The sequence below is a fragment of the Protomyctophum bolini genome (assembly GCF_963924005.1).
Source record: "Protomyctophum bolini genome assembly, chromosome: 18".
In the NCBI taxonomy this organism is placed as follows: domain Eukaryota; kingdom Metazoa; phylum Chordata; class Actinopteri; order Myctophiformes; family Myctophidae; genus Protomyctophum; species Protomyctophum bolini.
Window position 1 is genome coordinate 33,469,276 of NC_137879.1, and position 64,716 is coordinate 33,533,991.

The 64,716-nt window shown below is 41.5% G+C and overlaps 1 protein-coding gene across 3 annotated transcripts; it reads right to left on the minus strand.

Moving 5' to 3' along the window:
- Window positions 1-32,925: 32,925 nt before the first annotated feature.
- LOC308332731 (uncharacterized protein) lies at window positions 32,926-60,526 on the minus strand. Of its 3 annotated transcripts, none has more exons than XM_080788771.1 (9): window positions 60,399-60,526; window positions 58,174-58,252; window positions 57,570-57,691; window positions 56,067-56,293; window positions 55,699-55,951; window positions 52,975-53,157; window positions 46,374-46,554; window positions 45,037-45,218; window positions 32,926-35,289 (listed from the first exon to the last, which is right to left on the minus strand). In XM_080788771.1, the coding sequence occupies exons 1-9, from the start codon at window positions 60,450-60,452 to the stop codon at window positions 33,964-33,966; spliced, it is 2,607 nt and encodes an 868-aa protein (XP_080644897.1). In that variant the 5' UTR covers window positions 60,453-60,526; the 3' UTR covers window positions 32,926-33,963. The 3 variants fall into 3 exon arrangements, with proteins under 3 accessions (XP_080644897.1, XP_080644896.1, XP_080644895.1); XM_080788770.1 differs by having other exon boundaries at window positions 52,975-53,199; XM_080788769.1 differs by having other exon boundaries at window positions 52,975-53,202.
- Window positions 60,527-64,716: the final 4,190 nt, after the last annotated feature.

Consider the following 64,716-nt stretch of genomic DNA (forward strand, 5'->3'; position numbering starts at 1 on the left):
CCTTCCCTGACTCTACTTTGTAGACACACTCTCAGCTCACTCCCCTTTCTGCCAGCGATTTCTCGTTTTTCAATAACTTTTAAGGGGCCAAGCCCGAAGGGCCTATGGTCTGTTTTTTCCCCTTCTCCTTCTCTGGTAGAGGGCTATGCCTGGCAAACGGTGAGGACGCAAAGACCACAACCATTGGCCTTATTGACTCAATTAAAAATGCTAAATTTGAACAGGCATAGCTCATGAACCGTTTGACCGTCAGCGGATCAACTTCTCCTCATACCGAACAACGTTTTTGTGCCGACTTTTGACCTTTGACCTTTAGATTACTCACCATTTTGAATTATATGAAAAACAGTTCAAATCTATCTACTCCCGGAGTCATTGACACAAATTCATGAAAATGTGTACACAAACTTTGAACAACTATCTAATGAAAATGTTTAATAAGGAAGTTTTTATGAAAAGTCACATGTTTATCAACTCGTGCCTCGGTTGGCCAACAGCCGCATGGACTTTGTTTACACATCTGCTGTGCCTTGACTCATGTGGAACATCTGTCACTTAGACCAGTAAGCTCCGCCCTCATATTTTGAGCAGTTTCAAAAACGCTTAAACCTGATTTTCTGCCAGACTTTTTTAACAATTTGCGTGAAACGTTCAGTTCACACGGGTGTGATTTTTCTTATTGCTTGGCCCTGTTTTATCACTGCTTGCAGCTATATTTTTACATTATTTTTTCAGTGGTCTTCCAGATAGAGATACATATAATTTTGGGGGTCCTTTTTGCACGGAACAGTTGGAGAACACTTGTAGAATCGGCCTCAGGTCTTAAAGGTATGGTTGATATTTGTTGGTTAAAACAAAGTTTTTTGTTAAAAGGTTAATATTGTGATAGTAATCATTGCTATAGAGTGTTTGTTCAGTAACAGGGCCTGTAACAGGGCCTGTCTCTCCAGCAGCTCTTTAATAAACAGAAGAGCAAAACCCTGTGAACAAGTGACACTGACATAATAAGAGATATGTCGGTGTTCAGCTCGAATAATGCCTCTCTGATCGAAAGGCTACTATGGGAAATGGATTTATTTAAGCCTTGAGAAAGCACTGAAGCAGTAACCTTGTGCAGAGCAGGTTGTTATTGTTCTTCTTGTTCTTGTGCATAGTAAGGCCTATGCAAACAACACAATGCTGTGGGTGAGTCACAATGTGCAAGCCATGAATAGAGCCCTATAGCTTACACCGATAAAGGGAACAGAGAGTACACGGAGTGCACATGCACTGCAACAAGTGAGAACACATGAACCGTGCCAGGTATGGTGCTGTATATGCCACAAAATGCAACACCCTTTTGCGAAAGACGCGGTGCCACACCAACCATGCTGACAGGACGGGCGCCAGTGTCGTTTTTGGCAGCAAATTTCTATTTTAGTTTTAGTCATAGTCTCTTGAATAGTTAGTTTTAGTCACAGTCACATTATTTAGTCACAATAGTTTTAGTCACATTTTAGTCACCTGGAATGTATTGTCATGCAATTTTTGTCGACTAAATCTACAGGTGATTTAGTCGACTAAAATGCGTTTTGGCGGGCCTTGATGCCATCGTAATGGCCGATTTTATACTTGCTGAAATAGCCGATCTACAAGCTCACAACGTGTCGCAGCGCAACGCGTTGTGAGCTTGTAGATCGGCTATTTTCAGCATGCAAACATGTGTAAAATGACTTATACTGGATCTCTTGTCCACTAGTCCCTTTGTAACATTTTAATCTCGTTTTTATGTCATGACGGAATTTTCGATATATTTAGTCTTAGTTTTAGTCGTCATAGCTTAGTGTTCATTTAGTTTCCATTTAGTTTTCGTCAGTGAAAAAAGGTTGTCGACGAACATTTTTCGTCTTAGTTTTAGTCGACAAAAACAGCACTGACGGGCACCCAAACTAACAGAACAGTGACAAGACGTGGTGTCCATGTATGACCTGGAGACTGAGGTGTAGACTTGCTGTTTATAGGCACTCTCCCAGGTCGTATCCAGCTACAGCCCACAAGAACAGCTTATGAGAGTATAGCTAATATGGCAGGAACCGTCTGAAACCTGAAGAGTGAAACTGAGTGAAAGCCGAGCTAAAGCCGAGCTTGATTTCTACGTGATCAACCAGTCAGCCGTGCCAATCATGGGCAGAGAGGCACGTGAGGAACTGCGGCTTGTGAAAATAATTGATGCACTTGAGAAAGAGACCTCCAACAAATGAGGATCTGAGGAGAACTCCAGAGTGTGTGTGCGTGCGTGCGTGCGTGCGTGCGTGCGTGCGTGCGTGCGTGCGTGCGTGCGTGCGTGCGTGCGTGCGTGTGTGTGTGTGTGTGTGTGTGTGCGTGCGCGTGTGCGTGTGTGTGTGTGTGTGCGCGTGCGTGTGTGCGCGACGTGTGCGCATTTGTTACTAATATATTTTTGTGCATGTCAAATTAATTGTTCTGCTTTCATGAATGAAATAAAAGGGAGCTTTATGCGATGCTCCATCAAGCGTGGATTTCTGGACAGAAAACAGATTGGTTTGACATCAGCATCAGTTTGCCAGTACAGCGTGTAATGCTGTTTAGAGGCTCTGCTAGCACATCCTGTGTTTGCTCAATGCTAGGGCTAAATTAAGTATTATTTTTAGCTGTATGAGATGATTGTGGTTGATTAACGTAATGACTGTTGTTGGAGAAATACAGCACTTAATTCTGCAGTCTCTTGCAGAATTATTTCCCCATGTATTTAAGTTGTATTTCAGCAGTAGGATAATAGTTTATGGTAGTAGCGGCCTTCAGTCTCGAGAGACCATGGCACTTGGATTGGATCAGGTGGTGCTGAGGGAACAGTATACTGTGTGTGTCTGAGCGGCCCAAACACGTGAGTGACAGTCTCTTTGGCAGTGATGGCATTTGAAATGCGCTGCCATCGTCTGCTGACGCCGATTGAGGTGCCTTTCGCCTAGCTCTCCTTTCCGCTGCTGCTTTGTTCAGCTCCGCTTCGCTCTTCTGGATTCCAGTCCACACCTCATGCCTCCAGCAGGCACGATCACTTGCACTATCCTCCCAGTTGTCTACTCCTATGCCCATGGATTTCATGTCACGCTTGCAGACATCTTTGAACCGCAGGTGGGGGCGGCCCACTGGCCTGGTGCCAGGGGCAAGCTGTCCATAGAGCAGGTCCTTGGCAAGGGGCCAGTGAGGCGCTCCAACGTTGAAGCACTGGGCCCTAGTGGTAAGAGGAAGGACTGCAGGCGGACCCGTGGATTCATGACGAGGAAACCCCGTGCAGCTGGGCTTTAACATTGAGCGCTCGGTTGCACCTCCGCATTGGACCACCAAAATGCGGTGGTCCAATGCGGAAGTAGACGTTTTGAGACGGTCCTTCCGGGTGCTTCAAAACGCCACTGAGCAACTTCCACTGACATGAATAGCGGAGGGGGCGGAGCTTCGCGCCAGATCAGTCTTTATACTCTATGGTCCTTGGGGCTCCTCCCGTCTGCTATGCGGCGGACATGATAGTGTCAGCGTTTGGGAGTGCTTGTTCGTTATCACTAAACAGCCCTGCTTACCACCTGTTTTGAATTTGCACATAATGCAGGAGGCAGCAGGAGGCAGCAGGAGGTTGCTTTACTAAAAACGAGTGCTTCCAAACTCCAATACTTGGAGGAATTGCAAGGAATTCGTCTTGACAGGAAGTATAGCACATAACAAGTCTACAGTGGATTTTTATGAAACAAACACTTTGCAAATAGAAAGAGGATAATTCAAGCTTTTTTGCACAGCTGCAATGTTGTGGTGAGTTTGATGTTGTTTAATACAATCAGATAGGACTTTTCTGTTTGGATGAAGGGCTGTCAATGGGAAGTTGCACCCAGTTAGTACCTTGCTATAGCGGGCAAGATGGCCACGGTCTGAAAATCGTCAATTGACTGCAAGCTCACAACCAAAAGAAAGGAAAAAGAAAGGACTAGAGGTGATGGAGCCTATGCTGCGTGGAATAGCCTGCCACTTCATATTAGAGCCTCCCAGTCCATAGAAGATTTTAAATCACTATTGAAGACTTTTTCTTCTCTCTGGCTTTTGAGCATAGCTACATTTGATACACTCAACAATAACATTGATTTCACCTCATTATGTTTCTACTGTGCATTATTTTAACCTCTTTTTCAATCGTTTGCGTGTATCTTGTTGCACATCTTTTTGTGTCATTGTTGTTTCTTCTGCTGTGTTGTAACTATGGTTGGTCTCGGCCATTTAAAATGTGCTCTATAAATGCAATTTGAGTTCTGCAAACTCGCCTCGATCCCTCTTTTGGAACTTTTCATGGTTTTTACTGACATTGTGATACGCGTTGTGATCAGCTTAATGCAGTTCTCAAACGGTTTAATTTCAAGGACTGCCGCTCATAACCCAGTTAGTTACACAGGAGGGATAGGCCCCATGTGCAAAGAGTTTATTAGGCCAAACACCACCATTTGATACTTTTACAATTGTGTACTGTTGTGTGGAGCTCTGGTCCATTTGGAGCCCTGGTTGTCCGTCGAAGTGGCATTGAGAAACAGTGGGGCTATTAGGATGCGGTTTAATTCTGCTTATGCGGCAGATTCAGTCATTGCTTTTCAATGGTTTGTTGCCATTCGCGTATTCTTGAGAGAGAGAGAGAGAGAGAGAGAGAGAAACAACACCACTCCATTTCCATCGGAAAGCATTGGCAGAATTCCGCCGCATATATGGCAGAATTAACGTTCGGTGTGACCGCCCCCTTATAGGCTACATTTCAACCTATACAAAATATATTATATATTATATAATATTATAATATTCTGTCCAAACATTACTATATCTACGCATGTGGCCTCAGCCTCCAGTCACAGTGCTTTAGTCATGGCCAGCTCTATAGTTAAATGTTACTGAGGGGGAACTTCCAACATGGCAAAACCACCAACTCTTAAGTGAATAACATCATTATATAATTTGAGACTTTTGAGGCTGTATATACTTTCTTCACTAGCCACAATGGAAACTGCAGTGCGTCCCTTGTTTATTGCATTCACTGTCTAAACCATTGCATGTACACAATGAGATTTGATTTGTGCCTTCTTAACCAGGGCAAGTGGGCAACGCAGGGACATTGGTAGTAGTATGTAGTAAAATCCTAACTCTGAGGTACAGTTTATAGGCCAGCTGATACCGCCTAAACCTAACCCTAACGTTACAGTAACCTCACAAAGACTATGCCTAAAACCTATGACCTCACGGAATAATAACCTCAAATATGCACGGCCACCTGGGCGAATGCTATGCGAACAAAAGGCTTTCCCATAGTCGGCCTATACTGTATTATTTGATAGACAACAGAAATCGTTTCGCAGAGGTGTCCTTTCAGCAAAGTGCGTTGCCCGAGATTGAATGAATCCCTGCCCCATATGGTCTGGTCTGGAGCAGATGACTCTTGAGAACTCCAAGGCCATCAGTGTGTGACGGCGATGGAATTGTTCTTGAAGGCTCACATTCAGAATATTTGAAAACCTGCCGTTAGTCATGAAAATCTTCTCATGCTTATTTGAAAAGCCTGTCAGAGGCATTACAATGCAGAACATTTTTCATCTTGTCTCTGTCGAGCTCCGGCCCTGTTTAATTTCCGTAATTCAGCATACAAAAGTTTCACAGAAGAGTTGTGAAAATGGCAGATCTACAAGCTCACAACGTGTCGCGATGCAACTCGTGAGCTTGTAGTCTTAGATCAGCAATTTTCGCTGTTTTTTTGGACGTACAGTATTGTACTTGTATGAGGTTTCCACCTGACATCGAGTCAGTGACCATCTGTGTTATACAACAGCAGGACGATCCATATAAACGTAAATGTCTGAGTGTTGAAGTTGCACCAATTTTTTGTCCGGTTGGCCTAACGACGAACTAGCAATCATCCTTCCAGGTATTGGGATGCAGTCTATAAACCAGGGGCTGATGCAACGTGGGTCAAGTTACTCAAGTACAAATCACTAATCAGTAGGCCTGCTGTACAAGTATTTGGGGGGAGAGAGAGAGGGGAGTTGCACCACTCGGTTCACACGGGTGTGATTTTATTGATTATGGACGCACAGTAATACTCAAAGTACTTTAACCTAATGACCTAACAAAACCCAAAGTCAGCCAATTCAATCTCAGTTTGTACATACGTAGTGTGCACTGTGTGTGGCGTGTGCGTCCCTCTGTCCCTGTGTTGGTGAGCATATACCTGCATTGGTAATTCAGAAAACTGCATTAGTGTTGATGAGGAACATGACACATAGAGGACATTGAAGTGACAGGGTCCGGGTGTTTTACAGCCATTTGAATTCAAATTTTGTTTCGTCATTTATATATTTGACAAACAGTTTTCAGAACACCAAAAACCGTATTCTGAATACTGTTTTGTCAAATACGAAATTGGAATTCAAATGGCCGTAAAATACACGGAACCGACAGCTATACCCATTCATACATTACACAAGAGGGAGATATGCCTACCCCCACCACCCACCTTCACGATACCTCCGACTCTAAATCAGAGCATGTGGAGCATCTGTATAGTATACTGTATGATTTGACACTTTTAATAAATGTTTTAGTAGCCTATATGTTTCTCTTTGCCAGTGGGAATAGCTCGCTACATACTGTATACATATACACTCCTCATGTAATATTGAAAATACATTCATTGATTTCATTTATTTCAATGCAATGACAGCATTCTTTTCATCATCTCAGTCTGATGCAGCGGACCCCCAGGCCCAGGGGTCCTTGAGGGAGTTCTAAGGGGTCCCCAGCTATGATACCAAATGGACCCATATAGATCTGTAACTCTGAGAGTGTACAAATGGAAACAAAATGGACCCTAACGGGTACATTCGGTTCCATTTGTACACTCTCAGAGTAAGATTGACATTGATTTTGCAACATAAATTGGGGTCTCAGAGGTAGAATTGCAATTAAACTGGAGGTCCTTGAAATTAAACGGGTTGAGAATCACTGCTAGAGCCGTAAAGATCTTCTCTATACTGTCCCTGGAATATATTTTCAAATGGGGGGGTCCGTGGGCTAATTAAGTGTCAATTTGGGGGTCCTTGACATGAAAAAAAAGTAAGCTTTTCCCAACCTGTATGTACCTCATCATCCTACCCCAGCCGCTGCTCTCGTACTAACTACTTTTGTACTAAATGTACAAAAGTATTGGCACAAAATTGGTTTAAAGTACCAAATTTAAAAGTACTCATTATGCGATAGGCCAGTGGTCCAGGTCTATAGAGCTATATTTTAAAAAACAAATAAATAAATAAATACTTATCCTACTTAGCGCCTATAGCGGGCGCGGCTGAGTTTAAATGGACATGGGTATCAGTCAAAAGGGAGAAACCGAAGAGGAAGGATGGATGGGGAAGGATCAACATATGGAATGTCAGAACAGGTCAGCTCCATAATATGGAGATCTAAGGGTTTGAGGTGAGATGTAGAGTTGCTGGCCAACATTGATGACATCAGGGATCTCCATATATGGACTTAATATTGACGACGTCACGTGATGTCACGAGGCATGACCATATATGGGGCGTGACTGACTGACTGACTGACTGAAGGGAAATGCAAAACTTCATAGATAACTGCAACCTGCGGTCGTAATAATCCTAATCCGCTGTGGCTGTGTGTGTGTATAATCGAGAAAGGAGGGATGGGGGCCGTGGTGGTGGTGGTGGTGGTGCGTTCTGAATACAAACTGTATATACTCAGGGACTGAAGCCAAGCTTCACAGCTGATTCTCAATGTAAAGGAGACCCTCCATCCACTTTGAAGTGCAGCGTTGTGCCGGATCCGAGATCCCTGTTTTAGGAGAGCTTCTCTGTGGGAGGCCTGGGATGCTCCAAAGTGCAGCTCCAGCTTAGCTACTTTCGATTTCAACATGAGCTCTCTCTCTCTCTCTCTCACGGAACAGCAGTGAACTTCCCCCGACTCCTTTGCGATTCCTGCTCCCACTCACTTTGTCTTTATATTTCTAACAGCTTAATAACACCCCCACCATCCGAACATCCGGCAACACTGATCACTTTCACTGCAGTAGTGGGTTTATCTGGCTTATCTTGTGACGGTATATGCTGTGTTGTCAGGTGCTGTATACATGCATATTTATGTTGCACATGCTCGTTATTGGTTTTTGATGTGGGGTTCTATATAGGATCCTCCGTATTCCGTGAGCGGGCTCCATGGGAGTCGCCATGCTAAATTATTGATTGTTAGGAAACAAACTGCATCATTATGGGTCTGTAACTCAGATTACAGTGTACAGTACAGTAATAAGTAAGTGAGGGTTGTAAGTGAGTAAACTTAGTATAAGTCCAAGTAGGTCAGAGAGGCTTATTTTGTATCAGCCGAGAAGAGTGTGTACAGATGGAAACATCAAATGGATGTCCGTGGCTCTGGTCCACAAAATACAATTGTAGTATACAGTACACATACGTATACAGTATGTGTATGTGTGCATTTTAAGTCTTAATTGTCTCTGCACTTGCAGCATGTTTGGTAAGCAATTATTCAAAAGTTAAATCAGAATCAGAATACTGTAATTGCCTGCGATTTTCCATATTCCATCCTCATTGGCTAAGATTGGCTATATATAACGTTTGCAGGATTGCAGGTCCGTTTTGAACAAAATGCATCGAATCATGAACGTATAGCGTGCAATTTATGTGACATTATCCACGCACATTCCTATAGGCTGAGGAATAAATCCCACCCTTTTCACATTGGCCTGTTATATATAGCGCCAGCAGCAGGTGGATTTTTGCACAACACATTTTTGGAACAAAATAATTTGGCGACCCCCCCCCCTACCTGACCTGGTGGAGACCTATATGAGGAGCACTTTTCCATTCCTTTTTCCTTCTTCCTGAGTCATCTACCGCAGTCCCTCCGCAACAAAACGTTTTCGAGGGCACAACACAGCACAGCAGTGAATAATCTTTCTCATGCCCTTTTCTCGCATGCAGTGATGTGGCCTCGGAACGGAGCGCAACGCTCTCCCAAGAGCTATACCTTGTCCATCTGCCGCCCACAGCGGGGTGGTGCAGGAAAGACGGCTCTGTGCTGAGACTGAGCCTGGGGAAAGAAAGCAGCGACATGGAGAAGAACGGCGACATGGGGAGAAGACGACAGGAAGGCAGCGGGTATATAGCTCCCTCACACTGCCTCCCGTGTGTACAGTGGAGGAAGCACACGCCCGCGAGCAAGACCACGACCACACACCACGTAGCCTACTACAGTACACAGCTGAATAATTCATGAATGGCCCCCCCCTAGTTGAAGGAGACAAACAATGCTCTCACAACAAGACTTGAAACTTGCATAACCATAATGTACTTTATGTGCAATCACATCATGAGTTTGCTATGAAACTATGTGCTATATTAATAGCAGCTGCATATTGCCAACTGCTTGGCACCAGTGCTTTGCAGACCCATTATCTAAAGAGCCGTTGGCATTGGCTTTCATCCATGCCGATTCTCTCTCTCTCTCTCTCTCTCTCTCTCTCTCTCTCTCTCTCTTTCTCTATCGCACGCACGCACGCAGAGATGACCCCGGTCGACTAATGGTTCAAAAACTTTATAGAGGCTTTAAAGAGTTGTAATGCTAATAAAGTGGGAATGTGGGATTTTTACTCATTAACTGTTCTCTGCATTTTCAAAGACAGACTAATCCTGGGTTTGAGAATGACAGTTTAATTGCAGTCTTATCTTTAACCGAGAGCTGGGAGCTTTGAGGACGTGCCTAAAAGCATGTCTCTCATATGTCCCTTGTGACTCGTAAAAGAGTTAAAATCGGTCAGGACATGATGTTTTTTTTTTTCAACAAGAGAGGAGACGCACCCTCCCTATACGTGTCGCAGTGTGCGAGAGAGATTGGATAGAGTTGGATACAGTTTGCCTTCAAGTACCTGGGCTCATGGGTCAACTCAACAGAGCAAGATCTAAAAGTGAGGAAGGCACTTGCATGGAGGGCCCTGAATGGCATGGCCAGTGTATGGAACTCCAACCTCCCCCGACAAATCCAACTCTTCATACGCGACGGTATAGAATCTGTTCTCCTATATGGCAGTGCTGGACCCTGAAGCCAACTCTGCAGAATTAAGGCTCTAGAGTCAGTCTAGACTAGAGCCTTCTGCAGAGTTGGCTTCAGGGTTAGAGTCTAGACGGGCGCTACACCAGGATGTTACGTGTAGTGCTCAACATCAGCAAGAGTACACATGTTACCAACGTGAATCTGTATGCTGGAATATTCAGGGTGAGCGAGAAAATAGCAGCCAGGAGAAATAGACTTGTGTAGGACACTGCCAAAGACACCAGGAGCTGCCAGCCAGTAAACTGGTGCTGTGGGAAGTGGGAACCAAGACATGGGCACCAGTCACGAGGACGTCCTATACTAACTTATGTGGATGTACTACAAGAACGACGCAGGAGCGCAAAGCACCAACAAGCTGGCCGGATGTATGGAGAACCGGGATGACTGGAAGCGATGGTGGAAGGCTCGTCTGAGGATGACCTATAAATAGCTTTAGTTTTTCATGATTTTCATTTTTTTTTAAAGTCATCGTCTTAAATCATGAAAAACGACATACTATAGTATGTTGTCGAAAACCATCAAAAACGACATAGGCCTATACTATAGTAAGAAAAAAAAAACGAATGGACATTAAAAGTGAAATAAAATGTGTGATCCAATGCTTAATATACATTTCCATAACTGTCTTGGTTGATGGGAGCTGATTTGGGAATCATGACATTTGCCATTTTATTTCTCCTACAGTATTCACAATCGGATCATTCACACATGCTAAGACAAGTTTGATTGACTGTAACAATGCTGAAACTTCGTGCAGCAGTAGGCTGTGATAATAAAAGATCTGTCGGAGGAGAAGCAAATCATGCCTACTTAGGAGATCATTAGGATTTAGAGGTGTTGTTGCTTGTTGTTCTCACCAGAGAACAATTTTACACTATATATTCGGAAACTGCTTCCTGTTCTGTAAACTGCACTTCCTTCCAGGTGATTTGATGCCTGGTGGTGGCTGAGAACAAGCTGTGAACAACTAAGTGGTATGAAAAAAAGAACACAGAATGATAATTTATTGTTGATATATTTCCACAATACATAAGAGCTGATGAGCCATTCTCTTATTGGAGTCCAGACGCAGACTGTGATCCTGAAGCAAAGAGAATTCAGTCAAGTTTAATGTTGTGAAACCACACTAGGCCCCAAGCCTGTTGCTAATGCTAACCATATACTTAATTTGCTTGTTTGAGTCCAGATACTTCATAAAAACCAAGTTACATTGGGTGGGGATGGTTGGAGAGTTTGTGACCATCCCAAGTGACGCTCAGTTCGTTTTTCGTGTCTCGGTTTCCTCAGGTGGAAGCTGCATAGTTGGGTTTTTGATGGGTTTGGTCGTCGGCGTAGATGAAACGCTGGCATTCTGTTGGTAGTGGCTGGTCGTTTGTGTAGATATTGAAAAGGAGGGGGGCGAGCACGCTACCTTGTGGGAGGTCGTTCTTTTGGGCTTTCCATTTACTCCTCTGGTCAATTAACTGGACATAGAAGCGCCTGTTGTTGAGGAGGCTTTTCCTGACCATTGTGCCGTGTTGGACAGTGTCATAGGCAGCAGAGAGATCTCTGAATGCTGCTCCAGTTATTTGTTTTCCCTCAAACCCATCCTCAATGTGTTGGGTGAGGCTGAGCTCTGTCCAGCACAGGAGCGGCCGGGACGGAAGCCAGCTTGGTCTTTAGTCAGCTTTGTATCTATGAGTGACAACGAGGCGTTGGAGTAGCAGCCTCTCATAGAGCTTGTAGGTGATGCAAAGGAGGGACATGGGTCGGTAGCTCTTTGGGGATGATGGGTCTTTGCCAGGTTTGGGGATTGCAACCACTTTGGCCTTTTTCCAGACAGAAGGGATGGTTTTCTGTGCCATGCATGTGTTCAGCATCCCCACGAGCCAGGTCTTTGCGTTAGGTTCCAGGTGCTGTATAATTTCTGCCAGTATGTCATCAATCCCTGCTGCTTTTCCGGGTTTCAACTTTCCCATTGCAATTTCGAGTTCTTCTAGGTCGAAGGGTTTGGTTTGAGGGTTGGCTGATTGTGGTTGGTCTGATACCACTGTGCGATGGTATTCTCCTGTGGGTCGGCGGCGGTGTTGGTTACGACTGTTGGCCACCAGTTGTGATGCAACATAGTTCGCTGTGACCGTTGTGAATTATGGGTGGCTCCCAGAGGTCCTTGATCCCCATGGGGTCCAACAGTGGTCATTGAAGCGTGCACACACAAATGCACATATGCACCTACACACGCACAGGCGCACATGCGTATGCACACCTGGACCTGTAAATGAACAACACAAAAACTAAGGCACTGGTGTCGGACTTCTGGTTTACCGGAACGGGGTTCAACTCCCTGCAGTGCCCTGCTCAATGTGTTTTTACATGGTTCATTGGTCCATGGTCTCAGGTCATTGAGCGGCGCGCTATATAGACAACGCTATATACTGTTATTTTTCATGTTGGTGTTCTCTATATCTTTTCGTCCTGGGCACGACGTTAAACTGTTCCGTTCGAGAGGACCGGTGACCCTCGAATGTAAACAGCCACGAAAGGAGTTGTTATTTAGGGCTGTGTCGACCAATTTGGTGTGACGTGATCGGCTCCAGCTTGAGCAGGCATACTCTGCTGTAGAGAAAGACAGGGCCATGGCAGTTGCACTGATTGTTTGTGGGTCTGCGTCCCACTTGGAGTTCACTAGTTTTCACAGGATGTTATTGTGGGTGTTGACCGTGGCTTTTGTGTTCTCCAGGTGTTTTATTTTTGGAGAGTTTGTGATGCTCAGTTCTTTTTTTTTTGCGTCTCGGTTCATCAGGTGGAAGCTGCATAGTTGGGTTTTTGATGGGTTGGGTTTCAGGTGGTTGTATTGTAGTAGCTTGACATTTCTTGGAGGGCACTTTCAAGGGCAGACTCAATCTTCTGGAAGTCTGCTTGTTGGGTCGTAATGCAGAGGTCGTCGGCGTAGATGAAACGCTGGCATTAGGCATTGGGTAGTGGCTGGTTGTTTGTGTAGATATTGAAAAGGAGGGGGGCGAGCACGCTACCTTGTGGGAGGCCATTCTTTTGGGCTTTCTATTTACTATGTCCTGTCCAGTGTAACTCCAAGATACATGGGGTGGTTGGAGAGTTTGTGACCATCCCAAGTGACGCTCAGTTCTTTTTTCGCGTCTCGGTTCCTCAGGTGGAAGCTGCATAGTTGGGTTTGTGTGTGTATTTCTTTTTCTGTCGTTCTTTCTTAGGACGGAGATCAAGGTAGACGCCTTTGGAAGGCTCAACACAAGCCGATGCCCCTAGAGATCCATCCCAAAGCTTCCCTCAGGGAGCCCAGCAAGCCAGCTAGCCAGCAAGCCTGCCCAGTCAGCCAACGCAGCCAGTCAGCTCCGCCAGTCAGCCAGTGTAGAAAGTCAGGCTGCCAAGCCAGAGCATATCAGCCCTTGCAGTCAGCCATTGCAGCCATACCAGCCTTGCTCAGTCAGCTCAGCCAGGCCTCTTTCGAGGCCTGGCTCTCTGTCTGCCTGGCCCGGTCTGCCCTGCCCTGCCTTGCAGCAACAGAACCAGCCTATCTGGTGAGCCAGCCAGCTCAGAATGCGAGCTTAGCAAGCCAGTGCAGCAACAAGCCCAGACTAGGTTACTGCAGCCTTACTGTGCAGCCACAGCCACTCAGCCCAGACCAGCAGGAGCAAGCCAGGCTCCAACCCTTGCAGCGCAGCCTTAGGCCGGATAGTCCCCCTGCCTGCACTTTGTTGCCTTCCTGGTCTGTCTGCCTGCCTAGGCGCCTCGGTCTGCCTGTCTGTCTGCCTTGAGGTGTTTTTCATCATTTTTGAGGATTTGAAGAAAATTCAAAATTTCAAAAAACATGGGTTATAGCCCATCGTTTTTTGAATTTTTGAAAAAAATGTTATCCTCATTTCAAAAAACATGGGTTATAGCCCATCGTTTTTTGAATTTTTGAAAAAAATGTTATCCTCATTTTTCATCATTTTTGAACATGGGCTATAGCCCCTACCGTACGGCATACTATAGCACGCCGTTTTTCATCATTTTTGAGGATTTGAAGAAAATTCAAAATTTCAAAAAACATGGGTTATAGCCTATCGTCTTTTGAATTTTTGAAAAAAATGTTATCCTCATTTTTCATCATTTTTGAACATGGGCTATAGCCCCTACCGTACGGCATACTATAGCACGCCGTTTTTCATCATTTTTGAGGATTTTAATAAAATTCAAAATTTCAAAAAACATGGGTTATAGCCCATCGTTTTTTGAATTTTTGAAAAAAATGTTATCCTCATTTTTCATCATTTTTGAACATGGGCTATAGCCCCTACCGTACGGCATACTATAGCACGCCGTTTTTCATTATTGAGGATTTGAAGAAATTTCAAAATTTCAAAAAACATGGGTTATAGCCCATCGTTTTTTGAATTAAAAAAAAATGTTATCCTCATTTTTCATCATTTTTGAACATGGGCTATAGCCTCTACCTATAGCACGCCGTTTTTCATCATTTTTGAGGATTTGAAGAAAATTCTAAATTTCAAAAAACATGGGTTATAGCCTATCGTTTTTTGAATTTTTGAAAAAAATGTTATCCTCATTTTTCATCATTTTTGAACATGGGCTATAGCCCCTACCGTACGGCATACTATAGCACGCCGTTTTTCATCATTTTTGAGGATTTGAAGAAAATTCTAAATTTCAAAAAACATGGGTTATAGCCCATCGTTTTTTGAATTTTTGAAAAAAATGTTATCCTCATTTTTCATCATTTTTGAACATGGGCTATAGCCCCTACCGTACGGCATACTATAGCACGCCGTTTTTCATCATTTTTGAGGATTTGAAGAAATTTCAAAATTTCAAAAAACATGGGTTATAGCCCATCGTTTTTTGAATTAAAAAAAAAATGTTATCCTCATTTTTCATCATTTTTGAACATGGGCTATAGCCTCTACCGTACGGCATACTATAGCACGCCGTTTTTCATCATTTTTGAGGATTTGAAGAAAATTCTAAATTTCAAAAAACATGGGTTATAGCCTATCGTTTTTTGAATTTTTGAAAAAAATGTTATCCTCAATTTTTCATCATTTTTGAACATGGGCTATAGCCCCTACCGTACGGCATACTATAGCACGCCGTTTTTCATCATTTTTGAGGATTTGAAGAAAATTCTAAATTTCAAAAAACATGGGTTATAGCCCATCGTTTTTTGAATTTTTGAAAAAAATGTTATCCTCATTTTTCATCATTTTTGAACATGGGCTATAGCCCCTACCGTACGGCATACTATAGCACGCCGTTTTTCATCATTTTTGAGGATTTGAAGAAATTTCAAAATTTCAAAAAACATGGGTTATAGCCCATCGTTTTTTGAATTAAAAAAAAAATGTTATCCTCATTTTTCATCATTTTTGAACATGGGCTATAGCCTCTACCGTACGGCATACTATAGCACGCCGTTTTTCATCATTTTTGAGGATTTGAAGAAAATTCTAAATTTCAAAAAACATGGGTTATAGCCTATCGTTTTTTGAATTTTTGAAAAAAATGTTATCCTCAATTTTTCATCATTTTTGAACATGGGCTATAGCCCCTACCGTACGGCATACTATAGCACGCTGTTTTTCATCATTCTTGAGGATTTGAAGAAAATTCAAAATTTCAAAAAACATGGGTTATAGCCCATCGTTTTTTGAATTTTTGAAAAAAAAAATATCCTCATTTTTCATCATTTTTGAACATGGGCTATAGCCCCTACCGTACGGCATACTATAGCACGCCGTTTTTCATCATTTTTGAGGATTTGAAGAAAATTCTAAATTTCAAAAGACATGGGTTATAGCCCATCGTTTTTTTTATTTTTGAAAAAAATGTTATCCTCATTTTTCATCATTTTTGAACATGGGCTATAGCCCCTACCGTACGGCATACTATAGCACGCCGTTTTTCATCATTTTTGAGGATTTGAAGAAAATTCAAAATTTCAAAAAACATGGGTTATAGCCCATCGTTTTTTGAATTTTTGAAAAAAATGTTATCCTCATTTTTCATCATTTTTGAACATGGGCTATAGCCCCTACCGTACGGCATACTATAGCACGCCGTTTTTCATTATTGAGGATTTGAAGAAATTTCAAAATTTCAAAAAACATGGGTTATAGCCCATCGTTTTTTGAATTAAAAAAAAAAAATTATCCTCATTTTTCATCATTTTTGAACATGGGCTATAGCCTCTACCGTACGGCATACTATAGCACGCCGTTTTTCATCATTTTTGAGGATTTGAAGAAAATTCTAAATTTAAAAAAACATGGGTTATAGCCTATCGTTTTTTGAATTTTTGAAAAAAATGTTATCCTCATTTTTCATCATTTTTGAACATGGGCTATAGCCCCTACCGTACGGCATACTATAGCACGCCGTTTTTCATCATTTTTGAGGATTTGAAGAAAATTCTAAATTTCAAAAACATGGGTTATAGCCTATCGTTTTTTGAATTTTTGAAAAAAATGTTATCCTCATTTTTCATCATTTTTGAACATGGGCTATAGCCCCTACCGTACGGCATACTATAGCACGCTGTTTTTCATCATTTTTGAGGATTTGAAGAAATTTCAAAATTTCAAAAAACATGGGTTATAGCCCATCATTTTTTGAATTTTTGAAAAAAAAATTATCCTCATTTTTGAACATGGGCTATAGCCTCTACCGTACGGCATACTATAGCACGCCGTTTTTCATCATTTTTGAGGATTTGAAGAAAATTCTAAATTTAAAAAAACATGGGTTATAGCCTATCGTTTTTTGAATTTTTGAAAAAAATGTTATCCTCATTTTTCATCATTTTTGAACATGGGCTATAGCCCCTACCGTACGGCATACTATAGCACGCCGTTTTTCATCATTTTTGAGGATTTGAAGAAAATTCTAAATTTCAAAAACATGGGTTATAGCCTATCGTTTTTTGAATTTTTGAAAAAAATGTTATCCTCATTTTTCATCATTTTTGAACATGGGCTATAGCCCCTACCGTACGGCATACTATAGCACGCTGTTTTTCATCATTTTTGAGGATTTGAAGAAATTTCAAAATTTCAAAAAACATGGGTTATAGCCCATCATTTTTGAATTTTTGAAAAAAAAATTATCCTCATTTTTCATCATTTTTGAACATGGGCTATAGCCCCTACCGTACGGCATACTATAGCACGCTGTTTTTCATCATTTTTGAGGATTTGAAGAAATTTCAAAATTTCAAAAAACATGGGTTATAGCCCATCATTTTTTGAATTTTTGAAAAAAAAATTATCCTCATTTTTCATCATTTTTGAACATGGGCTATAGCCCCTACCGTACGGCATACTATAGCACGCCGTTTTTCATCATTTTTGAGGATTTGAAGAAATTTCAAAAAACATGGGTTATAGCCCATCATTTTTTGAATTTTTGAAAAAAAAATTATCCTCATTTTTCATCATTTTTGAACATGGGCTATAGCCCCTACCGTACGGCATACTATAGCACGCCGTTTTTCATCATTTTTGAGGATTTGAAGAAAATTCAAAATTTCAAAAAACATGGGTTATAGCCCATGTATTGCGGAGTATTGCGGAAAAATTGTGGAGTATTGCGGAGGAATTGCGGAGTGCTGCGAAAAAAATTCGTAGTATTTCCGAGGAATTGCGGAAAAACGATGGGTTATAGCCCATCGTTTTTTGAATTTTTGAAAAAAATGTTATCCTCATTTTTTATCATTTTTGAACATGGGCTATAGCCCCTACCGTACGGCATACTATAGCACGCCGTTTTTCATCATTTTTGAGGATTTGAAGAAAATTCAAAATTTCAAAAAACATGGGTTATAGCCCATCGTTTTTTGAATTTTTGAAAAAAATGTTATCCTCATTTTTCATCATTTTTGAACATGGGCTATAGCCCTACCGTACGGCATACTATAGCACGCCGTTTTTCATCATTTTTGAGGATTTGAAGAAAATTCAAAATTAAAAAAAACATGGGTTATAGCCCATCGTTTTTTGAATTAAAAAAAAATATGTTATCCTCATTTTTCATCATTTTTGAACATGGGCTATAGCCCCTACCGTACGGCATACTATAGCACGCCGTTTTTCATCATTTCTGAGGATTTGAAGAAAATTCTAAATTTCAAAAAACATGGGTTATAGCCCATCGTTTTTTGAATTTTTGAAAAAAATGTTATCCTCATTTTTCATCATTTTTGAACATGGGCTATAGCCCCTACCGTACGGCATACTATAGCACGCTGTTTTTCATCATTTTTGAGGATTTGAAGAAAATTCAAAATTTAAAAAAACATGGGTTATAGCCCATCGTTTTTTGAATTTTTGAAAAAAATGTTATCCTCATTTTTCATCATTTTTGAACATGGGCTATAGCCCCTACCGTACGGCATACTATAGCACGCCGTTTTTCATCATTTTTGAGGATTTGAAGAAAATTCAAAATTTCAAAAAACATGGGTTATAGCCCATTGTTTTTTGAATTTTTGAAAAAAATGTTATCCTCATTTTTCATCATTTTTGAACATGGGCTATAGCCCCTACCGTACGGCATACTATAGCACGCCGTTTTTCATCATTTTTGAGGATTTGAAGAAAATTCTAAATTTCAAAAAACATGGGTTATAGCCTATCGTTTTTTGAATTTTTGAAAAAAATGTTATCCTCATTTTTCATCATTTTTGAACATGGGCTATAGCCCCTACCGTACGGCATACTATAGCACGCTGTTTTTCATCATTTTTGAGGATTTGAAGAAAATTCAAAATTTCAAAAAACATGGGTTATAGCCCATCGTTTTTTGAATTTAAAAAAAAATGTTATCCTCATTTTTCATCATTTTTGAACATGGGCTATAGCCCCTACCGTACGGCATACTATAGCACGCCGTTTTTCATCATTTTTGAGGATTTGAAGAAAATTCAAAATTTAAAAAAACATGGGTTATAGCCCATCGTTTTTTGAATTTTTGAAAAAAATGTTATCCTCATTTTTCATCATTTTTGAACATGGGCTATAGCCCCTACCGTACGGCATACTATAGCACGCCGTTTTTCATCATTTTTGAGGATTTGAAGAAAATTCAAAATTTCAAAAAACATGGGTTATAGCCCATTGTTTTTTGAATTTTTGAAAAAAATGTTATCCTCATTTTTCATCATTTTTGAACATGGGCTATAGCCCCTACCGTACGGCATACTATAGCACGCCGTTTTTCATCATTTTTGAGGATTTGAAGAAAATTCTAAATTTCAAAAAACATGGGTTATAGCCTATCGTTTTTTGAATTTTTGAAAAAAATGTTATCCTCATTTTTCATCATTTTTGAACATGGGCTATAGCCCCTACCGTACGGCATACTATAGCACGCTGTTTTTCATCATTTTTGAGGATTTGAAGAAAATTCAAAATTTCAAAAAACATGGGTTATAGCCCATCGTTTTTTGAATTTAAAAAAAAATGTTATCCTCATTTTTCATCATTTTTGAACATGGGCTATAGCCCCTACCGTACGGCATACTATAGCACGCCGTTTTTCATCATTTTTGAGGATTTGAAGAAATTTCAAAATTTCAAAAAACATGGGTTATAGCCCATCGTTTTTTGAATTTTTGAAAAAAAAATTATCCTCATTTTTCATCATTTTTGAACATGGGCTATAGCCCCTACCGTACGGCATACTATAGCACGCCGTTTTTCATCATTTTTGAGGATTTGAAGAAAATTCAAAATTTCAAAAAACATGGGTTATAGCCCATCGTTTTTTGAATTTTTGAAAAAAATGTTATCCTCATTTTTCATCATTTTTGAACATGGGCTATAGCCCTACCGTACGGCATACTATAGCACGCCGTTTTTCATCATTTTTGAGGATTTGAAGAAAATTCAAAATTAAAAAAAACATGGGTTATAGCCCATCGTTTTTTGAATTAAAAAAAAATATGTTATCCTCATTTTTCATCATTTTTGAACATGGGCTATAGCCCCTACCGTACGGCATACTATAGCACGCCGATTTTCATCATTTCTGAGGATTTGAAGAAAATTCTAAATTTCAAAAAACATGGGTTATAGCCCATCGTTTTTTGAATTTTTGAAAAAAATGTTATCCTCATTTTTCATCATTTTTGAACATGGGCTATAGCCCCTACCGTACGGCATACTATAGCACGCTGTTTTTCATCATTTTTGAGGATTTGAAGAAAATTCAAAATTTAAAAAAACATGGGTTATAGCCCATCGTTTTTTGAATTTTTGAAAAAAATGTTATCCTCATTTTTCATCATTTTTGAACATGGGCTATAGCCCCTACCGTACGGCATACTATAGCACGCCGTTTTTCATCATTTTTGAGGATTTGAAGAAAATTCAAAATTTCAAAAAACATGGGTTATAGCCCATTGTTTTTTGAATTTTTGAAAAAAATGTTATCCTCATTTTTCATCATTTTTGAACATGGGCTATAGCCCCTACCGTACGGCATACTATAGCACGCCGTTTTTCATCATTTTTGAGGATTTGAGGAAAATTCAAAATTTCAAAAAACATGGGTTATAGCCCATCGTTTTTTGAATTAAAAAAAAATATGTTATCCTCATTTTTCATCATTTTTGAACATGGGCTATAGCCCCTACCGTACGGCATACTATAGCACGCCGTTTTTCATCATTTTTGAGGATTTGAAGAAAATTCTAAATTTCAAAAAACATGGGTTATAGCCTATCGTTTTTTGAATTTTTGAAAAAAATGTTATCCTCATTTTTCATCATTTTTGAACATGGGCTATAGCCCCTACCGTACGGCATACTATAGCACGCTGTTTTTCATCATTTTTGAGGATTTGAAGAAAATTCAAAATTTCAAAAAACATGGGTTATAGCCCATCGTTTTTTGAATTTAAAAAAAAATGTTATCCTCATTTTTCATCATTTTTGAACATGGGCTATAGCCCCTACCGTACGGCATACTATAGCACGCCGTTTTTCATCATTTTTGAGGATTTGAAGAAATTTCAAAATTTCAAAAAACATGGGTTATAGCCCATCGTTTTTTGAATTTTTGAAAAAAAAATTATCCTCATTTTTCATCATTTTTGAACATGGGCTATAGCCCCTACCGTACGGCATACTATAGCACGCCGTTTTTCATCATTTTTGAGGATTTGAAGAAAATTCAAAATTTCAAAAAACATGGGTTATAGCCCATCGTTTTTTGAATTTTTGAAAAAAATGTTATCCTCATTTTTCATCATTTTTGAACATGGGCTATAGCCCCTACCGTACGGCATACTATAGCACGCCGTTTTTCATCATTTTTGAGGATTTGAAGAAAATTCTAAATTTCAAAAAACATGGGTTATAGCCTATCGTTTTTTGAATTTTTGAAAAAAATGTTATCCTCATTTTTCATCATTTTTGAACATGGGCTATAGCCCCTACCGTACGGCATACTATAGCACGCCGTTTTTCATCATTTTTGAGGATTTGAAGAAAATTCTAAATTTCAAAAGACATGGGTTATAGCCCATCGTTTTTTTTATTTTTGAAAAAAATGTTATCCTCATTTTTCATCATTTTTGAACATGGGCTATAGCCCCTACCGTACGGCATACTATAGCACGCCGTTTTTCATAATTTTTGAGGATTTGAAGAAATTTCAAAATTTCAAAAAACATGGGTTATAGCCCATCGTTTTTTGAATTAAAAAAAAAATGTTATCCTCATTTTTCATCATTTTTGAACATGGGCTATAGCCTCTACCGTACGGCATACTATAGCACGCCGTTTTTCATCATTTTTGAGGATTTGAAGAAAATTCTAAATTTCAAAAAACATGGGTTATAGCCTATCGTTTTTTGAATTTTTGAAAAAAATGTTATCCTCAATTTTTCATCATTTTTGAACATGGGCTATAGCCCCTACCGTACGGCATACTATAGCACGCCGTTTTTCATCATTTTTGAGGATTTGAAGAAAATTCTAAATTTCAAAAAACATGGGTTATAGCCCATCGTTTTTTGAATTTTTGAAAAAAATGTTATCCTCATTTTTCATCATTTTTGAACATGGGCTATAGCCCCTACCGTACGGCATACTATAGCACGCCGTTTTTCATCATTTTTGAGGATTTGAAGAAATTTCAAAATTTCAAAAAACATGGGTTATAGCCCATCGTTTTTTGAATTAAAAAAAAAATGTTATCCTCATTTTTCATCATTTTTGAACATGGGCTATAGCCTCTACCGTACGGCATACTATAGCACGCCGTTTTTCATCATTTTTGAGGATTTGAAGAAAATTCTAAATTTCAAAAAACATGGGTTATAGCCTATCGTTTTTTGAATTTTTGAAAAAAATGTTATCCTCAATTTTTCATCATTTTTGAACATGGGCTATAGCCCCTACCGTACGGCATACTATAGCACGCTGTTTTTCATCATTCTTGAGGATTTGAAGAAAATTCAAAATTTCAAAAAACATGGGTTATAGCCCATCGTTTTTTGAATTTTTGAAAAAAAAAATATCCTCATTTTTCATCATTTTTGAACATGGGCTATAGCCCCTACCGTACGGCATACTATAGCACGCCGTTTTTCATCATTTTTGAGGATTTGAAGAAAATTCTAAATTTCAAAAGACATGGGTTATAGCCCATCGTTTTTTTTATTTTTGAAAAAAATGTTATCCTCATTTTTCATCATTTTTGAACATGGGCTATAGCCCCTACCGTACGGCATACTATAGCACGCCGTTTTTCATCATTTTTGAGGATTTGAAGAAAATTCAAAATTTCAAAAAACATGGGTTATAGCCCATCGTTTTTTGAATTTTTGAAAAAAATGTTATCCTCATTTTTCATCATTTTTGAACATGGGCTATAGCCCCTACCGTACGGCATACTATAGCACGCCGTTTTTCATTATTGAGGATTTGAAGAAATTTCAAAATTTCAAAAAACATGGGTTATAGCCCATCGTTTTTTGAATTAAAAAAAAAAAATTATCCTCATTTTTCATCATTTTTGAACATGGGCTATAGCCTCTACCGTACGGCATACTATAGCACGCCGTTTTTCATCATTTTTGAGGATTTGAAGAAAATTCTAAATTTAAAAAAACATGGGTTATAGCCTATCGTTTTTTGAATTTTTGAAAAAAATGTTATCCTCATTTTTCATCATTTTTGAACATGGGCTATAGCCCCTACCGTACGGCATACTATAGCACGCCGTTTTTCATCATTTTTGAGGATTTGAAGAAAATTCTAAATTTCAAAAACATGGGTTATAGCCTATCGTTTTTTGAATTTTTGAAAAAAATGTTATCCTCATTTTTCATCATTTTTGAACATGGGCTATAGCCCCTACCGTACGGCATACTATAGCACGCTGTTTTTCATCATTTTTGAGGATTTGAAGAAATTTCAAAATTTCAAAAAACATGGGTTATAGCCCATCATTTTTTGAATTTTTGAAAAAAAAATTATCCTCATTTTTCATCATTTTTGAACATGGGCTATAGCCTCTACCGTACGGCATACTATAGCACGCCGTTTTTCATCATTTTTGAGGATTTGAAGAAAATTCTAAATTTAAAAAAACATGGGTTATAGCCTATCGTTTTTTGAATTTTTGAAAAAAATGTTATCCTCATTTTTCATCATTTTTGAACATGGGCTATAGCCCCTACCGTACGGCATACTATAGCACGCCGTTTTTCATCATTTTTGAGGATTTGAAGAAAATTCTAAATTTCAAAAACATGGGTTATAGCCTATCGTTTTTTGAATTTTTGAAAAAAATGTTATCCTCATTTTTCATCATTTTTGAACATGGGCTATAGCCCCTACCGTACGGCATACTATAGCACGCTGTTTTTCATCATTTTTGAGGATTTGAAGAAATTTCAAAATTTCAAAAAACATGGGTTATAGCCCATCATTTTTGAATTTTTGAAAAAAAAATTATCCTCATTTTTCATCATTTTTGAACATGGGCTATAGCCCCTACCGTACGGCATACTATAGCACGCCGTTTTTCATCATTTTTGAGGATTTGAAGAAATTTCAAAAAACATGGGTTATAGCCCATCATTTTTTGAATTTTTGAAAAAAAAATTATCCTCATTTTTCATCATTTTTGAACATGGGCTATAGCCCCTACCGTACGGCATACTATAGCACGCCGTTTTTCATCATTTTTGAGGATTTGAAGAAAATTCAAAATTTCAAAAAACATGGGTTATAGCCCATGTATTGCGGAGTATTGCGGAAAAATTGTGGAGTATTGCGGAGGAATTGCGGAGTGCTGCGAAAAAAATTCGTAGTATTTCCGAGGAATTGCGGAAAAACGATGGGTTATAGCCCATCGTTTTTTGAATTTTTGAAAAAAATGTTATCCTCATTTTTTATCATTTTTGAACATGGGCTATAGCCCCTACCGTACGGCATACTATAGCACGCCGTTTTTCATCATTTTTGAGGATTTGAAGAAAATTCAAAATTTCAAAAAACATGGGTTATAGCCCATCGTTTTTTGAATTTTTGAAAAAAATGTTATCCTCATTTTTCATCATTTTTGAACATGGGCTATAGCCCTACCGTACGGCATACTATAGCACGCCGTTTTTCATCATTTTTGAGGATTTGAAGAAAATTCAAAATTAAAAAAAACATGGGTTATAGCCCATCGTTTTTTGAATTAAAAAAAAATATGTTATCCTCATTTTTCATCATTTTTGAACATGGGCTATAGCCCCTACCGTACGGCATACTATAGCACGCCGTTTTTCATCATTTCTGAGGATTTGAAGAAAATTCTAAATTTCAAAAAACATGGGTTATAGCCCATCGTTTTTTGAATTTTTGAAAAAAATGTTATCCTCATTTTTCATCATTTTTGAACATGGGCTATAGCCCCTACCGTACGGCATACTATAGCACGCTGTTTTTCATCATTTTTGAGGATTTGAAGAAAATTCAAAATTTAAAAAAACATGGGTTATAGCCCATCGTTTTTTGAATTTTTGAAAAAAATGTTATCCTCATTTTTCATCATTTTTGAACATGGGCTATAGCCCCTACCGTACGGCATACTATAGCACGCCGTTTTTCATCATTTTTGAGGATTTGAAGAAAATTCAAAATTTCAAAAAACATGGGTTATAGCCCATTGTTTTTTGAATTTTTGAAAAAAATGTTATCCTCATTTTTCATCATTTTTGAACATGGGCTATAGCCCCTACCGTACGGCATACTATAGCACGCCGTTTTTCATCATTTTTGAGGATTTGAGGAAAATTCAAAATTTCAAAAAACATGGGTTATAGCCCATCGTTTTTTGAATTAAAAAAAAATATGTTATCCTCATTTTTCATCATTTTTGAACATGGGCTATAGCCCCTACCGTACGGCATACTATAGCACGCCGTTTTTCATCATTTTTGAGGATTTGAAGAAAATTCTAAATTTCAAAAAACATGGGTTATAGCCTATCGTTTTTTGAATTTTTGAAAAAAATGTTATCCTCATTTTTCATCATTTTTGAACATGGGCTATAGCCCCTACCGTACGGCATACTATAGCACGCTGTTTTTCATCATTTTTGAGGATTTGAAGAAAATTCAAAATTTCAAAAAACATGGGTTATAGCCCATCGTTTTTTGAATTTAAAAAAAAATGTTATCCTCATTTTTCATCATTTTTGAACATGGGCTATAGCCCCTACCGTACGGCATACTATAGCACGCCGTTTTTCATCATTTTTGAGGATTTGAAGAAATTTCAAAATTTCAAAAAACATGGGTTATAGCCCATCGTTTTTTGAATTTTTGAAAAAAAAATTATCCTCATTTTTCATCATTTTTGAACATGGGCTATAGCCCCTACCGTACGGCATACTATAGCACGCCGTTTTTCATCATTTTTGAGGATTTGAAGAAAATTCAAAATTTCAAAAAACATGGGTTATAGCCCATCGTTTTTTGAATTTTTGAAAAAAATGTTATCCTCATTTTTCATCATTTTTGAACATGGGCTATAGCCCTACCGTACGGCATACTATAGCACGCCGTTTTTCATCATTTTTGAGGATTTGAAGAAAATTCAAAATTAAAAAAAACATGGGTTATAGCCCATCGTTTTTTGAATTAAAAAAAAATATGTTATCCTCATTTTTCATCATTTTTGAACATGGGCTATAGCCCCTACCGTACGGCATACTATAGCACGCCGTTTTTCATCATTTCTGAGGATTTGAAGAAAATTCTAAATTTCAAAAAACATGGGTTATAGCCCATCGTTTTTTGAATTTTTGAAAAAAATGTTATCCTCATTTTTCATCATTTTTGAACATGGGCTATAGCCCCTACCGTACGGCATACTATAGCACGCTGTTTTTCATCATTTTTGAGGATTTGAAGAAAATTCAAAATTTAAAAAAACATGGGTTATAGCCCATCGTTTTTTGAATTTTTGAAAAAAATGTTATCCTCATTTTTCATCATTTTTGAACATGGGCTATAGCCCCTACCGTACGGCATACTATAGCACGCCGTTTTTCATCATTTTTGAGGATTTGAAGAAAATTCAAAATTTCAAAAAACATGGGTTATAGCCCATTGTTTTTTGAATTTTTGAAAAAAATGTTATCCTCATTTTTCATCATTTTTGAACATGGGCTATAGCCCCTACCGTACGGCATACTATAGCACGCCGTTTTTCATCATTTTTGAGGATTTGAGGAAAATTCAAAATTTCAAAAAACATGGGTTATAGCCCATCGTTTTTTGAATTAAAAAAAAATATGTTATCCTCATTTTTCATCATTTTTGAACATGGGCTATAGCCCCTACCGTACGGCATACTATAGCACGCCGTTTTTCATCATTTTTGAGGATTTGAAGAAAATTCTAAATTTCAAAAAACATGGGTTATAGCCTATCGTTTTTTGAATTTTTGAAAAAAATGTTATCCTCATTTTTCATCATTTTTGAACATGGGCTATAGCCCCTACCGTACGGCATACTATAGCACGCTGTTTTTCATCATTTTTGAGGATTTGAAGAAAATTCAAAATTTCAAAAAACATGGGTTATAGCCCATCGTTTTTTGAATTTAAAAAAAAATGTTATCCTCATTTTTCATCATTTTTGAACATGGGCTATAGCCCCTACCGTACGGCATACTATAGCACGCCGTTTTTCATCATTTTTGAGGATTTGAAGAAATTTCAAAATTTCAAAAAACATGGGTTATAGCCCATCGTTTTTTGAATTTTTGAAAAAAAAATTATCCTCATTTTTCATCATTTTTGAACATGGGCTATAGCCCCTACCGTACGGCATACTATAGCACGCCGTTTTTCATCATTTTTGAGGATTTGAAGAAAATTCAAAATTTCAAAAAACATGGGTTATAGCCCATCGTTTTTTGAATTTTTGAAAAAAATGTTATCCTCATTTTTCATCATTTTTGAACATGGGCTATAGCCCCTACCGTACGGCATACTATAGCACGCCGTTTTTCATCATTTTTGAGGATTTGAAGAAAATTCTAAATTTCAAAAAACATGGGTTATAGCCTATCGTTTTTTGAATTTTTGAAAAAAATGTTATCCTCATTTTTCATCATTTTTGAACATGGGCTATAGCCCCTACCGTACGGCATACTATAGCACGCCGTTTTTCATCATTTTTGAGGATTTGAAGAAAATTCTAAATTTCAAAAGACATGGGTTATAGCCCATCGTTTTTTTTATTTTTGAAAAAAATGTTATCCTCATTTTTCATCATTTTTGAACATGGGCTATAGCCCCTACCGTACGGCATACTATAGCACGCCGTTTTTCATAATTTTTGAGGATTTGAAGAAAATTCAAAATTTCAAAAAACATGGGTTATAGCCCATCGTTTTTTGAATTTTTGAAAAAAATGTTATCCTCATTTTTCATCATTTTTGAACATGGGCTATAGCCCCTACCGTACGGCATACTATAGCACGCCGTTTTTCATTATTGAGGATTTGAAGAAATTTCAAAATTTCAAAAAACATGGGTTATAGCCCATCGTTTTTTGAATTAAAAAAAAATGTTATCCTCATTTTTCATCATTTTTGAACATGGGCTATAGCCTCTACCGTACGGCATACTATAGCACGCCGTTTTTCATCATTTTTGAGGATTTGAAGAAAATTCTAAATTTCAAAAAACATGGGTTATAGCCTATCGTTTTTTGAATTTTTGAAAAAAATGTTATCCTCATTTTTCATCATTTTTGAACATGGGCTATAGCCCCTACCGTACGGCATACTATAGCACGCTGTTTTTCATCATTTTTGAGGATTTGAAGAAAATTCAAAATTTAAAAAAACATGGGTTATAGCCCATCGTTTTTTGAATTTTTGAAAAAAATGTTATCCTCATTTTTCATCATTTTTGAACATGGGCTATAGCCCCTACCGTACGGCATACTATAGCACGCCGTTTTTCATCATTTTTGAGGATTTGAAGAAAATTCAAAATTTCAAAAAACATGGGTTATAGCCCATCGTTTTTTGAATTAAAAAAATATATGTTATCCTCATTTTTCATCATGGGTTATAGCCCCTACCGTACGGCATACTATAGCACGCCGTTTTTCATCATTTTTGAGGATTTGAAGAAAATTCTAAATTTAAAAAACATGGGTTATAGCCTATCGTTTTTTGAATTTTTGAAAAAAATGTTATCCTCATTTTTCATCATTTTTGAACATGGGCTATAGCCCCTACCGTACGGCATACTATAGCATGCTGTTTTTCATCATTTTTGAGGATTTGAAGAAAATTCAAAATTTCAAAAAACATGGGTTATAGTCCATCGTTTTTTGAATTTTTGAAAAAAATGTTATCCTCATTTTTCATCATTTTTGAACATGGGCTATAGCCCCTACCGTACGGCATACTATAGCACGCCGTTTTTCATCATTTTTGAGGATGTGAAGAAAATTCAAAATTTCAAAAAACATGGGTTATAGCCCATGTATTGCGGAGTATTGCGGAAAAATTGTTGAGTATTGCGGAGGAATTGCGGAGTGTTGCGAAAAAAAATTCGTAGTATTTCCGAGGAATTGCGGAAAAACGATGGGTTATAGCCCATCGTTTTTTGAATTTTTGAAAAAAATGTTATCCTCATTTTTCATCATTTTTGAACATGGGCTATAGCCCCTACCGTACGGCATACTATAGCACGCCGTTTTTCATCATTTTTGAGGATTTGAAGAAAATTCAAAATTTCAAAAAACATGGGTTATAGCCCATCGTTTTTTGAATTTTTGAAAAAAAAATTATCCTCATTTTTCATCATTTTTGAACATGGGCTATAGCCCCTACCGTACGGCATACTATAGCACGCCGTTTTTCATCATTTTTGAGGATTTGAAGAAAATTCAAAATTTCAAAAAACATGGGTTATAGCCCATCGTTTTTTGAATTTTTGAAAAAAATGTTATCCTCATTTTTCATCATTTTTGAACATGGGCTATAGCCCCTACCGTACGGCATACTATAGCACGCCGTTTTTCATCATTTTTGAGGATTTGAAGAAAATTCAAAATTTCAAAAAACATGGGTTATAGCCCATCGTTTTTTGAATTAAAAAAAAATATGTTATCCTCATTTTTCATCATTTTTGAACATGGGCTATAGCCCCTACCGTACGGCATACTATAGCACGCAGTTTTTCATCATTTTTGAGGATTTGAAGAAAATTCTAAATTTCAAAAAACATGGGTTATAGCCTATCGTTTTTTGAATTTTTGAAAAAAATGTTATCCTCATTTTTCATCATTTTTGAACATGGGCTATAGCCCCTACCGTACGGCATACTATAGCACGCTGTTTTTCATCATTTTTGAGGATTTGAAGAAAATTCAAAATTTCAAAAAACATGGGTTATAGCCCATCGTTTTTTGAATTTTTGAAAAAAATGTTATCCTCATTTTTCATCATTTTTGAACATGGGCTATAGCCCCTACCGTACGGCATACTATAGCACGCCGTTTTTCATCATTTTTGAGGATTTGAAGAAATTTCAAAATTTCAAAAAACATGGGTTATAGCCCATCGTTTTTTGAATTTTTGAAAAAAAAATTATCCTCATTTTTCATCATTTTTGAACATGGGCTATAGCCCCTACCGTACGGCATACTATAGCACGCCGTTTTTCATCATTTTTGAGGATTTTAATAAAATTCAAAATTTCAAAAAACATGGGTTATAGCCCATCGTTTTTTGAATTTTTGAAAAAAATGTTATCCTCATTTTTCATAATTTTTGAACATGGGCTATAGCCCCTACCGCACGGCATACTATAGCACGCTGTTTTTCATCATTTTTGAGGATTTGAAGAAAATTCAAAATTTCAAAAAACATGGGTTATAGCCCATCGTTTTTTGAATTTTTGAAAAAAATGTTATCCTCATTTTTCATCATTTTTGAACATGGGCTATAGCCCCTACCGTACGGCATACTATAGCACGCTGTTTTTCATCATTTTTGAGGATTTGAAGAAAATTCTAAATTTCAAAAAACATGGGTTATAGCCCATCGTTTTTTGAATTTTTGAAAAAAATGTTATCCTCATTTTTCATCATTTTTGAACATGGGCTATAGCCCCTACCGTACGGCATACTATAGCACGCCGTTTTTCATCATTTTTGAGGATTTGAAGAAAATTCAAAATTTCAAAAACATGGGTTATAGCCCATCGTTTTTTGAATTTTTGAAAAAAATGTTATCCTCATTTTTCATCATTTTTGAACATGGGCTATAGCCCCTACCGTACGGCATACTATAGCACGCCGTTTTTCATCATTTTTGAGGATTTGAAGAAAATTCAAAATTTTGGCTTCAGTCTAGACGGGTGCTACACCAGGATGTTACGTGTAGTGCTCAACATCAGCAAGTTGTGATGCAACAGAGTTCGCTGTGACCGTTGTGAATTATGGGTGGCTCCCAGAGGTCCTTGATCCCCATGCTTTAAAATCAAGTTAAAAGAACACCTTATGTAAATCATACTGCAGTAACCCTGGGAAAATAATAATTCAAATGTATAATGTGTTGAAAGTGATGTGATTTGCTATGTTTCTTTGCTTTTTATTTCTCCTATTTTTATTTTATTTTATTTCTTTTATTTTACTATGTTTTATTTTGAGTTAGTTTTTGTAAACAATTGTAAGTATTGCCTATGTTAAATGTATGTCTGTGTCGGACCCCAGGAAGACTAGCTTTTGTCAAGGCAAAAGCTAATGGGGATCCTTATAAACAATAAACAATGCGGTCCAACAGTGGTCATTGAAGCGTGCACACACAAATGCACATATGCACCTACACACGCACAGGCGCACATGCGTATGCACACCTGGACCTGTAAATTAACAACACAAAAACTAAGGCACTGGTGTCGGACTTCTGGTTTACCGGAACGGGGTTCAACTCCCTGCAGTGCCCTGCTCAATGTGTTTTATTTACATGGTTGTAATTGCGGAAATTGAAAATTGCGGAAATTGCGGAATTGAAAATTGCGGAAATTGCGGAAATTGCGGAATTTGGAAATTGAAAATTGCAGAAATTGCGGAAATTGCGGAATTGAAAATTGCGGAAATTGCGGAATTGAGAAAATTGCGGAATTTGGAAATTGAAAATTGCGGAAATTGCTGAAATTGCGGAATTTGGAAATTGCAGAAATTGCGGAATTGCGGAAATTGCGGAATTTAGAAATTGAAAATTGCGGAATTGCGGAAATTGCGGAATTTGGAAATTGAAAATTGCGGAAATTGCAGAAATTGCGGAATTTGGAAATTGCAGAAATTGCGGAATTGCGGAATTTAGAAATTGAAAATTGCGGAATTGCGGAAATTGCGGAATTTGGAAATTGAAAATTGCGGAAATTGCGGAATTTGGAAATTGAAAATTGCAGAAATTGCGGAAATTGCGGAATTGAAAATTGCGGAAATTGCGGAATTGAGAAAATTGCGGAATTTGGAAATTGAAAATTGCGGAAATTGCAGAAATTGCGGAATTTAGAAATTAAAAATTGCGGAATTGCGGAAATTGCGGAATTTGGAAATTGAAAATTGCAGAAATTGCGGAAATTGCGGAATTTCGAAATTGAAAATTGCGGAAATTGCGGAATTTTGTTGTTTACAAAGAAGAAAAACAACAAAGTGTTGTAACCTGCCGTTTCTTTGTTTGGCCCGAAATATTGTGTGCGTTGTCATGATTTGTCACGACAAGAGTTGGCTTCGTACGACGCTTAAAAGGTCTTTAAATAAATTAAATAAAAACTGCCTATGGGGAAATGCATTGCGTTTTCATTTCCTGGGACGTTCGTTGTTCTGAAATGGGGAGGGACTGCGCCGCTCTATAGACCTGAGGCCGAGTCTTTCATGTTTTCTAAAACAGCTTTCTGATAAACTCGTTTTGATTTGGTTTTGGGATCCCCAAAATGTATGTATTTGGCCGCCGACAAACTGTCTCAAAATTTTCCGTTCCAGGGACCCCCAGAAGCAAAGGTTTGAGTTAGAAATGTTATACTGTAGCCTACAGCATAAGATTGGCTTAATGTTCCCGATTTTTCAAATATAGCCTAGCAGATTTACAAGCTCTCAGCGTGGCACAAAGTGACTTGTATGTGCTATTTTTTGAATAGCAACACTAACATCTAACATGTGCTAAATAAAACAACATACTTTTTTTCCTGCAACAATCAAAACACCACATTCTACAGTTTGTGCTTAAAAATCCAAGCTCAGTTTAATGACTTGTTTTTAGTTTTTTCTTAATATATATATATTTATATATATTATTCCTACAAATACATGGTTCTCAGCACTTTGAAAAACGTTCACTTTCCTTAAAGGTAAATCAAGAAAGCTAGAAATACCCTACAGTGAAAGAAATAAAAGACGAAAACAACAAACAAACCAAAAAACTGTTCAAACAAACGGGGGGGGGGGGGGAATCACACGAAAACAAAGAAGACGGGAAAATAAAAAATATAATGAAAACAAAATGTCTCTACATCCTGTACAAACACTGTGGCCCAATAATTTAAGAAAATAGTGTCTCTAAAACGTTCATATTGCTTTGTACCACATGTTGCTGCCCTACGACTGGGCGCGCAGTCCACCCTGTGCAACACAGAGCGCTTCTTAATATCCACTCAGAGGTCATAGGGTCAACCTGCAGCCAATCGGCTGTGCACAACCGCCGCTTAATATCCACTCAGAGGTCATAGGGTCAACCTGCAGCCAATCGGCTGTGCAGAAACGGTGGAAGAAGAAACAGTCAGGGTTTAGTTGTCTCGTTTCGTCTTCAGGTCACTGTGTTCGTGTTATTTTTCTTTCTTTCTTCCTTTCCTTTCCTCATGTTCTCATGTTGTTTTTGGCAGTAACAATACAAAGACAAATTGGTTCACACTACTACAGTACTGCACTCCAAACCAAGGACACGGCTTGTGTTGTTGTAGTTTTTTTACCATATGTTTTTACTCTCTACAGCATTATTACTAGGACTATCACCACCATGGATACGCCGAGTGCATCAGCGTGTCTGAGTGCGTGCGTGCGTATGCGTGTGCGTATGCATATGCGTGTGTGTGTGTGTGGTACAGTACAGTATGTGTGCGTTTTGGTGCGCGAGGAGTCGTTCATCCAGCGGCGTGTGTGCGTGTGTGTGTGTGTGTGTGTGTGTGTGTGTGTGTGTGTGTGCGTGTGCGTGTGCGTGTGTGTGTGATTTGTTCTTTTTTTGCTCCGCGTTTCAGTGTTCTAGTGCTCAGAGCTCGTCTTCTCGAAGGAGAAGCTGGGAAGAGTCAATAGCTTGGGGTTGGTGTTGGTGTTGGGGCTCGGTGAGCCTCCGTCCGGGCCCACCGCCACCACCGCCGCCGCCGCGCCGCCCTCTCCCGCGGCCCCCAGGTCAAAGGAGTCCTTGGAGTCCTTGGAGTCGCTGGAGGAGGGGGCCCGCCTCCTCAGGCAGGTGTCCCGCGTCGTGCCGGGCAGGAGGGGGGCCTGGTGGTGGGGGGACACCCGTCCCCCCCCCAACCCCCCCATCATGAGGCCTATGCTCCCCCCGTGCAGGGCCGCGTGGTGGTGGTGTTGGTGGTGGCCTTCCAGTCCGTCGGGGGGGTCCACGGAGATACAGGGGGGGCTCATTTTCTTCTTGCGCCGGGGCGAACAGGACAGGGCGGTGGGCGGGGGAGGGCTCGCCGCCTGGCTCTGGGGGGTCTGCAGGCTGTCGGCGCGGGACACGAAGCCCGACGACGAGGCGGACGAGGAGGAGGTGGCGGCGGCGGTGGTGGCGGCGCTGCTCCGCCGCTGCAGGCCGCCGGCGGACGACCCCGCCAGCGAGGAGGAGGAGGAGGAGGGGGAGGGGGAGGGGCACACCTCCTCCACGGAGTGGCGCCGCGGGTCGTCCAGCCACGAGGACGGGCGCGGGGGGCGCGGCGGCAGGAGGAGGAGGGCGTTGTTGTTGTTCCGGCCCTGCGTGTCGACGCTGTGGAAGCGCTTCAGCTGCCTCAGGAAGGGCCCCCCGCCCCCCGCGCGGCCCTGGCGGGGCCCCCCGTCGCCACCAACGCCACAGACAACGCCGCCCAGCTCCAGAGCGGCCGCCGCAGGCCTCTCTTCCACGCCAGTGGCGGCGTCGCTGCTGGCCAGTGCCGCCCCGGTGATGAGAGACACTTCCTGGTCGGCCGACGACGACGACTGCTCCTCCTGTCGGTGCGACCGGGCCGGCGGGAGGGGAGGGGGCGAGGCGGCGGCGGAGGAGGAGGAGGAGGAGGAGGAGGAAGCATAGGAGGTGCAGCGGTGCTGGTCGTGGCGGTGGTGGTGGGGTTGATGCGCGTGCACACCGCCGCCGCCGTCTGGGCGGGGCGCTTTCGGGGAGGCGCCCGGCGTCGCGGGGACCAGGCGGAGAGCCGGGTGCTGATGGAGGAGGGCGCCGCAGCCGGGGGAGGTGGGGGAAGAGGAGGAGGAAGAGGAGGAGGAGGAGGTGGAGGACGGAGGGAGGCCCAGAGAGGCTACGCTCAGGAGCCCCTCGTTGCTTTCCTCTCCTCCCGAACACATCGGGGCCTCCTGAGAGTCAGTGGACACCGCAGCCTTTGGAGCGGGACCGTGGTGTCGTATAGGCAGGGTGCAGGAGGAGGAGGAGGAGGTGGAGGAGGTGGAGGAGGGAATGAGAGGGGAGGGTGGAGGAGATGGAGACGGGGAGGAGCAGGGGGAATGGAGGAGATGAGAGGGGGAGGACTATAGTTAGTATGAGGTTTAGTGTCGCGTCGCCAGACAACTATTTCCAGAGTCTGGAAATACAACCTCCACGAAATCCGAATAAGGAAGCTGGCATTTCCATTCCCGGAAATAATTTAAAAAATATCTTCACATATTACTGTATTTTTATTTCGATTTCTGCTAAGCAAGCATTCCATAATATGCTTAGACGATTTCGATTTATATTAGGGCAAATCTGCGCGACCGTAAAGGCAAAATGGAAGTGGAGGAGGAAGCTTGCGCTTCCGCTTTATATTTTTACTGACGATAGAGCTTCCGTATAGCTCCTATAGACTGCCTGACGGAAGCATTTGGAAATTGCGCGAGGCAACATAATAGTCTGGCAACGCGAGACTATACACAGCGTGAGGTGGTGACCTGGTGGAGGATGACCGAGCTGGAGGGTCAGAGGTTCACACACGTTACCCACAGTGTCCACCCCGAGTGAAAGTTGACTTTGTGACCGTATTCGATGACAACACAAAGAGTTGGACTAAACCAGTGGTTTTCATTGGCGGCACAACCAATAGGCAAGTGAAAATCCCAAGGCACGGCTGTATCTATAGCTATAGTTATTTCTTTTTGATAATTCATTCAAAATCTATTGAAATGTAAAGTCATACTGCGTAACGTCGTCGTTTTGAGACACCTCTGGCTCTGGCATAGGTATGCAGTATAGCAGGACTGTACTGTTGTCTGTTTAGAGCTGAGACTTCCAGAATTCAGTTGAAAATAAATCCAATGAAACGGCACTGTATTTTGGAAAGAGACAAGAATGTTGTCAGAAACGCTAACTTTAAATGAATTGATATGTTATACATGTATCAGTGTCGGAGACTCGGAGACAGACCCTTGCAACAAAAAAAAAATATATATATATATATATATAAAATAAACAGCTACACAGTATGACTTCATGCCCCAAAATAGAAATCACAGGTTGAAAGTGCTTAATTTATTTCTAAGGGTATATAAAATGTGCCTTCTCTGTATTGGGAAATGATCTGCACCACAGTATATGCTAGCTACTAATAGTAAATACAAAATAATAAGTTGTACAAGTTGTATATATTTGCAATAATAAAGTTTTGTTTGTCACAAAAAAATCCCAAGGCACACCTCCTGGACCCAGGGTGTCTCAAGCACACCATTTAAGAACCACTGGACTGATCCATAAGTGATAATAGAATGTACTGTATGCCACGTGAGAGAGACTCGGAGTAGAGTCACTGCTTCTTCGCCTGGAAAGGAGCCTGCAGCTTAGGTGGCTCGGGCGTCTGGTTAGCATGCCTCTCGGGCGTCTCCCTATAGGGAGGTCCTCGAGGCACGTCCCACTGGGAGGAGACCCCGGAAGTCACTAATTTCTAAAAGTCACTAGTTGCTCTGGGGAGGGAAGTCTGGAGCTCTCCACTGTTGCCCCCGCGACCCGACTACGGATAAGCGGTTGAAGATGGATGGATGGATGGAATAAAATTGAATTGAATGATCCACATACAGTAGGACATAGAGGAGGGACAGGAGCAGCTAAAGGCTGGCACACTGCGCTCTGTTCAATGCCCTCTGCCCATTCACCCACATCTCTGTGGCCTGTGGTGGTCGGTGGTGTGGAAACACTATAGGCCTGTCGCAATCATTGCATAATGGCCTAATCGCAGTTGTTTTTGCATGAATGTCATAATCGGTCATTTTCCAAACGCTTTCGCAAAAATACCAGAAATAGCAGATCTGCAAGCTTATACAGATCAGCTATTTCTCGTATTTAAAACCAAAATGAATAGTTATTAAACGTCAGTGATTCTGTTTTATATTAGGTTATCTGTCATATCTGCCCGGTGCAATGTTTGATTGCGAAGCCTAAAAACCCAACAGATGCTCAATGCTAAAAAATAAATATTATGTCAATTAATTAAATAATTATTGTCAAATGAAAAATGTAATCGCGACAGCCTAACACTGCATGTCTTTTCTATACTGATCTACAGTATGAGGTGACAGCCAGGGAAATGGTGGGCAGACGGTGGCACACATTATGCAGCTACAGGAGATGAAGGGGAAGGTTGGAAGGTTGACATAACTCCTAAAATGTCCCAATGAACTCAAAATGGCTTTCGCTATCACACACGATCACCGAACGGAAAGAAAGGACATTATAACAGCAGTCACAGAGAATTGATTAAATAACTAAACTAAATTAAATTATGATCCCAATAAATAGGACATTTATTGAGGTGAAAAGAAAAATAAATAAAGCAGGCCACACATGAGTTTTGGGTTTGGATCGACAACCAGAATCATGAGTTCCCTGTGAGATTGTGAATGATGTGATGATATACTGACACCTAGTGGACAAAGACAGTCTAGCCACGGCAGACCTGTCTCTGCAAAATGTTGCACAGAGGACGGTTGGTCTATACAGTCGAAGTATTAAAAAAATAAGAGAGTTTATAAATGTCACTAAAGATATATTTTTTTGTATTTTTGCTCTCCATGTCCTAATGCTTATGGTGGCTATTCCCTTCTATAACTTCTAAAACTAAAAGAACAAGTACTCTATGACCACGTTTGTATAAAATGGCCAAATAGTACATCATTATGGACAGAACGTTCTGCTGTAATCCCCTGAGTCGTGTTATATCGTTGCTGTCGGACGTAAGCGTGTCGTGTCCACATTTCAACCTATTATGTCAAGCAAAAGCAGTGAAAATAGTCGACCTACAAGCTCACAAGCCAAACGCGTCGCGATGCACTGAGAGCTTATGGTAGATCGGCGTATCTTCACTATTTCTGAACGCTTTCGTTCCATTCGCTAAAAGGAAAAAAAGGAGTGGTATGGACGAGACAAGGTCGCCGCCCGACAGCAACGCGTGTTCTAAGTGCACGGTGTTGAAGTGACGCAGCGTTCTGATAGGTAGCTCCTGTTGTTTGTAAACGAGGCATGACGGTACAGCTGGAGTAACGCTGTTAGAATCTATACCGACACCACCCCAGGTTCAAGCAAAACAATATAATAATAATTATCATATTATTTTTAACTGCGGGGACCCTCCAAAATAATCATAATCCTTGGGGACACCCCCCAAACCTGATAAGCACTTGGAATTGTGTAGGAGTTGAGGCGTTACATTTAGTTTTTTGTATACATTTAGGCTGTCGGCTCCACAGGTACAATTGTGAAAATAGCCAATCTACAAGCTGGACACAACACACGATTTTGCCTATAGTTCTTCTTATATGATTTGACAATTTGGCCAAAGTTTGATCCGTTTTTTTTATAGTTTGTTCATTACTTTTGACGCAATAATGGTATGTAATTTCTTGTCTTTGTTTTTATAAAAAAAAATGTACAGGTCTTAAAAGTCCTAAAATTGTCACTTTACGGTCATCTGTACTTTACTTCACTGTTCTACTCTATGTACCCATGGCTTCCTGGCAGTCACGGCCACGGTTAACCATGTGAGAGAGTTGCAGGTGCGATGTGCGGAGCGGCTGAGATGATTAGCACTAAGACAGACATTTAAATGAACATGGGGGAGGAGGAGGAGAGGGTATAGGAGGAGAGGGTATATAGCACGCGTGTCTCTGTGTGTCTGACTTCTGACTGATTATTAGAGGACGAATTGTGAGGTCCCATGAGAGTGCCTCAGAAACAGGAGTATCTGTGTTTGAGCATCGATAGCTCAGGCTCCGGTGGCTGTTGCACCCAACTGAGCTGGGGATCGACGACACAAAGGGACGAGCAAATATTCAACACGGACGTGAGGACGGGCGGCGGCCGGTGATGATCGGGACACACGGGTAGAAGGGAAGACAGAGGAGGAGGAGAAAGGACATAGTCAACATTACGACGAGAACAATTATAGAACAACTGGGAGAGAAAAGGTTAGGACAGCTTTGGTCGTCAACGGTCGTCATGAATGGCCATCAACACTGACGTGTTGATGTCCAGTTTTATAAGAAATATAATTATGGCCCTGAACCTTATGTTACGCAAAATGTATCCAAAAGTCAGAGATGTTTTTGTGCACCGCTGCCTTCTGGGACCTTACCATTAGCTTTAGAAACGGGTAGATGCATTGGTACTCCTGAGGAGGACTAGGAGTGTGTCTAGTGTGTGATTTGAAAGACATTGAAAATGAAATGTTTTTTTTTTTTTTTACTGCCCATTATATGAAGAATTAAGACACGTATTATTTTGTAAAATGACAACCATCTGTGTTAACCTTTTCTGGTTAGAGGACCACGAAAAACTGGAATTTTGCTTTAGGAAAGGTATTTTTGCTTTAGCAGATTTGTTTGTTTGTGTACACTTATGAAATATTGAAGCCATGATTTGTATGGTGTGTCCTATAAGTCCATGTGGGCTGGGCGCCTTGGGTGCATGACACAAAAATAAAGAATCTATCATAGGTATTGTTTGACACAATGGCACCTCTTGCTGGCAGCAAACGGTAATTACTAAACAGTGCTTCCCCAATGGGAGAACTCAGCATGACTTCAAAGTATATACCATTCACTGCCATTGAGGCATCTCATTGCAGCATTTTCTCTCAGGTTGTTACAAATCCTCACTCCTTATAAATAGGTATAGGGTTGGTTGACAGACGCTAAACCCCCCCCAACCATGGCGTTAAGAGGTGGTACACACAGCCTGTGAGCGAATGTTACCTGAGAGAGAAGAGAGAAGATGTGAATTGGCCTTCTATGGTAGCTCAGCGCTAAGACGCTTATTTGGACCAGAGCTGCTGTACGTCTATTCATGCCAGGGACAGGCAGAGGCTCCCCTGTTTTTGTATTTCAACCGCTGGTTTTAATTCACTCAATGTCTTGCGTAAGTTGCCTGGTAGGGCTTTCACTTCTAGTGATTTTTACTAGTTGACTAGTTGCCTAGTTTACTAGTGGACTAGTCTATACTATACCTATTATGCTCCCGCCTTGCATATGTCAGGGATAGCCTCGCATAGCCAGACTTCATCTGCCTTTCAAATTCATATTGCCACAGGCAGATTACCCCATTTTGGGGCGGGAACCCCTTTTGGGGTTAGCATTATGTTATGCTTTAGCTATTGAAAAATAGCAGATCTACAAGCTCATGAGCTTGTAGGTCTGCTATTTTTGAAAAATCGAAGAACCACTGACATAGAAACACAGCTTTTTTTTTGGAAAACTGTCAGGATGTAGAAGACATTTTTTAGAATCTGATCTCAGGTCAGAATGGCCCCACCTCAATTGTGGGAGGCGACTTCACGGCCGAAGTGGTGACGATCCAACCAGATTAGTCTGGAGCCAGTCTAAATAACCAACCAGGGCCCAGTATGCAAAAAAATGGGGCGGGACATTGCAGGAAAAAAAAACACTGAGAGGGACGAGACTGTTATCCACTTGCTTTGTCGCACTTTTTCTTTTAAATATTTAAATTAGGCCTGTCAAATTATAAAATAAAATGCTATATAAGCAGATTATTCACGGGTGAATAATTAATTAATCATGATTAATAATAAGGAATTGGTTAAATATATATATATATATATATATATATCACTCATTCTTGAGATGAGGGACAAAAGTGGAAAAAACATGTCCCACACATAAGAGCCTTATTTTATGTAAAAAAATTATTAATTCATAAAAATAAAAGCACTTGCAAAGTTAAGTGTAATACAGTTGTGTATTATTATGCCCTTAATTTCATTATAATTGTTTTCATATTCCATCTGAATTAGTTAAAAGCAGGCCCTGTACCCAAAAAGGCCTGTATTTAGCCTGTCCCCAGCAAGTGGCCACAATTTCAAACTGCCAAAAAAGTGTCTAATACTGTCACAATCACATAAATATACATACAAAATTAAAGTAGATTGTCAACAACATAGCAAATAATATACACAGTTAATTTTAATTTATATTCTCTATTAAATATCTCATATCAAATGTTCGTCCCACGTCTCCGTCAACTCCGTCAGGTTTTTTTAAAAGTCTTAAATTAATCAGAAAATATTGTCGACAGATTTAGCCTGAAGACTCCTTTTCCAAGTCTCATTTATATTTGTTGCAACAGTGGAGTACCTGGTCTGACAAGCATTCAATTGTTTGATATTTTAAACAAACAATGTTGATAACAATGTGGTCACAGCTTTTACATGTCAACTCCGTCTGCACATTTTTATGATCTTTGTTAAGAATTCCAAAATAATGTTTATTATTTTAGTTTAGGGGTTTGGTTTAGCTAACAAAATTAAGCAAAAACAAAATGGCTACATTGTACTAAAGAGGGTTAAGATGAAAACAAATGCCATTTTGTCAACTCCGTCAGACGTCAACTCCGTCAGATTTTGCGTCTGACGGAGTTGACGTGTATCTGACGGAGTTGACAAAAGTGTTCCTAAAACAATAAAATTATTGTTTTTGAATAATGGGCAGTATTCTAATTTGGCACACAGTTAGAGCATGCCTTAAGGAACATTTTTGGCTATGGGGCCATCACAGATTTGTCTCGTGGTGACCATGGCAGCCATATTACAAAAGAGCCGCCACCTGATGTTATTTTACAATAACTCAAGTTCTACACCACCTAGGATCTTGATTCTGGTGACTAAGACCTCATTTTCAAGGATGAGGGATACAGTGGTACAATTTAGACTTTCCCTGTGACCATGGCAGCCATTTTTCAAAATGGCCGCCACCTGCTGTTATTTTACAATAACTCAAGTTCTACACCACCTAGGATCTTGATTCTGGTGACTAATCATACATTTTCAAGGATGTGGGGTACATTGGTAATATTTAGATTTGTCCTGTGACCATAGCAGCCATTTTTTTTTCAAAATGGCCGCCACCTGCTGTTATTTTACAATAACTCAAGTTTTAGACCACCTAGGATCTTGATTTTGGCGACTAATCATACATTTTAAAAGATGAGAAATACAGTGGTACTATTTAGATTTGTCCTGTGACCATGGGAGCCATTGTTTTTCAAAATGACCACCAACCTGCTGTTATTTTACCAATAACTCAAGTTTTAGACCACCAAGGATCTTGATTCTGGCGACTAATCATTACATTTCAAAGGATGAACTTTCTCTGGGAGAGGTAAGGGCTTATTTCAGGTGCAGGTTGAGTTTCTACTGACAGGACATTAAAAGGAGGTGGGCTTTCTGGCCTTTGACTTGCCCCTTTCAGGTACAGATGCACAGTTTGACTTCACTGGCCACTGCAGGGAACTGTGGGGGAGAAACTTTGGTCTCTTGACTCCCCGATTAGGTTCAGGGTTTTTTTTGGTGGAGACTTGCCTTTCATGACATCTTTGCTACAGCAGTTGATCTCCTTACTGCCAGTGGTGGCACACTCTGGGTCTCTGGGGCATTGTATCTTGGTGGCCTCCTGCCAGTGTTTCTCCATCCTTCTCCTGAGCTCTGTGTTCTGGGGCTCTGTTATAGTCAACTTACATTGTCTTGGCTGGAGATTGCTTTCCTGCAGGGTCCAGCCCAGTCTTGTGCAGATGGCTGCTGGCCCACCTGGAGGCCCCAACCTCACTTGTTTCGGTTGGTGTGATTAGGTGGGGTGGTCTTCCCCAATCAGGATGAGGGGTTTGACCCTTTCAAACGGCAGTCTGGCCAAGTGTCTGTATTTAGTTGTGAGTTTAGATACAGGATACGATTGCTCACCCAGCCCCAGGTGACATGAGGTGAAGGCTCCTTTGATTTGGTAACATTGCTTTGGTTGACATGCTGGGGACACAGAGAAAGACACTGATGCCTTCAGTGTCTGCACATCCTGCCTGATGGTCCTGAAGCCAAATCTTCTGTCTTCAGTCTTTCGCTCACTGTTCACTGCTCACTGTTCACCTCACCGAATTTAGCCCAAGGAGTTTGACCCCTAGTTTGGCCATAGACCCCCTAGTTTGGCCATAGCCACTTGCCCAAATGTGCCGACATGTGCTGACCTCATCACATCTGTGATGATGGCTATGGCCGTTTTTAGCCAACGTAGTGTTTTTTGTGCAAAACTAATGCTTGGAATGGATCCAGAATCATGAAAAGCCCCTAGTTTGACATGCCACATGCTACTTGGCATAATGAAATTTAGAACATTTAGCCTTATATTGGTTGTTGATGGTACCCAACTTTGAGCAGCTGTCAAACATGCCCCTAGGGTGGTCAAATAGAAACCGATGTGGGATATGTTAGTAGACACCTTTACAAACATTGGTGAAGAAAATTCTTCGTAAGAAATGTATTCACAGATTTTATATTATTCTGATAATATTCCCGAGTAAATTGGTAAAATAATAGCAGGTCCACCATTTTTGAAAATGTCTACCATCCATGGTCACAGGATAAATCTAAATAGTACAACTGTATTCCTCACCCTTGAAAATGTATGATTAGTCACCAGAATCAAGATCCTAGGTGGTGTAGAACTTGAGTTATTGGGAAATAACAGAAAGTTGGCGGCCATTTTGAAAAATGTCTACCATGGTCACAGGACAAATCTAAATAGTACCAATGTATCCCACATCCTTGAAAATGTATGATTAGTCACCAGAATCAAGATCCTAGGTGGTGTAGAACTTGAGTTATTGGGAAATAACAGAAAGTTGGCGGCCATTTTGAAAAATGGCTGCCATGTTCACAGGGCAAATCTAAATAGTACCACTGTATTCCTCATCCTTGAAAATGTGGGATTAGTCACCAGAATCAAGATCCTAGGTGGTCTAGAACCTAAATCAGTTAAACTTGTCAACTCCGTCAGATGTTCGTCAACTCCGTCAGACGTTCGTCCCGTGATGTTTTTGTTAATTTCCAAAGAAATAGAAAATTTGCTGTCAAATCTTTTGTGCTTATGTATTGAAACACCAACTGAAATGATACGTAATGATGATTTTTCTTTTTTTTTACATGGTTTTCATGTTATAATATTGAAAATAAAGGTTGAAATGACGGTTTTGAGAAATTGGATATTTCATAATAGTGTGATATTGGAACAAAATAATATTAAAAGATTTGTATTACTTAACTTGATTACTGAAAGCCATTATAAGATAACTGAGGACTTTATATTATTGTTGAAATGATACAATTCAATTAAAAGGGATTTTAGTGTGTCTGACGGAGTTGACATGAATCAGGTATTAAGTGCATAAATGTCCCATTTTAGAAAGAAATGTTATGCGAAAAACCTGTTCCTTCTCAAGATTGGTAGTTGAGACCTGTGTCTACAAATACATCTATTTGATTTGAATGTATCTTAAAAAAAAAAAAAATCCAGTTTGAAAAAAGTTTTGTCCCTTATCTCAAGAATGGGTGATATATATATATATATTCCCCCGAATTGGGTATGGATTATAGCGATTGTGTAATTGATAGAAAATCTATATTTATGTGGACGATGGATGATTCCTGTCATCGTGACATTGTCCCTGCCTCAGGTCATGTGACCCCGTCCAAATCGGGTTCTCCAATAGCCTCCTCTGTTTTTTGTTTTTTGTTAACTGATAGAATCTCTCCGTGTCAGTGAAGTATAAAGTTGAGTGTGTGCGTGTGCGTGTGTGTGTGCGTGCGTGTGTGTGTGTGCGTGCGTGTGTACCTGTCTGCGGAGCGTGCGGTTGAGCGTGTGCGAGCGCCTGGGCGGCGGGAGGCGGGGTATGCTCTCCGGGTGGGCGTGGCCGTGGGGGCTGATTGGTCTGAAGAGCCCCGTGGGGGCGGAGAGCTGCTGCTGCTGGGAGGAACAGCACGCCTCCGGCTGGGAGCGCAGGGAGCTCCTGGAGCCTGCATGACCACGACCACGCACACACACGCACACACACACACACACACACACACACACACACGCACACACACACACACACACACACACACGCACACACACACACACAAAGGACCACAATATGAATCCCACCAACGTTCTCGGTTAGAACCACCCACCTTACCATTGGCTCCCGGGGCAGGCATAGTTTAACCCATTTAGGCCTGACGTCAGGGACGAATAGTTTTCATAATCCTCATGCCCGTGCCGCTTTTTGAAGATATCTACAGTATATACAAGCTCACAATGCATCGCATCGTGACTGTGATGTTGTGGACGCGTCAATGTGGACTGGCCTGCGAAATGGCTCGAAATTAAATGCATCTAAATAGCGACAAAACAAAACAAAAATCTAATTTAAAAAAATCTATTCTGAGAGGCCACGGTGCGTTGAACTGAATTTGAATTGATAGGGAGTCATTTCTTATCGACGTGCTGCAGTGAATGGAATGTCCTGGCCTGGTATAGACTACTGTATACAAACAGATTCCAAACATCGCAGCAAAACAAGTCTTTGCTTTGAATAGTGGGCTCTGATTGGTCACACACAACTCTGGGGGTGAGTGAAATGTATAATCGATAAAGAGTGCCTGCAGTCAGACCAATCTCCCTGCAGGGATTTTTTCCTTTTCTTCCTGTGGCAGATTTGTGTGGTTTCCAGGCAGTGTTGTTTTTGGCAGCAAATTTCTATTTTAGTTTCAGTCATAGTCTTTGGACTGAAACTTAATTTAGTTTAAGTCACATTTTAGTCACCTGGAATGTCTTAGTGTTTTAGGTTTTAGTCGACTAAATCTACAGTTGATTTAGTCGACTAAAATGTATTTTGGCGGGTCTTGATGCCGTCGTAATGAGTGTTTTTACACTTGCTGAAAATATTATATATATTATATTATATTAATAGCTATTTTCAGCATGCAACCAAGTGTAAAATGACTTATACTGGATCTCTAGTCTAGTTTTTATTTGTCGACGAAATTGTCAGTATATTTAGTCTTATAGTATTAGTCATCGTAGCTTAGTTTTCATTTGTTTCTGTCAGTGAAAACAGGCAGTCGACGAACATTTTTCGTCTTAGTTTTATAGTCGACGAAAACAACACTGGTTTCCAGGCTATCTACCTGAATGGGTCCCTCGTGGGCCCTCCTCCTCCGTGTGCTGCAGGGCCCCTCCCCTCCCCTGGCCCGCCTGCTCCAGGAACATGTAGCTGTCGTTGGGCAGGGAGTGTGTGCGGCCCACCGTGGACTTCCTGATGCTCAGCAGGTGGTCCTCCAGGGGCTCCCCCGGGTCTAGCTGCTCTGTCTGGGGGGGGGGGGAAGGAGGACAGGAGGACAGTCAGCCTCTCTGGAGAATGGCTTGTAGAATGGCACGCACGTACGTACGCGTCTGCCTTAAACACCACAAACAGAGGCTTCTATAGTCATCAGCAAGCAGGTATAGTGACAGACAGGGTCTCCATATCAGGGGACGGACGAGGGGGGGGGGTAAGACAGCTATAGGGGACATTAAGACATTAACTGGCATCACGTCACAGAAAAAACCCAGACCTGGCCTATAAATTGAAATCAGCGCGGGTGTATAATATGAACCAGGGCGAAACCTTTTGGACATGGACTTTCCGCGTCCATGGCGGTATAGGCTAATAACCGCTATGCTAATAGATCTGTTCTGTTGACGACATGGCGCGACATGGCGCGACTTGGTCCGTCGCAAAAGAATCCTGAGGATCAAAGTTTAACTCTCGTAAGAGACGTGAAATCATTGGAACAGAAAAAAATTGACACTCAGGAGTTCGCTGCGCCCACCCGAACCTCCCACGTATGTATATATGTACGCACTACACAATAACCTGCCCAAGAAATGGCCACAATAATGAAAGAAAAAAACAAGCACTGGTCACGCTAGAAGACATAATGGACGGTACAAACCAAGAGAGAGAGAGGACAGGTGTAGGAAAGGACAGAGAGGAACGCTGGACACACACACACAAAGCACACGTTAAAAAGGAAAGAGAGTTGTGTAGTGTGAGTGTCATGTCTATAGCGTAGACCAGTGGTTTTCAATAAGTGCGACTAAATTTGACTGAGGGACTGCCTTTGGACTTTTTTGAATTTTCGTTTTCCCATGCAGGGAATCATAGCTTCAAATTGACATATTGGTTGTTCATGTTTGGTTGTATGTGAAGAGTCTGCCTGTGCTATAAAAGAAAAGAAAAAAAAAAAGGTTTTTCTCCTCTGGAATTTGCGCGATGGCAGTCTCTCAGTCAAATCTGGTCACAAGTGGTCCGGGCACTCCGGGGACAACCAGTGGTCCCCTTGATGGGGTTCCAGGTGGTCCCCAACAGCTAAATGATGGAGAGTTGGTAACCTAATGGACCCTTCCGTGTGGTTTCATTTCACGCTCTCAGGAGTTAAACATCTGCATTACTTTAATGTAGAAGAAGTCTACCGCACGATTAGAGAAATGTAGAAGAAGTTCCATTTTTGACTTTGCCTGTTTGTCTCGTATACCTACAGTACAGTACAGCGTGGGATTGTGGACAAAATCTTATCCAAAACACGACACCAAAATATTACTACGTTTTGAGTCCGAGAGGCTAACTGTAATAATGCATGGGGGCCTTGATATGAAAAGGGTTGAAAAGCACTGGCGTAGACTTTAGCGAATAAGGCATAGAAGTTAAGGAGGAGAAGGAAAGACTAGAGAGACAGAGAGAGAGAGGGAGATTCTTCAAGGGCTTTCAACTCCACATGGGTTCCTCTCCTCTGTCAAATGCAATCGTTCCGTTTTAGATCCACTAAATTAATGTCGATTTAATTTGTGTACAATTGTACGAGCTGGTTGATCCGGTATAGAGCAAGGCACAGGCTTTGGTTTGGACTGATAATACATGGATATGGTCCCGCTGATCAATGCCCCCTCACGCTGGCACAGTAGGAAGTGTTCTGTTAACCCATTTTGGCCTGACGTCGAAATTAAAAAATGTGTCTTTTCTGAAAAACCTTATGTTTCTGTATGAGTGATGCTCAATATTTGAGAAGAACCCCAACAATTATATGATAATAATGCCTCCGCCCCCCCCCCCCCCCCCCCCCCCCCCCCCCCCCCCCATCTGAAAATATTTTGTTCCATGGACCTCCCCAGAAGCAAAGATTTGAGTTATTAATGTTCACTCTGTAATAATTATATATATTCAAAGATTTGAGGCACATTTTCACTATAGTTTTCAAAAGATAGCAGCCCTACAATTTCTGCTATTTTTCAATAGTTCAAATGTTAATAAAGTATAACATAATGCTTTTAAAAACACCAAAAAGGGAGTTCCCGCCCCCAAAATGGATTAAATTACTTGTCGGGGGGGGTTTGTCTGTGGATCACAGAGTGAAGGGACCAGGAGGTTGCTCCGAACACTAACGAGCCCAAATGTATACGTTAATCATCAACCCCGCTTCGACTCGTTCCCCAAAGTGACTTTTTGATCACGGAGAAGAACAAAAAAGCTGTCCGAGGCATAATACTGGCCGTCCTCTTTTCCAATGACCCAAACCAAGCCATTAACGGAGAGAGACTCACCCTTTGCTCTTTTTACCAGAGTGTTACTCAATTAGAAAACTCACACCACCTGGTCTGAATATTATAATGGGTCATGAAATAGCCCGCGTCCAGCTGGTGCCAGCTGGGTACGGTTCCTGCCCATGCCCACCACCTTGGCGGTGTACGAGTCGCTTGAACACGTGTTGGTGTGTACAGTGCATACTGGATCTGGTGTTTCTGCTAAATGTTGTTCACATAATATATATTTTCACCGTATATAAACAACTATATGATGCTCGGGTTCATGTGGTTATATAAGCCATTAAGACCCGAGTTAAAAGAATATATATTCAAACATTTGGGCCACATTTTTACGATTTTTTTTCAAAAATAGCAGACCTACAAGCTCGTAGAGCGCCACTCGGTGGCGCGCTATATGAGCTTGTAGATCTGCTATTTTTCAATAGCAGATCAACATGATGTTTAAAACACCAAAAGGGGTCCCTGCCCCAAAATGGTGCTGAGAGCCAGCCAGCTTGTTGTGACCTGAGCGCACTGCACTGAGCATAGCAACGCAGAGGAGCGGTATAAGTGGATTTGAAAGTCACCCCCCGGGGAACAGGAAACACCATATAAGATCAAACTGCCGAGGAGAGGAGGAGGACGAGGAGGAGGGAAGGACAGATGGACAGAGGTTTAAGAAAGAAAGAAGAGCCGGTCAGTACGTTGCATTCCAGTCTGGTTAGAAAGAGAGGGTTAAAGTCGCCAGGAGCCGGGTCGTCGGCCGGAGCTAGCGACCAGGATTTCTCAGAGGCCGGAGAGAGCGGAGAGAGAACCTCCACCTCCGCTAGAGGGATCTATAATAGGCAAGGAAGAGACGAGCCGCGGTTAGCAGAGAGAACACACACACAGTACGCGTGTGTGCGCACGCACACAAAGTTGACAGTGACAAAGTAACTAAATATACAAAAACACAACACATAACATTTAAAAGGAACCACTTTTCTCTCAGCGTTATTCTCTTGGACCGTGGTGTGTTGTCATTATAGCACACACACAACAGGGTATGTCATTATTGGGCCCGTCGCGCGGTACACTAGCGGCTCACGGAGATCACGATGACGTCAAGTGTTTGTGTTTCATGGGAGATTTATTTCCACAGCAGCGCCCTGTGGGAACGGCCCCTTTACATCTTGTTGTCATTGTGTCTGACGTCTTCATCTGGCTTTACCTCATGCCATGCTTATAAGCTTCGGGGCAGAGGCAACACAATATACCACTAGTCAATGCTTATAGGTAACGGTTACTCACACAAGTATGGCAACATGAAAATCGTCCGAAATAACAATTTCATTACAAGAATGATTTCTACAAGAGAGTAATCGCCGTCTGTGAGTGTTAATTAGGTGGTTTGCTAATCCACTATACTGTTAACAAACTTGACCTTTACGAACGAAACAGGCTGGAAGGGCGCACACAGTGCACGGCATGAACATGAAAAGAGAGGCGACACAGCTCGTAGCCACGACGCAAAATAATATTTTAATATCGCGAATTAACATTGGTTTCCTATTTTTTTTTAAGCGTCATGGCTACGAGCTATGCGACCTGTCCGTCCTTTCATTTTTTTTACAAACTTGACTTTAGACATTGTGAATGTGAAATGTTTGTTTGTTTTGTGTTCTGTTTTTCTTTTCTTTTCTGTTATAATTACCTTGTATTGACTGCATGCTTGTGGACCCTCTCGGAAACGAGATATTGTATCTCAAGGGGTATCTCAAATTCCATTTATTTATTTATTTTGTAGGCCTCAAGATAAGGTAGATTATAGTCAGTCACCAATGTACACAGTTTTTAAATGTACAAATATTTATTTCCAATTCTTTTAAATAATAGGTGGTTAAACAACTAGTTGACTAGTCGACTAGTAAACTACCGGTAGTCAACTAGCGCAAAATCGCAGGTCTCATTGACAATGAACTATAGGCGCGTTATATCGCATCCCGTTTGAAAGGCCCTAAAGTGTGTAGGCAAACTTCAGAGCCATAGGTATACTGGATTAATTACACTGTACGACAGCGCATCCAATTTAGCCGAATAAAGGTTTAGCATGACAAACAAAATCTTGAACAAACGATATATGACATACTGTCGTCGAGAGACAAGCACACTGCTCAAATTATGGAATGTGGAAGCGCCTTCTATGAGAGACAAAACAGCAATTCCTCAAAAATGTTGCCATTAGAAATGTTTGCCACGCACGCACGCACGCACGCACGGACTAAATACATTCTATAGAATCTATCAGTTTCGCACTGACTCAGCTAAAGCTAAAACAGCCACTGGTTAACTAATTCGCCCACAGAGCGCTCGAGCTCCAGAACTTGGAAGAACGTACATTGTGGAGTTTGGCTTCAGTTCACGGAGCGTTTAAGGAGCCTCAAGCGCTTCTGGCTCCTGTGAAAGGAGCTGCTGTTTGGTTGGCCCCTCGCCCCAAACCAGCGGAATTAATAGGGGAAATGCTTCCTGACAGGCAAGCGGCAGGGGCTGCCATGTCGAGAGGGGGCAGGGGGCCTACATTTGGCAGGGGGCGGAGAGTGGTCGCTGGAAGAGATTTCTGCTAACTTCTCAGAATGAGACCCCAGAGCGAGACGCAGCTGCGGTAATAACAACGTCTCGGGCCTATTTAAAAGAGATTTTTTTTTTTTGTTGCAATGCTTAATGTTAATTGGCCCTCGCGACTTCCTTCCAAACGAGGACAAGAGGCACCCACAGTTGCATAATTCAGGGTTTCAATGATCCATAGCTTATATTGATTGAGACGCATGTGTGTGTGTGTGTGTGTGTGTGTGTGTGTGTGTGTGGGTGTGTGTGTGTGTGTGTGTGTGTGTGTGTGTGTGTGTGTGTGTGTGTGAGAGTGATAAATTGTTGCCTATACGGGTGGTGGTTTTGTTTCTCAAAATTGTGTGTTGTTTGTGGAAAGCAAGCACGCGCACGCACACACACACACACACACACACACGCACACACACACACACACACACACACACACACACGCACGCGCGCACACACACACACACACACGCGCACGCACACACACGCACGCACACACGACACTCATAAAACAGTCTGGAGCATGCAGAGCCAACTGTAAACCATGTCATTGAGGTTGCTGAACTAGACCAAAAAGCTGTCAAGCATGACCCAATATAAGTGAGTGAAGATGTGAGCGCAGGAATGAGCTCATGGTTTCAGGGACGAGGATCAGGACTGAACGCGGCTGGCGAGCTGGAAGCACCGGGCTGGATTAGTGGAGTGGAGGGGAGACAAAGTATACAAGACAGTGCAGCAGAATGTAAAAAGAGTTCTTGTACACACCAGTAGGTTCGCCGAGCCGTGTACGAAACGTGCTTTGTATATATTATGGGACTTGACTTGAGCGTTTTCAATCTGGTGGAGAGATGGCCTATAATTGCTGCGAAAAGGTCTCCAACATACGGTACTATAGGCCTAGAGATTGTTAACCTATTTTGAGCTGAGATCAGATTCTAAAAGTGTCTTCTATACACGCCGACAGTTTTCTGAAAAAGCCATGTTTCTATGTCAGTGGTTCTTCGATTTTTTTTAAATAGCAGACCTACAAGCTCGTAGCTACTTCTTCATTCTTTCACCTGGAGACTCCATTCACAAATTTAAAAAAAAAACATCACCTTAATGTGGACACAGAGGCCTGAACTTTTTACTTTGAAATGTTTTGTCGTTTTTTTTTATATTTAACTTTTAAGTGATACAACTTTGGACCCTCCCTATTCCTTCATACTTTCACCAAAACTTAAACTACACGTGCACGGAAGAAAAGTGTCTAGATCCGTTGATTCAAACTGTTAGAAGAAAACTGCTATAGTGCCAAGATAGTGCTTAACCCATTCTGGGGGCGGGAACCCCTTTCGGTGTTAGCATTATGTTATGCTTTAGCTTTTGAAAAATAGCATATCTACAAGCTCAAAGCGCGGCACCGAGTGCCGCGCTACGAGCTTGTAGGTCTGCTATTTTTGAAAAATCGAAGAACGACTGACATAGAAACATAGCTTTTTTCAGAGAACTGTCAGGATGTGTGTAGAAGACATTTTTTATAGAATCTGATCTCAGGTCAGAATTGGTCAATGGTTGTGTGACTATGTGACCGACCTTCTTATCTGCAGTGCGGTGGTGCTGCTCGTTGCTGGGCCTGTTGGGCGGCAGCGCGTAGTAGTGGCAGATCGACGCCGACAGGTTGTCCATCAGGCTCATCTCCCCCCCCTCCCCCATGGAGCCCTGGGAGATCCAAGAGTGTCTGGCCACCAGGGAGACCGAGTCAAACAGCTCCCTCTGCTGGAGAGAGAGAGAGGGGGAGACCGAGTCAAACAGCTCCCTCTGCTGTGGAGAGAGAGAGAGAGAGGGAGAGGGAGAGGGAGAGAGAGAGAGAGAGAGAGAGAGAGAGAGAGAGAGAGAGATGGTGAGAGAGAGGACACACACACATACACACAGAACGAGAGAGAAACCAGACAGACAGACAAGACAGACAGACAGACAGACAGACAGACAGACAGACAGACAGACAGACAGACAGACAGACAGACAGACAGACAGACAGACAGACAGACAGACAGACAGACAGACAGACAAGACAGACAGACAGACAGACAGACAGACAGACAGACAGTGCAGATGGCGAGGACACAAGGATAGATATAGAAGAACAGGAGAAACAGATCGAAAAGAAAAAAAGAAACAGAGAAAAAATATAGAGAGAGACGGACAAAGAAAGACGTCGAGGGGGGGGGGGGGGGGGGACAGTATAGTTCAGGACAGTCAAAGTAATTCTTGGATGGATATGAACATTTAAATGCATTTCATTTAAATATAGCTCTTTGTTGTTGAGGACTGACAGTGCATGCACCTTAACGCTTTATAAAGTGATGGCAAAACACAAACTGGTGAAAAAGCACAAATACAATTTCATGTATTTAGTCATTTTCAGGTACAAATAGAACTTCCCTGCCCCTCCCTACAAAATGGCCACTGCTGTCATAATACAGGCTGTATCCAGGCCCTCTGTTTGGGGATGCATACCTAGTTCAGACTAGTCATCGAAGTTTACATGCATTACCGCTTCAGTCCATTGGGGGCAGTAGAATACCACATCACTCCTGAACCAGTGTTGCTCAAAAAAGTATACTCAATTGTTTTATTAAGTAAAAGTATCAATATTTCAATGTAGAACTGCATCATTACAAGTAAAAGTCCGGGAATAAAACATTTACTTGAGTAAAGGTACAAAAGTATTGCATCAAAATGTACTTAAAGTGCCAAAAGTGATGTCCCATTTCAAGTTTTCACAAAAAAATCCTTAGTAAATAGCAGATCTACAAGCTCACAATGTGTCGCGTCGCGAGCTTGTAGACCGGCTATACTTCCAAATGGCTGAAATGTGTAAGAAGTGGTTGTGTGTTGCAGTGACTAAAGTTTTCAAATAAATGCAGTGGAGGATTGCCTCCGAGATTACGTAGTGGAGTAGCAGTAAAGGTATTGGATATTGGAGATGCTCAAGTAAAGCGCAATTAAATACCTCAAAATTGTACTTAAGTACATCGTGCAGTACTTAAGTAAACGCACTTATAGTTACTTTTTGCACCACTGGAGGGATTTAACCCATTCTGAACGGGAACCCATTTTGGTGTCAGCATCATGTTATGCTTTAGCTATTGAAAAATAGCAGATCTACAAGCTCATAGCGCGCCACCGAGTGGCGTGCTACGAGCTTGTAGGTCTGCTATTTTTGAAAAATCGAAGAACGACTGACATTCTTAGAATCTGATCTCAGGTCAGAATGGGTTTAATCAGACCAGTGTGTGTCCAGTGGAAACCTCGTATGAATCTGATCTCAGGTCAGAATGGGATAAACATCTCTGCGAAAGGACCACAGCGCTCGCCAAGGCCTCTGTTTCCTACATATATCCCTGCCGTCTGGAAATAGCCTGAACAACAGGGCCCTGCGGACCAGGCTTTCCCAGGGCACTGTGACCTATCCATGACTGGCATGTCCTCTGCTGGGAGAGAGCTCTCTCTCTCTCTTCTCTCTCTCTGTCTCTCTCTAAGTCTCTCTCTCTGTCTCTCTCTCTCTCTCTCTCTCTCTCTCTCTCTCTCTCTCTCTCTCTCTCAGGCAGGCAGAGATAACACCCACGCACAGACAGATACAAATACACACATGCAGCCGCACACACAGACGGATACAGGGGTGGGGGGAAAAAAAATGCATATACCACACACCGCACACGCACGCACGCACGCACACGGCACACACACACACACACGCAAATTATCCTGACGGGATACCGTTATCGGTGCTATGACGTCAAATTGAAGACCACCCTTATTGTATAGGCGCTATACACCAACATAGCAAACTTCATCATAGGTTGAAAATGAAAGCGTTGGCGTGTTCCTTTACGGTTATAACTCTCAGCCCCCCCCCCCCGAACCTCAAATGACGTCACATTGTAGGCTCTACAGAGCCGAACCGACTTTTATTCGGCTCTAAAATAGGAGTACGAATCGCGTCCTAAGTCCCAGTCCCACTGCACGGGAGGACACTGTAGTGGTTTGGACTGGAACAGTCGTTCTCAATCTTTGTCAAAATTGACACTTATTAGCCCCCATTCGAAAATATTTGCCAGGGACCGTCCACCATATAAGAGAAGCTTTTTTATGGCTCCGGCAGTGCTTCTCAAGCATTATATTTTCACGGACCCCGCAGTTTGACCTAGATACATTCGTCTACGGACCCCCCATTGAATGACATTTATAATCTCCGGGACTGCCAAATTTATATTGTAAAATCAAACGCACGCACGGACGCACGCATCTCCTCACCTCCAGCGGGGTCTCCAGGCACGAGGGAGTGTCTGGGGGGTCCGTGCTGATGTGCACCGAGTCCCGGGTGATATCCGCGCGGGGCGAGTCGTCCATCGCCGCACTCCCTCCTCCCCCTCCTCCCCCTCCTCTCTCCAGCTCCCAGTGTTCGTCGTTCCCTCCTCCCCCTCCCCCTCCCCACCTCCAGGCCCCGGAGGAGGAGCCGGTCCGCTCCAGGCCCACAGCCGCCATGGGGTTCATCAGCTGGGGAGACCTGCGAGTAGTGGGAGACACACCCCCCCCCATGTCCCCAATGTTAGCATCGTCACAACCCACGCAAAACAACTCATTTTTTCAACCACTAGCGCTATACTATACAAAGTATATACCTGGGCCCACTGGCGCTCTCCCCCGCCTGCAGCTCCAGCTCCGCCTCCCGCTCCGCCTCCTCCTTGGCCTCCTTGTTGCTCTCGTCCAGGTGCTTCATGAGCACGGCGATCACCACGTTGACCAGCACGAACTGGGCGGTGAGCACGAAGGACACGAAGTAGAGCGGCGACACCACCGTGTTGTAGCACGTCTTCTCCACTTCCTGCTCGCAGTCCCTCAGAGTGTCCTGAAAACGTGCACGGGGCAGAAGCTGGTCAGTCGACCCCCATCACGGATTTGTTTTCACCGACTGACTGACTTATAATAATGTACATGGTCCTCGCGTCAGGGCCCAGGGTCACGTTCCGTCACCTTCTTAAAACTAAAGTTTCTTAGACCCTGATGAAGGCCCGGGTTAGGTCGAAACATGTCGGCAGTTGCCTTTTTAATTGAATAAAAGCTATACTCCTCATTTTAACCAGGTATCGTTTATTTTTTCTAGTCTAGTTATTTTTAGATTTGTTTTGGCCTAAGTCAGCTCCTCATCACACTGCATATAGCCACCTCTGGGGAAAATTGCCTAATCTCCTTCGTCACTCCTATAGGATATCGTCCGCAGTTTGCGGAAGAGCGCCCTCTATCGCGGACCACTGCAAAAACACCACACGACGATGTCGTGAGAGACTCGCCGATGGCGGTGTGTGAGCCTCGGATTGAAACGACATAGTATTGTCCTCGTCCGTGGCAGTCAATGAGTTTACCCCTCTATACACTAGCCTGGTCTAGCCAGCCTGCTTTCTGGTCTAGAGGGGCGGGCGCTGGAGATGATTGGTTCAACCGATCTGAGCGACGCCCCTCTGGACTGTAGTTCACTCCCACTCCTACTATTAAAGGAGGAGAGGAAGCGAAGACCGTACGGTGGACTCCATGTTGCTCCCTGGAAGGAAAGAAACATGCGCAGTTGAGACCAAGGAAGCTGAACGCGGAAGTGTTGGCTATGCATATAGCCCATTGCGCATGTTTCTTTCCTTCCAGGAAAGGCAACATGGAGTCCACCGTATACGGTCTTCGCTTCTCGTCCTCTTTTAATAGTCAGTACAGTACATTTCCGTCCTTTCACTGTCCCTGTATTTTATCTGTATTCTAATGTTTAAGATCTGCATGTTCAATGATTGTTTTTTTCTTTAAACAAACCAAAACAACTATGAATGAAATAAACATGCCTGGAGAAGCCACTTGCAAGCCCCTGGAGGGTTTTTTAGGCTTTCTCCTTGTGTATCATTTCCAAAATATTTTGTATGTGAAAATAAACAAACAAACAAACAAATAGTCCTTGTCCTATAGACCAGGAAATGTCTCTTGTTTCCCCCAGCAGGCCGAACGAAAATAAAAGCCCCTGGGTGTACCGAGGGCTATACCCCCCGGCTACACATACTTACAACACACAGTGAAACATATAAGCCAGTCTACAAGAGAGCTACAATGCGTCGCAATCCTAGGGGTTCAGAACGGTGTCACTTCACCTTCATGATGCCATTCCAGTTGTCTCCAGTGGAAACTCGGAACAGCAGCAGGAATGCCATGCCAAAGTTCTTGAACGTAGCATAGCGGCCCAAACCCTCGCACGGATGGAGCTCATCGCAAACTGACAAGGAGGGGGAGAGAGAGAGAGAGAGAGAGAGAGATTTACTAGTCGTGACCTATACAAATGGGCCCGCCACGACCCAGAAATGGGTTTACGACCCACTTGTATGGGAAACAGTCAGATATGTATTGAGAGAGGGAAGGAGAGAGACAGAGAGAGAGAGAGAGAGAGAGAGAGAGAGAGAGAGAGAGAGATAATGGGTGGAGTTGAAATATAAGAGCATAACAGAGCAATGAGATGATGATGATGATGATGATGATCATTGCAATGACATCTATCTGAAAGCTAAAGGCTACAGCTGAAGGGTTCGATACATCACTCCCACGGAGAAATCAGTAAAGCAATTAGGCACCAACATTACATTAAAACATCAGGAAGAGGAATGACGCGTGGACTTGCTCTTGTGCGTGCGTGTGTGTGCAGCATGTGTGTGTCCGACCGTGCACGCGTGCAGCGCGCGTGGTTTTCTCTCCGTGTCTTACTCAAGTCACCGAACAGCTCCACTCCCAGCGCTGCGAAGATGAAAAACAGAAGCATAAAGAGAAGGCCCAGATTCCCCACCTGCGGAGAGAGAGAGAGACGACAAGGAAGACAGGCACGATTAATGCCTGACTCACACAAGAGAACACAACAGTCACTCGCAGAACAGAAAAACAAACCTGGAGGGAGGTCTATTGTGCAATGCGTAAATCAGGCTTTTTGAAGGAACACAGTTATATCTACAGTACCTACTGTACATAAATAATGATCTGGTGCCATACCCACATAACAAAATATGAGTAAATTCACTTTCCACAGCACTGCCACTGCCAGGTGTGGAATGCCCTGTCCCCTTCCCTCAAAACAAACAAATCACTGGCTTCCTTTAAAACCGGTCTGACATATCACCATATCAATGTTCAGCCGGGTCAAAGGGAGAGAAGATGACTGCCCAACCTCCCTAGTATAGCCCCCCCCCCCCCCCCCCCCTCTGAGTGATTTATTTGGATTTGGATTTTCTTTGTACTTCCACCTGTACATAGTTGAGATATCTCGATTGTCGTCAGCATTGTGTTGTGAATGAACGCATGGGACCCGAATGGAAACAAGACCGCAAGGTCTCTTTTCGGTGCTATCCTTTTGGATCAATGTGCTTTGACTGTACCGTGTACCGTTTTGCATTTGTTGTCGTCTAATACAAATAATCAATCAATCAATACACCGTATAGGTCCAAATCAACTCAAAAAGTGACAGCTTATGCTAACCCAGTCCCCGGCGAGGAAATAATAAATCAGCGCGCCGTGACACTGATTAAAACAAAGAAAAGGAAATCAAAGCTATACAGTACCCCGGAGGGAAGTACAAAGTGACACGAAACACAGTTCCAAGAGGCGTTCAAAGTGAAATCAAACACAGTGTTGTAATGCGAAGGGAAGATGAGGGAGGACAGAGGGGTTTCTGATGAGTTATACACTCAATAGTGTGCACGGCTACTGAGCGGAGAAAGGAGATTATGGTGGTAGAGCAACAGGTATGAACAGCCTTAACATTTCTGCAACCCGTAATAAGCACCTCTAATTGTCGCACGACTTCAGAAATGTCCATACCCCATTACCGGACTTATTAATTACGAGCACTTCTTCTGAGCTTCAGGGGGGGATTATATCAGCCTTCTCGGGTATATAGCGCTATCAGAGCCGCGAGATGAGATGGTATCATCGTATTCCACCGTGGAGCAATGTTAATAATACCGTGTATACGTGTCATTTTTACTGAATGTTGTGAAGGCCTCATTACCACCCTCCGTCAAACATTGCACATTGAGGGGTCTTCGGAACAACCGCTTTTCGTTGCTTGTAGGCAAAAACAAATCTCGTATCGCCTATTTCAACTTTTGACGTTTACGTTTTTTAAAATGTTTTTCATGATTAATGTCCTATACTCCATCATACAAGATGTCACACAAAACTATAGTGGGAAAAAAAAAAACGCTGATCTGCAGGCTCACTGTGTGTCGCATCGCGGCACGTCGTGAGCTTGTAGATCTGCTATTTTCACTATTTCAAAGGTTTTATTTTTGTATAGTAATGAAAGGGAACTGTTTGGGACATGTGTGGTTTCCACCTGACATTGACGTGGGGGGGGAGGGTTATTGAAGGGACACTCAACATACACAAAAGAAAAAGACAATTATTATGGGATCCTGCATGGGATGGGACCCCGTAGCTCCAAAGGGACATAATTATGATGAAAGGGTTCCATAGACATATACTGTATATACAGTATATCCCATCAAGACCTACAGTATAGAACGCATCTGGGTCACCTCATAGCTTTAAACCACTTTAGCCATTAATTTTTGGTGCCCCAAGTGCTGCGCTATACGAGCTTGTATAGATCTGCTATTTTGTTTTAAATCTTTTGAATATAATGATATTCTTTCACAGCGAACGTTTTTTTAATTCATATATTTGCTTATATGTTGTGCCTGGCACAACATATTTTCAGATGGTTGTCAGAGAACCACTGACATGATATAGCAACGTAGGTTTTTTTTTTCCCAGAAAATTTAGAAGACATCTGTAGAATCTGGTCCTCAGGTCTGAATGGGATATACTGTATATATATATACAGTACTGTGGGCGGTGGGACAAGGGAAATAATAATAATAATGAAGGCTTTTGCAGTGAGATGTGTCGTGATGTTGAAGGGCCTTGTGTTGTTTACCTGAGGCAGTGCCTGCATAACGGTGTCCAGCAGAGCTCGCATCCCCACTGCCATCTTCAGCAGCTTCAGAACTGCAGGAGCACGCACACGCACACGCACACACACACACACACACACACACACACACACGCACACACACAATGAAAATCATAATATTAAAGGTACTAGTTTCTCTCTCTAGGTATAGACTGCTGCTGCTGTGCAAGCCTATATTAAAAATCACACCCGTGTGAACTGAGTGGTGCAACTCCCTCCCCCCTGATAATATGATATTAACTCAATCTCTGCTAAAAACGACATTGGACAAGCTATTTTTTATAGTCACAGATCGCCTATAGGACGACATAGAACGACCCCTTAGTTTATAATGCTCTTGGCACCTCCGTTGCCCGGCAACGCTTTGCTGCCGCGCCGTTGGTGATGTCATTGTTTTCCTTCGTCCAGACTATCTATATAAGCCACGACCTTTAGTCGGGGGCACCCGCTGACCAGCCGGCTGTGTTCAGGGTTAGGGTTGTGGGAGAGTGTGTCGAGTCAGAGTGTGTCGAGTCAGAGTTGAGACCAGAATTGAGAGTTGAGACCGAGGGGAGGCGAGACCGAGACCAGATTATCATTCATTTGTTGTACAGAAAGCAGCAGGCGCGCCAGTGCTCCGTTACTTAACAAGTTACAAGAACAAGACTGGTCTATAAGCGCCATATACAGGTAATGTTGCACAAAAGTAGTGAAAATTATATTTTAAAATGTGTTAAAAATAAATAAAAATAGACAGCGATGACATTATATTCACAGACGAGGAATTATTTCAAGACGTGCTTATACGCGGATGATTGAGGTCACACACTGCCACACTGCAGTGCTGATTAGGGTCCGGGATCCCGTTAGGAGGGTATAGGCGTGCCTGTAATTGACTCCGGTTGAGTGACAGGAGCCAGGTGATAGGCTACTGTACATGCACAGTGTATACCGGACGTAATAATGAAATCCAATCCTCAGCTTTTAAATGTCAGCGATTGAAAGTATAGCTGGACTCTGTATTTAATTGCTTGTGATGAAGCCATCTTGGTATGTCAGCTATAGCTTACATCATTTGTCTTGTCAGTCTTTCCAGTCATACGTGACTACATTTGACTGAGGGAATGCCATTGGATTTTTTTGAATTTTTGTTTTTTCATGTCATATGAAAGCAGGGAATCATATCTTCAAATTGACATATTGGTTGTTCAGTTTGACCGACCAGTTTTGGAGATATGGCTTATAGAGTAATGTCTTGCAGAGAAACAGCGAGTTGCGAAAACAGGCTTGAAAGGTTCACTTCTGTGGACTCTAACATTACACCTATAGCTACATTTTTAAGCATTTATTTCATATATTTACATGTCGATTTCAGCTCTGACACTTATTTCAGACATGCTCTAGTATGTGATGAGTCTGCCTGTGCTATTAACTCATTTTGAAGAAAAAAAAAGAAAACAAAGTTTTTCTCCTCTGGTGAAAAGCTGTAATTTGAGCGATGGCAGTCTCTCAGTCAAATCTGGTCACAATTACCATTGCAGCAAATGAGGCTACAATGAAAAGACCGGTAAAAGGCTATATATAGCCAAGATGTCCTGGACTGGGTGTATCGATGCATGCACGTGAACAGTTCTGACTCCTGTCCTGTTTTGAATTCATGCTGAAATGTCTTACTGTTCAAACAGCCCTTGCGTAACAACAACAACTATACGAACGTCCCTGTTCTGCAGGGGGCGAACATTCGGTGAAAATAGCAAATCTACAAGCTCACCCAACGCGTCATATAACGCAAAGTAGAGGGCTTACAGTGAGTGGTCAAAGATCACAACATGTGCGGTATATATTTGGTTAATGTTGTTTTGAACCTACCCGCACATCTACAAATCATTAATACAAAATCTGGTCTTTAGAGACTAGCACTCCTTGAAAAATAAATGTGGTTCTTACAACATTTGGCTTAGAAAACTGCATGAAATCCATAGCTAGCATAGATTTATTTTAAAGATGGATTGCCGTGATTTCTTCCCACCCTAGAACATGATCACCAGGTATTATTATTATATAAGGAGGAAGATTTCGTTTTGTTAAAATGTCAAATGTATGTGGACACGCCCACCAGTTCATTAAGTATGCCTGGTTTGGTCGGTGGGTGGTGATGTGTGGTGATCCACCTGAACTGAAGCCGCATACCCACAGCTGTTGTTGTATGATAAAGGGGGAGGGGTTAGGGGAGAGGATGATATTGTGATGTCACTATATCACTGTTTTTTTTCTTTTTCATTGGCACGTTTGACTGTTAAGGTTTCAGCCTCCAGGAAGAAACCCTAAATACAAAGGGAAGATCATTGCACATAACCACACCAAGGGGTCAAATGAAGTACTGTCACCTCATAAACACATGAAGAACTGTGGGCCATAACATTTCAGTAAGTCCAGTTATAATTGGAATATTTCCTAAATAAAACGGCATAATGGAAAATAAGTATTGCTTTCCATTCAATTATTCAACAGCCTTGAGGACGTCTCTCTATTTCCTTATCTTAAAATACCCTTTCAGAAGTGCTTTTAACCCATTCTGAACGGGAACCCATATTGGTGTTGGCATTACGTTATGCTTTAGCTATTGAAAAATAGCAGATCTACAAGCTCATAGCGCGCCACCGAGTGGCGCGCTACGAGCTTGTAGGTCTGCTATTTTTTTTAAATCGAAGAACGACTGACATTTTTTTAGAATCTGATCTCAGGTCAGAATGGGTTAATCAGACCAGTGTGTGTCCAGTGGAAACCTCGTATGAATCTGATCTCAGGTCAGAATGGGTTAATGTGTCTGTGCACTTACACGACAAGCTCCTTCGAGTCTTCAGGGACGGCTGATGTCATCGATTGTGCTTGTTATGTAGCGTTTGTTTGAACAGTAACGTGTTTTATCTTGTCTCTGTGTCTATAGGACCTACATTACTTACATCTCACGGGGCTATCCTTTGAATAAATTCATTTATATTCTCTCTCTCTCTCTCTCTCTCTCTGTGGCTGGGTTTCATCGGTGGGGCTTTCATCCATCTTGCGTCACGTTCTCGTCTCCTTCTATTTCGCTCCTTTTTCGCGCTCAGGCATCAATTACTCTCCTTCCCACTTCTTCTGTTCTCTTTACGATCTATTTCCAGGTTAGACGTCATCCATCAAAACCTGCTCTCTCTCTCTCTCTCCTCTCTTCTCTCTCCTTTTTGCTCCGAACTAACTTCATCCCCCCGTCCCCGTCCCCCGTCCCTGCAGACTGTGCAAGGCTTTTGGCACGTTGATCACCACAAACATCATCACAAGTTGACACGGGGAAATGTTTGGGGCACACACTTGGCAAAGGCTTGTTGCTTATACGTGCGGGGGATAATTAATCACACCACCTGCCAATTGTGTGTCCCAAACATTTGTGTTTCCCGTGTCAATAATGGTGATTGGTTTGTGCTTCCCAAAGGAAGTCGTGTTAAATTCAGTCCATCGGAGAGAAAGCTGTCCGGGTGCAGCTCGTGAAAAAGTGGAGATATTTGACTAAATACACTTTTGTGCCAGAACTTTCACGTGGATATGAAAGTATAGAGTACCATATCATATCTTACTCCAAGTCTTTGGCCGGTGGGTGGTGATGTAGGGGAGTAGCATGTCGCGCCGCTCACTGAAAACAAATACGGGTGTTCTGTGGCTCTGCATGTGCAATACTTGGCAATGTATGTAACAACATTCTAGGGCTAGTAGCAATCATAGTGTTGTGTTGTCAATCTTCGGTGTGAATCCTTGACTCTGTCACATCAGACGACACAAGAAATTCCATGAACCCAGAAATGGTGAATTTATAAAATGTTATGATAGAAGAAATGTCACTTGCCCAAATGCGCTATAACCTCATCACAGTTGTGATGACGGCTATGGCCGTTTTTAGCCCAAGGAGTGTTTTTAGCCCAAGGAGTGTTTTTTGTGCAAAACAAAACTAAACAAATCCCCTAGTTTGACACGTCACATACTTAAAGTTTTTCACACTTAGAGACCATATCCGTGGTCATCATGTAGCCATACCTAACAATGGATGCCAAAACAATGGGAACATTTCCATTTTTGTGTATTGTTTTAATCAAAAGTCCATAAACATCCAATTTTAATTACTTCCTTGGAACGAAAATGTGATGCGTCATGACGTGTAGAGCTACACATGAAGCTGATTAAATTCACCTGTTTGATTCATATCTGCAAGCACAGCTGCTTCTGATTACAGAACTACTCCGTGTTTTTTAATCCCATTCAAGATGACATC

Coding starts and splice junctions, on each gene's coding strand:
- LOC308332731 (XM_080788769.1), bottom strand. CDS start 60,452: ATGGCAGTGGGGATGCGAGCTCTGCTGGACACCGTTATGCAGGCACTG. Junction 58,253..60,398: donor TTATGCAGGCACTGCCTCAG/GTAAACAACACA, acceptor CTCTCTCCGCAG/GTGGGGAATCTGGGCCTTCT. Junction 57,692..58,173: donor GGAGCTGTTCGGTGACTTGA/GTAAGACACGGA, acceptor CCTCCTTGTCAG/TTTGCGATGAGCTCCATCCG.